Here is a 71936-nt window from a genome sequence, read left to right on the forward strand (position 1 = left end):
CAGGGCAAGAAAAAGATGAGAATTGGTGAATAGACCAAGGCAGAACAAGTGGGAAAGTTGAGGAGAGAGCTGACAGGAGAGAATCTGCAGGATTTGGTCTCTGGTTGAATTTCAGGAGGGAAGCAGAGAGAGGAATGCAAGGTAACAACCAGGGTTCTGACAGAGGACAGGAGAGACAGAAAGCAAGAGAGCAAGTTTGGAGGTGTTGGATAAAGATGATTTTACCTTAAATTCTCTTGAATTTGAGATACCTGTTGAGACAATGAAGTGGAAATATTTAATTCTGGCCACTGTGGAAGTTAGGATAATACTAGCTGCTCTAAGAAATAAATTGCAGAGAATTCCCTGGTGGTGCAATGGTTAAGACTCTGTACTTTCACTGCAAGGGGCTTGAGATTGATCTCTGGTCGGGGAACTCAGACCCCACATGCTGGAAAGTTGGCAAAATAAATAAATAAAGGAAGAAATAAAGAAAAATAAATTTCCACAATATCAATGGCCTAAAATAATAAAAGTTTTTATTAAAAATTTTTTTTTGGTCCATGCTATTCTGTAAGGATAGCAGTTGGATACGCAGGTGGAGAACTCTGGGGAGATCTAAGCCAGAGATACCCATGGAAGGGTGTGAAGCCATGGGAGGGGACAAGATAGATCTGGGAGTCCATGTCATAGCAATGGAAGAGGGCCCGGCCTGGAGATGTGACTGGTAACAGATGAGAAGGGGCTCCCAGGAAAGTGAGAAGGAACCAAGTTGTTCAGCCCTGTTCTCAGCACACCGAGGCCCTGCCAGAGTTTGCTGTTTTGGGAAATGGATTCCTAGTCTGACAAAATAAATCACTTAGAAAAATTTTTCTTTCTTTTTCTTAATTTGATTTATTTTTTGGCTGTGCCAGGTCTTAGTTGTGGCAATGAAGATCTTTAACTGTGGGATCTTTAGAACTGGGATCTAGTTCCCTGACCAGGGATGGAACCCAGGTCCCCTGCATTGGGAGTGTAGAGTCTTAGCCAACTGGACCACCAGGGAAGTCCCTCCCTTGATCTTTCAAGCCTTGTTCTTTTTCAGGTGATTTTCTGTTGCTTCTTTCATGGCTGGTTTTCTTAAGGCTACCAAAGAAGACTTCTGCCTTTATGATGGTAATTATAGCACCCACACATCCAGAATGGTAATGTCATATAGGTGGCGTCTATATAGGTGACACCTTCCCAATGCCAGCAATCTCTGGTGATCACAACAGCCATTTCTACCCATCCATTGCGCTGTTTCCCAATGAACTCAGATACAGCCTCAAAATCCTTCTCAACCCAGGTCTCCAGGCAGCACTAATAAATTCATGGGAGTTGGCTCATGAAATGAAGTCTACTTGCTATCTCAGGTCAATAATTTTTCAGTTTGCACAGTGTTTTTATATGTATTATTTCCTTTTCTTAATAGCTTTATGAAGTAGTTGCTACCAGGCCTGTTTTATAGGTGAAAAAATTGCTGTCTCAGGAAGTTAAATGACTTATCTAAAATTACACATAGAAATCATGGGGAAAAAAAAAGAAATCATGGGAGACTGAGGATGTGAACTCAGAGATCTTGATGTAATAAATCCCAAGGATACTGACAAGGTATTCCTCACCTGTGTGTCTTGTGGGTTTCAGGGATTTTTTTCTTTAAACTTTTTTTATATTGGAGTATACCCAAATAACAATGCTGTGATAGTTTCAGGTGGACAGCAAAGGGACTCAGCCATACAAATACATGTGTCCATTCTTCCCCAAACTCCCCTCTCATCCAGCATGCCATAGAACATTGAGCAGAGTTCCCTTGTTGGTTATCCATTTTAAATATAGCAGTGTATACCTGTCCATCCCAAACTCCCTAATTATACCTTCCCCTCATCCTCCCACCCTACAGGGACTTTTTAAAATGCATTTCAGGGGAACAGAAAAGGTCAAGAGCAGTTGCTAAGCCTCGTGAGCTGGCCAGCCAAAAATAATGGCTTGTCTAGCTGGGAAACATGAGCACCTTCTAGATAAGCAGCTATCATCTTTAGCTGCAGTTTGGGCAAATATTTGGGTCTGCGTTCTAAAAAGCCATGTACACGCCAACAGAGGTAGAAAACAGCAATCTTTAAATGTCCAGGACAGTGGACCGTGAACATCTGGAAAACTGGATCGTGGGGAGTAGGGCCATAGCCACCGAGATTCAGGGACAGAATTTTGTTCAGTTGCTCACAGTTTTAAAAAAGTAAACATAAAAAAAATAAATAAATAAATAAACATGCGGGGAACACATGTAAATCCATGGCTGATTCATGTCAATGTATGGCAAAAACCACTACAATATTGTAAAGTAATTAGCCTCCAACGAATAAAAATAAATGGAAAAAAAAAGTAAACATGCTTAGTCCCTTAAAAACATATAGTAGGGACTTCCCTAGCAGTCCAGTGGTTAAGACTTTGCCTTCCAATGTAGGGTGTGTGGGTTCAATCCCTGATCAGGGAACTAAGATCCCACATGCCTCGGAGCCAAAAAAACAAAATATAACACAGAAATAACAGTGTAACAAATTCAATAAATTTAAAATGGTCCTCATCATCAAAAAATATCTTAAACAAACAAATATATGCTAGACCCAGTGAAAGGTACCAAACCATGTGTGGTGGACACATGGATTAATAGACACACACATACCCGTTGTAAATGAGAGGCTGGAGCTAAAAATGTCATTTTCTTGACTTCCTTGCCCCCAAGTATACAAGTATGAATTACTTTTTACCAACCAGATGACCTCGCGTGTGATGTTGAATTATGTTGGGAGGAAAATATGCCAGGGGCTGTGGGAGAAGCCGTGTGGACCTGCTGGCTGCTGGGGATGTCCTGATTTAGGAAGCCACTCCTCAGAGGTGCCTGTGGTGGAAGATTTCCTGCTTCTGAAGCTTCTTGGTCATGCAAGAGCCAAAGGTTCCATGGCTGCCCAGTTGTGTGTTGTGGTTTGGGGAGTTCTTCCCAGAGCCTATCCTGGTGTCTGTTTCTTCATCCCTCCCCTGGTTCTGTGGTCTGCCTTTGCTGCTTTGTTTCCTCTTTGTTGTTGTTGTTGTTGTGGTTGTGTTGTGCTCAGTCATGTCCTGCTCTTTGTGACACCCATGGACTGTACACACCAGGTTCGTCTGTCCGTGGGATTTCCCAGGCAAGAATACTGGAGTGGGTTGCCATTCCCTTCTCCAGGAGATCTTCCCGACCCAGGGATTAAGCCCAGGTCTCCTGCATTGGCTGGTGGATTCTTTACCATTTGAGCCACCCGGGAAGCCTTTAACCCTTCATAAATACCTTTCTGCTCAAACTTGCTCGAGTGGATTCTGTGGTCTAGAAGCTAGAACTGTGATCAACACCCCACCCCTGGGAGGAATGCCTCTCCCTGCATTTGGGTTCTTCCTGGTAACTCACAGGCCTTCTGAGAGGCACTTTGTGAGCGTGGAGCAGGCAGGCATGCAGCCCTCCCCTGAGACGAGGATTGCGCCCCTGCTGTGGTTCCAGCTGCATGGGGATTCTTTTCTGAAAACAGAAGCCCAGGTCCCCTGGGAGTTATAACTGGGAGCTTCCAGTTGGGAAGGTGGTTGCTGTTCCCAATGTCCTGGTTGAAAGGAAACAAGAAGGAAGACGTGTTCATTTTCCTTCTAGAAAGAAAGCAGAGAGCTGTACTTTGAGCACCTCTTTCTTTTTTTCCCCTAATATTTATTTGTTTGGCTGTGCCAGGTCTTGTTGTTCTTTAGCCACTCAGTTGTATCCAACTCTTTGCAATGCTAACGACTGTAGCCCGCCAGGCTCCTCTGTCCATGGAATTTCCCAGGCAAGAATACTAGAGTGGGTTGCCATTTCCTTCTGCAGGGCATCTTCCCAGCCCAGGGATTGAACCTGGGTCTCCTGCATTGCAGGCAGATTCTTCACCATCTGAGCCTTCAGGGAAACCCATGCTGGGTCTTAGTTGCAGCATATAGGATCTACTTCCTTGACCAGGGATCAAGTCTGTGTCCCGCTACATTGGAAGCTTGGAGTCTTAGCTGCTGGACCACCAGGGAAGCCTCTTTTTGCCCATTTTTAAACTGAGCTATTTATCTTTCATTATTGGTTGTAAGAGTTCTTTACATATTCTGAATACAAGCCCCTTATCAGGTGTATAATTTGCAGATATCATCTTTTCTTCATGGGTTGTCCTTTCGCTTGCTTAATGGTGTCAATATTTCAAAGTTTTAAATTTTGACTTATCCTTTTCTCAAGTCCTGCCCTCCTCAACATGTGATGAGACACAGATTTCACTGATTCTGCCTTAGAAATATCCCTGAAGTGTACTCCACCCCCACTGCCTTGTACATCCCCACCAGGGAAGTCCTGAACACCTCTTTCAATAACCCTGGCCCAGGAGCTGCTTCCTGTGTGTGTGTGTGTGTGTGTGTGTGTGTGTTAATAACTGAAGGACTAATCTTCTGGGGAATTCCTTCAGACTAAACACTCAGCTTGCTTCTTATATTAGTCACATCTTCTGTTTGTTGTTCTCTGATACTCTGACATCTTGGGGCCCTGCTGGCCCTGGAGAGATTGCCCTTCCGTGGGATTAGCCAGTTCCTAGAGACAGTAAGCAACTCACCTGGGAGTGGACCTTTCAAATGTAGACCAATCCAGAGCTTGTACCCCTAACCACTTCATTTACTGGGTTCTTCCACTCCAGATTGTTATCTACCTGCCCTCATCACCCAGGAGCAAGGCTCCAAGTGTCTGAGGACAGCCCCCAATATGCCCAGCATCGGCTGAGATTATTTAAACCAGCCAATCCTCAGCCTTCTTTGCCTGCGTCACCTGTAACTTCCTGAGGAAACCCCAGTGGAGGCTCTTGTCCAAACTTCCCCTCACTCCCTCTGCCGCCCAGACTGACTCTGAGGCTTCTCTGTGTTTCACCCGTGGTTTGCCATGTCCCCTTCTCTTGGGCTCTCTGGGTGTAACTATTTTTTCAGAGGCAGTTGTCTCCTGATCTGTTGACCTCACCGTACCTAAAAAGTAATAAAGCCTAGATTTTAAAAACACTTCATTGAGGGGTCGTGGTCCTGGCCACGCTGGGCCAGTGCTGGTAAAGGTTTCCCGCGCCCTGGCTTAAGTCCCATCCGACAAGATCAAAGCTACAAGAGAATGGACAGTGAGGTACAGAGAGATGGAAGGATCTTGAATTTGATTGACAATGCTTGGCGAGAAGACAAGCTGCCTTATGAGGATGTTGCAATACCACTGAATGAGCTCCCTGAACCTGAACAGGACAACAGAGGCACCACAGAATCTGTTAAAGAACAAGAAATGAAGTGGACGGACTTGGCCTTACAGTGCCTCCGTGAGAATGTTCCCCCCCAGTAGGAAACTGACTTCTTGTTCATCAACAGATTTTTTTTTTTTTTAAATACAGATACAAAACATTTTCTTTCTGTCTCCTAACTTAAATCTTTTAGTGACAGATCCACACTCAAAAATGTACAACTAATTTTGTGGCAGCAAAATGCAATGTGAAAATACTCAATCAGGTTGAGAAGCTGATTGCAGTTTCTTAGGAATGTAGAACATCTGGCCCTTTGAACCTAAAGTTCCTCATTGACCAGCTTGTGTTTGAACATGATTCATTAAACATTTGCCTTTAATTCTGAAAAAAAAATAAATAAATAAAAATAAAAACACTTCATTGAATACTCATTGGAAGGACTGCTGCTGAAGCTCCAATATTTTGGCCATCTGATGCAAAGAGCAGACTCATCGGAAAAGACCCTGATACTAGGAAAGATTGAAGGCAAAAGAAGAGGGTGGCAGAGGATGAGATGGTTGAACAGCATTGTATCAATTCAATGGACATGAACTTGGGCGAACTTCGGGAGGTGGTGAGGGACAAGGAGGCCTGGCATGCTGTAGTCCATGGGGTCCCAAATAGTCAGACACGACTTGACAACAGAATGATAATAATGGTACTTTCTAGGCAGTTGGTTATGTTAAAGAGTATTAGGGAGGGATTTCCCTGGGAGTCCAGTGGTTAAGACTTCACCTTTCAATGCAGGGGATGTAGGTTCAGTCCCTGGTTGGGGAACTAAGAGCCTACATGCCTTCTGGCCAAAAACCCCAAAACATAAAACAGAAGCAATATTATAACAAATTCAATAAAGACTTTTAAAAAAGAGTAGAAAAGAAACTAAGCGACAGTTCTGTGTGGTTCATGAAAATTACTGACACTTTCAAGAGGGGTCCAATGGAGAATGCATGGATATTGGAAGAAGTATACTGGATTGGGTGTATCAATTTGGCAGATACTCAGACATGTATTTTGCACTTAAGATACAATTTTATTTGTTCTCTTTCTAAACTCCCATCTTGGACTTTGAATGAAGCAATATGGAAGCAGCCAGCAAAATAATTCATTTAAGTATATTTTTGTTTTTAAAAGAGAGCTAAGATAAAGAAAGACTGTGGAAATGCCGAACCAAGCAACTCAGCACTTTGTAACAGTATCGGGGGATTATGACGAGGGGGTCAGTCCATGATCAGCTTGTGATATTACATTTCCTACACAAGGAAAGCTGTCCAGTTTATATGTTCTGTTTAAAAGAATGCAAGTAAGAACTGGCTTGAGTTTCCCATGGAATTTCTAGTATGAGACTCTGTTTATATTAAGTGGAAGGTCCCTCTTTGCACATAAGTTGGTATGATAAAAAAAAATACACAAACATAAAAATAAAAACCCTCCTCTATTCATTCATCCAGACATTTAAATAATATCTTTTGGACTTCCCTGCTGGTCCAGTGATTACGACTCTGAGCTCCCAGTGTAAGGGGCCTGGCTTCCATCCCTGGTCAGGGAGCTAGATTTCACATGCTGCAATGAAGATCCAAGATCCTGCATGCTGCAACTAAGATCCAGAACAGCCATTTAATTAATTAATTAATTTTAAAAAAAGAATATCTTCTTAAGCCTTTTAAGTGCCAGGTACAATGCCGAGCCTCAAGCATCCAGTGATGAGACAGTCAGACACTGTTGTTGCCCTCTATGCCCTTTAGGGCAACAGACAGGGAACAAATAATCACACAAATCAGTGTATAATTTAAAATATGACAAATTGCATGAAGAAAAAATTCCATAAAGGAGCAGAATGTGGCTTCTAAACTAAAGCCTGGAGTGTAGGTCAAGCGAAGAGTGGAGGAGAAGACCACACAAGAAGAGGGAACAGCACCCGCAGAGGCCCCGAGGCAGGGAAGGGGGTGTACCGGAGGAGAGGAGGGAGGGTTAGGGTAGCCTGAAGCATCAGGAGTGAGAAGAAGCAGGCATCAGATGGTTGCAGAGAGGGTGGCAGGAGGAGGTCATACAAAGCTTCTAAAGACAGCTTCAGGATGTCAGAGTTCTCTCTAAAAGTAATGACATGTCTTCAAAGTATTTGGGACAAAGAGTTATCCAATCTAGTTTACTTGTTTAAAAAAATTAATTAATTAGAACTGGGTTTTCTGTTGCTAAAGAAATGAGGTTGACTGCTTTTTTTTAAAAAGAAAAATCAAGTTTTCTGAGGTCAGATTTACATACAATAAAATGTACCCATTTTAAACATACAATCTGATGTGGTGTTTTTTTTTTTTTTTTTTCAGTTCAGTGGGTTTTTACGAGTTTTGAAACCCATGTAACCGCCAGCAAGCTATAGAATATTTCCTCCACCTCCAACAGTTCCCTCATGGCCCTGTGCAGTCCATTCCTGGACTCCAGCCCCAGGAAACCACCGATTTGCTTTCTCTGCTGTTATGAGTTGTGCCTATACAAGAATTTCCTATGAAAGGATCAGATAGCGTGTAATTTTTGTGTGTTTGTCTTCTTTCACTTAGCATAATGCGTTAAAAAGTCTCCCTGGATTTGCATGTATTGGCAATCCGTTTTTATGGCTGATCAGTGTCCCATTGCATGGAGATACCATTTCTTTTATCCATTCCTCTGTTGATGGACATTTGGGTTGTTTCAGGTTTGGGGGTGTTATGCATAAAGCTGCTACAAATGTTGGAGTATGCTTCTTTGTGTGGTTATCTTTTTATTTCTCTTGAGTAAAATAGCAAGCAGTGGAATTGTGAGGTTGATGATAAATTTATGTCTCACTTCCTAAGAAACTGCCAATCTCTTTTCCAAAATGACCGTACGATTTTACAGTCCCACCAGGAGTGTATGAGGTCTCACTTGGTGTATGTCCTTGCCACACTTGTTTCCATCTTTTTTGTTTCCTTTAATTCATCCATGCTAGAGGATACTGAAAGGTAATCTCTCAAAATGTTTTATTTCCATTTTTTCTAGTTTTATTGAGGTACAGTTGACAAATGAGTAATATATACTAAAAGTGTACATTGTGACAATTTGATATATGCATATCTGTGAAGTAAATGATTCTCACAATCGAGTTGATTAGCATCTCTGTCACCTCACAGAATTAACTTTTTTCCCCCTTTTTTTTGGTGAGAATGCTTGAAATGTACCCTCAGCAACTTGCAAGTATAAAATATTGTAGTATTAACTATAGTCACCATGTTATACATTATCTCCAGAACTTCTTTTTAAAAAATGTTTATTTATTTATTATTAAGATATGGCTGCACCAGACTGGTTCCAAATAGGAAAAGGAGTAAGTCAAGGCTGTATATTGTCACCCTGCTTATTTAACTTATATGCAGAGTACATCATGAGAAACACTGGGCTGGAAGAAGCACAAGCTGGAATCAAGATTGCCGGGAGAAATATCAATATCCTCAGATATGCAGATGACACCACTCTTATGGCAGAGAGTGAAGAGGAACTAAAAAGCCTCTTGATGAAAGCGAAAGAGGAGAGTGAAAAAGTTGGCTTAAAGCTTAACATTCAGAAAACTAAGATCATGGCATCTGGTCCCATTACCTCATGGGAAATAGATGAAGAGACAGTGGAAACAGTGTCAGACTTCATTTTTTTGGGCTCCAAAATCACTGCAGATGGTGACTGCAGCCATGAAATTAAAAGACGCTTACTCCTTGGAAGGAAAGTTACGACCAACCTAGATAGCATATTAAAAAGCAGAGACATTACTTTGCCAACAAAGGTCCGTCTGGTCAAGGCCATGGTTTGTCCAGTGGTCATGTATGGATGTGAGGGTTGGACTGTGAAGAAAGCTGAGTGCCGAAAAATTAATGCTTTTGAACTGTGGTGTTGGAGAAGACTCTTGAGAGTCCCTTGGACTGCAAGGAGATCCAACCAGTCCATCCTAAAGGAGATCAGTCCTGGGTGTTCATTGGAAGGACTGATGCTGAAGCTGAAACTCCAGTACTTTGGCCACCTCACGCGAAGAGTTGACTCATTGGAAAAGACCCTGATGCTGGGAGGGATTGGAGGCAGGAGGAGAAGGGGACGACAAAGGATGAGATGGCTGGATGTCATCACCGACTTGATGGGCATGAGTTTGAGTAAACTCCGGGAGTTGGTGTGGACAGGGAGGCCTAGTGTGCTGCGATTCATGGGGTCACAAAGAGTCGGACACAACTAAGCACCTGAACTGAACTGAACTGAACTGAACTGATGGCTGCTCCACATCTTAGTTGTGGCATGCAGGATCTTCTGTCGTTCATTGTGGCATGCCAGATATTTAGTTGCAGCATGCCCTGGTGCCAGTGGTTAAGACTCCACACTCCCAATGCAGGGTGCCTGGGTTCAATCCCTGGTCAGGGAACTGGATCCACTTGGGGCAATTAAGAGTTCACATGCCATGGCTAAGAGTTTGCATGCTGCAACTTATTGCTGTTGTACCTGAAAGTTTGTACCCTTTGAGCAACATCTTCCTATTGCCTCCCTCCAGCTCCTGGCAGCGACCAATCTACTCTCTGTTTCTGGGAAGCTGATTTTATTTCTTAGATTTCACATATAAGAGAGATCATGCATTATTTGTTTTTCTCTGACCTCTTTTACTTAGAATAATGTCCTCAAGCCCCATCCATGTGGTTGCACAGGCAGGATTTCCTTCCTTTTATGGCTGAATAATATTCCATTGTATGTATAGACCACATCTTCTTTATCCATTCATCTCTCAATGGACATTTAGATTGTGTCCATGTCTTGGCTATTGTGAATAAATAATGAACACGGGAGTGCAGGTGTCTCTTCCAGATAGTGATTTCATTCATTGGATATATACCCAGAAGTGAGATTGCTAGATCAGATGGTAGTTCTATTTTTAATTTTTTGAGGTGCCTCCATACTGTTTTCTGTAGAGGCTGCACCAATTTACAGTCCCACCAGCAGTGTGTGAGGGTTCCCTTTTCTCACATCCTTGCCACGTCTCTCAGTGTGATTTTAGTTTGCATTTCCATCCCAAGGAATGATGTTGAGCTTCTGTTCATGTGCTAATCAGCAGTTGATCTATTGTGAAATGCCTATTTAAGTCTTGTGCTCCCTTTTCAAAGTTGTGTTGTTCCTCTTCTTGTTGTTTAGTTATAAAAGTTCTTAGTGTATTCTGGATGCAAGTCCTTGGTCAGATATATGCATTCTGTCTACTTTTTCTCCCAGGCTGCTACTTGTCTTCTCATTTGCTTAATAATATCTTTTGAATATTTTCTGAAAATTGGTGAAGTCCAATGTATTATTTTTTTCTTTTATTGTTTAGGCAACAGGATAGCTTGTTTGTGAAGTAATCAGGCTCTGTCTGACAGGAACTCTATGGTTACTGTAAGAAAAAATGAGTGAATAAGGACTTTTGGTGTCCAGGGGTAAAGAATGGTGGGTAGGAATTTGGAGGAGCCTGGGGGAGGAAGGAAGAATTTATGAGGGAGGTTTCAGATGTCAGGATCTTGAACCAAGAGAGTGGAAACAGTAATACCAATAGTAGCTAGTATTAATTGAATGCTTACTATGTTCCAGGCCATGTTGTAGGATCTTCATGTGTGTTAATCATGAAATCTTCACAACAACCTTATAGAAGAAATACTATTATTATTCCCATTTTACAGATAGGGAAACTGAGTCACAGGTGGTTAAGTAACTCAAGGACATCCAGCTAACAAGCAGCAGAGTCAGGATTTGAACCCATATAAACTAGCCCCTGACTCTTAACTATGCTATGACTGCTCACAGAGCTGGTATCAGGCAAGTAGGCTGAAAAATTCTGCTTCAGGGGTACTGTCTGAATGTCCATTGGTCTCCTCACCAGAATACTACTCAGACTTCTGTATCAACAAGCTGCTCAGTCATCACATAAGCTAACCTAAATTTCTGGTTCCCCCAGATTCAAAAGTCTTACCAGGTGGTGATAGTGGTAAAGATCCCACCTGCCAATGCAGGAGACATGAGAGACATGGGTTCAATCCCTGGGTCAGGAAGATTCCCCTGGAGGAGGGCATGACAACCCACTCCAGTATTCTTACCTGGAGAATCCCATGACAGAGCCTAGTGGGCTATAGTCCATGGGGTCCCAAAGAGTTGGACATGACTGAGCGACTTAGCATACATGCCCCAGATGCAAAGCAACATTTAGTGTCCCAAGAAAACAGAGGGTAGGGAGACCAGAGCCCCCTATCCTGCTTCTCAACCTGCCCCCTGGAATGTTTCCATGGGATTTTTGCCTCTCACCTCCCACATTCTGAAATTCACTTCCATCCTTGCTGGGGCTCCCTCAGTCCAGGATATTCCCCTTCTGTCTGCATCTAACGTCTCTACCTTCACCTCCAGCCTTTTTATACCATTTGGTCCATTGGCCCCATTTGTACCCCGGTTTTGAGGGAGCTCCTTCAGAATTCCACTGTCCCCTGAATACCCCCCACAGACCAGGGGGCTTGGAGGAGTGGGAGAATGTGGGGTGGGTTCTGTGCTTTCACTTCTGTAGGTTGAGTTACTAGCCTCTCATAAAGATATAAGAACAGGGACTTCCCTGGTGGTTCAGTGGTTAAGACACCGCCTTTCAATGCAGGGGATGTGAGTTCAATCCCTGGTCAGAGAACTAGGGTCCCACATGCCATGGGAGTGTGGCCAGAAATTTTTAAAAATAGAGAGGTATAGAAAATAAATTTTACCTGGAGAAGGAAATGGCAACCCACTCCAGTATTCTTGCCTGGAAAAGTCCATGGACAGAGGAGCCTGGCAGGCTGCAGTCCATGGGGTTACATGACGGAGCATGTGTGCACAAGGGTGGAGGGAGATGGATTGGTAACAATAAACTGGTAGAACTAAAAAAAAAAAGAAAATAAATTTTAAAATTAGTTGTTCGGTATAGAAAATAAATTTTTTTTAAATGTGAGAACATTAAACAGAGTAAACATATTTCAAAAGATGACTTTATGAAACACAACTCTGCTACACACACTTTTTTTAAGCTATGAGAAAATCCTGTATAGTTTGAGATTATTACAGTGTCAGAATAGTTTCTGGCTTCTTCATCCTGGGAAGAGTAGCCGTTTCTAAGCATTTGCAGATGAATAGATGACAATAACAGAGACTAGAAAGTGGGAACTAAAAAATTACAGTATTCTGTATAATTAAAATACTGTTCTGTCCAAAGACCTGGGTTTAAAAAAAAAGACTTCAATAGGTTCAAATCCAGGAGACAATTAGGTGTAATGGAGCCTGAAACGCTTAAAATGAGAGAGATGAGCTATTGAAAATATTAATGAAGTCAAGGCTTTGATAAAGTTTGAAGCTAAGATGAACTTCTAATTGAACTCACCTTTGGTGAGGTTTAAGCGAGACCCCTAGGCCACTATAAGCCATATGTTTCATGAAGATTTATCCTTAATGGAAAATCCCTAACTCTCAACACAGACGTTTTTTAAAATTTAATAATTTAAGATTATATTCTTTTCGTTACATGGTAATTATACATGACTGGGTTTCATTTTAAGGTACTTAAGCCTCATCTTCCTAACTGTCATGCAAAATATATTACAGCATCAGATTAAATGGCCAACTTTTGAACCTCACCTCTGGCTTTTCTTGTGACGTGGTTGATGTTAGTCACTCAGTTCAGTTCAGTTCAGTCACTCAGTTGTGTCCGACTCTTTGCGACCCCATGAACCTCAGCATGCCAGGCCTCCCTGTCCATCACCAACTGCCGGTGTCTACCCAAACCCATGCCCATTGAGTTGGTGATGCCATCCAACCATCTCATCCTCTGTCATACCCTTCACCTCCTGCCCTCAATCTTTCCCAGCATCAGGGTCTTTTCCAATGAGTCAGCTCTTTGCATCAGGGGGCCAAAGTATTGGAGTTTCAGCTTCAGCATCAGTCCTTCCAATGAACACCCAGGACTGATCTCCTTTAGGATGGACTGGTTGGATCTCCTTGCAGTCCAAGGGACTCTCAAGAGTCTTCTCCAACACCACAGTTCAAGAGCATCAAAAGCATCAGCTTTTTTCACAGTCCAACTTTCACATCCATACATGACTACTGGAAAAACCATAGCCTTGACTAGGTGGACCTTTGTTGGCAAAGTAATGTCTCTGCTTTTTAATATGCTGTCTAGGTTGGTCATAACTTTCCTTCCAAAGAGTCAGCGTCTCTTAATTTCTTGGCTGCAATCACCATTTGCAGTGATTTTAGAGCCCAAAAAAATAAAGTCAGCCACTGTTTCCACTGTTTCCCCATCTATTTTCCATGAAGTGATGGGACTGGATGCCAAGGTCTTAGTTTTCTGAATGTTGAGCTTTAAGCCAACTTTTTCACTCTCCTCTTTCACTGTCATCAAGAGGCTCTTTAGTTCTTCTTCACTTTCTGCATTCGGTCATGTCCAGTTCTTTGGGACCACCAGGCTCCTCTGTCCATGGTATTCTCCAGGCAAGAATACTGGAGCAGGTTGCCACTCCCTTCTCCAGTTTGATCTCCAAGAGATCAAACCCAGGTCTGCTGCACTACAGGCAGATTCCTTACCATCTGATCCACCAGGTAAAGTGTGGAGCAATTAACTTCAACTAGATGAAGCATAGTAACATGCCTCTCTCCTACCTCTTCTGCTATCATGTCAATCCTAAAGGAAATGAAGGCTGAATATTCACTGGAAGGACAGATGCTGAAGCTGAAGCTTCAGTGCTTTCGCCATCTGATGTGAAGAGCCGACTCATTGGAAAAGACCCTGATGCTTGGAAAGATTGAGGTCAGGAGCAGAAGGGGGCAGCCAAACTGCCTTGTTGCTGAAGCCCCTCAATGCCCCAGGGCCCCGTAAGTCTTGCTTGTCTGGGAGCTTGGGAGTCAGAGAGCCACAGTGAGGAAAGGAGGACAGCTGAGAGCCTAGCAGGTGCTGATGTGTTCACGAGGAATGGTCAACACAGCATAGCTTCCCGCTCACCTTCCTGCTGACTTGAAGGGTATTTGCTTATAGTTAGTTTTCCTACCCATCTAATAAAGGGGAGAGGATGCTTTCCAAGATATTCAGCCAATACCAGACCTTTTTTAAAAGTCATATTTATTTATTTTATTTGGGGGTTTGGAGGCGGTGCTGGTTCTTTACTTTGTTGTGCTGTGAGGGCTAAGTTTCCATGGCATGTATAATGGTGTATCATTGAAGTACTTTCAGCTGAGAGTTAACATGATCTGATACAGATCTTAAGATCTCTCTGGCTGCTGTGTGTGAAATGTCAAGAAGGAAGGAGGCAAGAGTAAAAACAATCATAGGATGAAGGTAACCTAAACGAAGGGCTTCACACGTGGCACTGGAGGTAAAGAACCCACCTCCAATGCAGGAGATGCAAGAGACATGGGTTTGATCCCTGGGTCAGGAAGGTCTCCTAGAGGAGGAAATGGCAACCCTCTCCAGTATTCTTGCCTGGAGAACTCCATGGACAGAGGAGCCTGGTGGGCTACAGTCCATGGGGTCACAAAGAGGCAGACATGACTGAGCGACTGAACAAAACACGTGGACTGCTAGTTCCCTGACCAGGAGTTGAACCCGCACCCCCTGCGTTGCAAGATGGATCTTAATCACTGGACTCCCAGGGGAGTTCCCCAATACAAGGCCTTTGTAGAGAGAAGCTGAAGTGCAATGGAGCGGGGTGGGAGGTGAGATTGAGGAAACTCACCTGGACAGTTGCAGGGCTTACACCTCATGTCAGACTCTTCGCTGGTCCCTCTGATCCCGCTGTCCACAAAGCCTGCCCCTGTAAAATCTCTCCCAACAGTCTGGCCTTTCCTTGTTCTGTGTTTTGGAGCAGTTGGGACCTGCCCCACCTGTGAGGTCACCACATTCCACTAATGACTATAATGGCTTAATTCTTCTGCCATCTGTGCCCAGCCTCAGTAATGACGTTGAGTGGAGGCAAGGAGCCCGTGAGTTAGTGATTGTGATGTTTGAGGAAAGCTTCCCAGATGCAGAGGGGTGGAGGATGACCAAGAAGCCAAAGGCTCTCTTCAGGAGCCCTCACCTTGGGCCAGGAAGTGGGTGTTGAACAGACTTGAGGAGTCTGATGTTGGTACACATTATCATGTGGCAATTCCTCTAGAGTAAAGTCCCTTGTCTTAACCATATTGAAAAAAGAAAACTTCAGACTTACAGGAGAAAATAATATGAAGAGATATTGTCCCCTCCAGGAAGTGGAACTTTTTTGAAGTTTTGTGTGTTTTTTTTTCCCGAAGGGGACCATTTTAAAAGCCTTTCCTGAATTTATTACAATATTGCTTTTGCTTTATGCTTTGGTTTTTTGACCCCCAGACATATGGGATCTTAGCTCCCCGACCAGGGATAGAGCCTCTCACCCTCTGCGTTGGAAAGTGAAGTCTTAACCACCTGCTGGGTTAAGTCTGGGACACCAGAGAAGTCCCAAGGAGGTGGGACTTTGTGCAAAATAGAACTCCCTTCCTCCAACAGACACGGCACATGCAGGGTGGACCCCTTGCCCTCTTGGCTGAGTGTAGCACAGCCTCACAGGCTCGCATAGTGGCTGTATTCATGGTCCTGCACAATCTGGTCTCGAATTGTCCTGGCTTCATCTCCCATTGCTCCCTCTTTTTTGGGGGACCATCAGACAACCCTCCTGCCCACCGTGGCGTGGGCTCTGTAAGGCCCGTATCTCTCTGATGCCCTTCTTCCTTCTCTGCTTGGTGGAATCCTCTCTACTGTACTTTCGCCCCAGTAATTTTTGCCTCTTCTTAAAAAATATTGTGAAATGTAACACTCACACAGAAAAAAAGTGCATAAAATATAAATTCACAGCTCCGTGGATTATTATAAAGCAAATATCTAAGTGACAACACCTACTTCAAGAAATAGAACCTCTTCAGTCAGCCAGTGTTGCCTCCTCCAGCTTCAATTTCCCTCCCCCAAGCCTTTTCTAATTACAATCTTCCCTCTCCATCATCCTGACTTTTATGTAAACCACATCCCTGCATTTTCTTTTTTTCTTGTTACCACATAGGAATGCAGCCCTAAATTCTATCATTTCGTTTTGCCTGTTTCAAGCACTGTATACATGGAATCATGCAGAATGTCCTTTTATGTTTTGTTTCTCTGCCTCAGTTGTGTGCTTGTGAGGTTCATCGAGGTGGTTGTGCATAGCTGTACTACAAAGTTGCATAGATTTCCTTCGTATAAATACACCACAGATTATTTATCCATTCTACTGTGACAGGTGTTTGGATTATTTCTATTTTTGCTGATTGTGAATAATGTTACTGAGGATATTCTTTAGCACTTCTGCTGTTCTATACACACCTTCATTTCTGCTGGAGACATACCTTAGAGTGGAATTTTTGGATCTTAGGGTATGCATGTTATCCACTGGAACAAATCCAGCACACTAGTGATTGTATCAGTTTATGTTCCCATCAGAAGGTTATGGGAGTAGAGTCTGCTTTGTATCTGTACCCACACTTGGTATTGTTGGTCTTTTAAATTTTAGCCATTCTGGTGGGGGTAAATGGTTTTAATTTGGATTTCTCTGATGATTAGTGAAATTAAAAACACTTTATAGCTATTTATTGGCCCTTTACTATTCTCTATTGCAAAGTGCTCATCTAAGTCTTTCACTAATTTTTTTTTGCTGTGTACTCTTTCTTTCCTTATTCTAGTATATATATATATATCCAGAATAATATATATATAGAAAGAATAATATATATAATAAAATAATAATTGACACACATATATACACATGTGTGTAAATATGCATATATTTCATATGCATGTATATATATCTCCATAATAATATATATAACAATAATATATACACACACATATATATGTATGCATGTGTATGTAAATGTACATATTTTTATACATGTATGTATATATATCTGGAGGAGGGCATGACAACACTCCAGTATTCTTGCTTGGAGAATTCCATGGACAGAGAAGCCTGGTTGGCTACAGTCCATAGGGTCACAAAAAGTTGGATATGACTAAAGTGACTTAACATGCGTGGTTCTCTGAGAGCTTAAATATACAGCTCAAGGAATTTTTACAGAGTATAAACCCATGTAATCACCACTCAGACCAAGACAGAAACTTACAGCAAACCGAAAGACTTCCCAGTGTCTTTTCAAATCACTTAGCCTCTTTCCTAAGAGAACTACTATTCTAAATCTGTTTCTCTCTTCCCTGTTGGGGGATATCTGAGTTGTGTCAGTTTTTGACTGTCATGAATAAGTTGCTATGAACACTCTCTTATACACAGCTCCAAGTACATCTCTCCTAAGCTGCAGACCCCTTGGACTGCCTCCCTTGGATATTCCTTCAGCATGTCCTGGGCAGCTCTCCTCCTCTCCCCCAGACACGCCTTCCTTCTTGGGTGTCTGAGAGTGCATTGTGTGTGTGCATGCTCAGTCGTGTTCCACTCTTTGCTACCCTATGAGCTGTAGTTCTCCAGGCTCCTCTGTCCGTGGGATTCTCCAGGCCAGCATACTGGAGTGGGTTGCCATGTCCTGCTCCAGGGTATCTCTTTTGTCTCCTGCATTGGTGGGCGGGTTTTTTACCATTAGCGCCACCTAGGAAGCCCACAGAAGCATTACAAAATTACAAAAGAGTCCTAGGTCTTCCCTAGTGGTCGGGCGGCTAAGACTCCACACTCCCAATGCAGGGCCCCTGGATTCGATCCCTGAGCATGGAACTAGATCCCACATGGCTCCATAAAGACCTGTTGCAGCCAAATAATTAAAAATGAATATTGAAAAGAAAAAAACCCAAAGCATCCTACCCGGCCTTCATCCTTTCCAGTCCTCTCCCATCCAGTCTCCTCTGTTCCTGAAATGTTCTTTCTCAAATGCAAATCTGACCTTGTATAACTAGGAGAGAGATGCTCGGGACCCAGATAAAAGTAGAGCTCCTGAGGATGGAGAGGAAAAGATGGGGGAGAGGCATTTGTGAAGCAGACCAGCAGTGACTAGCAACAGCGGGATGAGGAAGCTGGAGGGCACTGGGTGATATTGAGCTTGCCCCTGACGTCTATTCTCTTTCCCACCGCATCTCTCCATGCCTCCTCCTCAGCCTGATAAACTCCTACACGTGCTAGAGTGCCAGTTCCCTGGTAATCTCGTGGGGAGGCTCTGCTACCTGCCCTGTGTTCCCTTCTATCAGAGCACTTGGCACACGGGATTACAATGCTCATGCACTTGGCCACCTCCTTTCTAGACTGTGAACAACTCGAAGGACAACCTCTTCCCTCCCAAATCTCTGGTGCCTCCCAAACAGCTGTGACAGACAAGGGATTTCTTAAAACACAAAGGACTTTATTGTAAACAAAAGAGATAGCCACTTAGATTTGCAGGTGCTTCCCCATGAAGAGTTGCTATTGCCCTTGCCAGGGGCTTGGATTTTTGCAATCCAAGCCAAATCTTTGGTGATGGGCACTGCAGCCCTTTCCACACGATATTTCTGGTGTTGTTCAGTCGCTCAGTTGTGTCCAACTCTTTTCGACCACATGGCCTGCAGCACACCAGGCTTTCTTGTCTTTCACTATCTCCTGGAGTTTGCTCAAACTCGTGTCCACTGAGTTAGTGATGCTATCTAACCATCTCATCCTCTGTCATCCCCTTCTCCTCCTGCCTTCAATCTTTCCCAGCATCAGGGTCTTCTCCAAAGAGTTGGCTTTTCATATCGGGTGGCCAAAGTACTGGAGCTTCAGCTTCAGGATCAGTCCTGACAATGAATATTCAGGGTTGATTTCCTTTAGGATTGACTGGTTTAATTCCTTCACTGGCAGACAGATTCTTTACCACCTGAGTCACCAGGGAACCCCCTGTCTGGATATTAAACCTAGGCAAAGGCTTCTGTTCCTCCACTGCAGTCCCGCCTGGAAACACCAGGTGGCGATCTACGGAGGCCAGTGGAGGTAGGTTCTGTGCTAGGAGCTTGCCTAGTCCAGCAACAAAGGAGCCCTGATGATCCGGAACAAAACTGACACTTCACGTGTTTGTCATGATGAATAGAGCTAACAGATGTTTGCATCTCTTCATATATGTGTGTATGTGAATGTAAGAAAAACTTACAGGCAGCATTTTTTTTTTTTTTTTTTTACAGGCAGAATTTTATCTATGTATTTTGGATTCAGACAATGCCGGTTTCACTCCTGGTTCTGCTGCTTCTAGCTGTGTGACCTGTCAGGTTCTGGGGGTCAGATTCCGTCCTGGTGGACAGCGTTGATACTTCTATGAGTTTTGAATGAAATGAAGTTTTCAAGGTTTCTGGCATCCTTTTTGGCACATGCTGGATGTTCAAAAAATATTCATTTTCCTTTTAAGCATTTTTGTATCACCATCTATGCCTCCTTGACACTCACTGCTTTCTACTTTCTTTTCTTTTCTCTTTTTTTAGTTCTACCAGTTTATTGCTACCAACCTGTTTCCCTCCACCCTCATGCACGCATGGCTCAGTTATGTAACCCCATAGACTGCAGCCCTCCAGGCTCTTCTGTCCATGGACTTTTCCAAGCAAGAATACTGGAGTGGGTTGCCATTTCCTTCTCCATCTATTTTTCTTTTTTAATAGCTTCTCTATCTGTCTCAGGCTCCCCAGGTGGCTCATTGGTAAAGAATCTGCCTGCTAAACAGGAGATGTGGGTTCAATCCCTGGGCCAGGAAGATCCCCAGGAGAAGGAAACGGCAACACACTCCAGTATTCTTGCCTGGGAAATCCAATGGACAGGGCAGCCTGGCGGGCTACAGTCCACAGGGTCATAAAGAGTCAGACACGACTTAGCCACTCAACAACAACATCATCTGTCTTGTTGCTACTTATTCTAGTCTGGGAACTCCTTGAGAGCAGGGCTTGTCTGATCTTTCTCTAACTTCAGCACGCAGCTCAGAACCAGGTACATAGTGGATATTTGGTAAATATTCCATGAAATGATATTAACTAAACACAGCATTCTTTTCCCCTCCCTTTCCTCATAATCCTCCCCTAGCACCAGTGTCCTCTTCCTGGGCCAGATAAAAACCTAAGTTATTTAGGTCTAGGTTCATGGCTTTTTTTTTTTTTTTGCATAAAACACACAAAGGGGAAAATCTGGTAAAATCTGAACTGATACTTATGCTGCCAGCAACCCCGGAGGCTTGTTTGGCTGAATGCACAATCTACAGCCTGCCTGCAGTCCTGTGGTTGGCAGGCCCGCCCTCCTGGGCTGTGCAGAGGTGCACAACTCCTCAAGTAGATGCAAACTCACCTGTTGTGGGCAGGAGCCAGTAGGCAGCCCTTACAACCCTGGCTTGCTGGGCAGGGAGAGCACAGAGTCAGAGAGGGTGGGCGGGCTGGGGTTGCCCTCCTTCTGTTTAGGGTTCTGTATTTTTTCTTTTTTTAATATTTATTTGACTGCACCAGGTCTTAGTTGTAGCCCATGGGATCAAGTCCTGGGGTTCTGTTTCAGTTTCAGTATTCCTGCCAGCAGGTGGCTCAGTGGTAAAGAACCCACTTGCCAATATGTAGGAGACAAAGGTTCAATCCCTGGGTCAGGAAGATCCGCTAGAGGAGGAAATGACAACCCACTCCAGTATTCTTGCCTGGGAAATCGCAGAGACAGAGGAGCCCAGTGGGCCACAGTCCAAGGGGTTGCAAAGAGCCAGACATGACTTAGCGACTAATAACAGCAATCCTGAAAACCCTTTTCTCCCCCAGGGGAAGAGGTTCAGGCATCTCCCTGGGAGCCCTTTCCTAGGCCTGGGGAGAGCAGCAAGTGCCCTTGGGTTTGCTAACCCAGCCAGGTTGGCAATGGGGAGTGACCTCAAGTCCTCTCAGGCTGAGGGAAGAGCTGAGCAGCTCATCCTGAACTGCAACCAGTTCGCCAATGAGCAGCTCCCCTGGGAGGCTTCCTTAAAGTCCCTAACTTGGCTGGCCCTGGATTTGAATTTTCCCCTGCTTGTGACTTTTTTCTTTAGAAATGTGATAGTTCATCTCTTGAGAAATGGGAAGTGGGAATTGAAGATTCTGGAAAGTCCCCAAGCTTTTCTAATGCTGGAGCAGCATAGCAGCTGAAGTTGTCTGTCCCAGGGATGGAGATGCGGATGCCAAGGGTGACAAAGAGAGGGGCTTTCCTTTGGAAGGTACCTGTTATTAGGATGGTTACTTCTCGAGGGTGCCAGAAAATAAAGATCATAGAGACACTAAATTCAATGGAACTTTTATTTAAAAAAAAAAAGAAAAGACAAAAAAACATTTTTTAGCATAGACAGAATTTTTAATCATTTGTATTTATTTTTGTGCTGGGTCTTCATTGCTGCATGCAAGCTTTCTCTAGTTTGAGTGAAGGGGCCACTCTCTAGTTGTGGTACACAGGCTTCTTGTCTTGGTGACTTTTCTTGTTGCAGAGCATGGGCACTAGGCGCACAGGCTTCAGTAGTTGCAGCACGTGAGCTGAGTAGTTTCGGCTCCCAGGCTCTAAAGGACAGGCTCAATATTTGTGATGCATGGGTTTAGTTCCTCCAAGGCCTGTGGGATCTTCCTGGATCAGGGATTGAACCCATGTCTCCTGCACTGGTAGGCAGATTCTTCACCACTGAGCCACATGGGAAACCCTAGCATAGAAAAACTGCATTAATGTACACAAAGTAAAGAGAATAGAGAACTTCCAAGTGCTCCTCAACCAGCTTCACATATTTTCAGCCTTTTGCCTAGCTAGTTTCATCTCTCGCCTGACTTCTCCCTGCCCCCACCTTTTTGTTAGAGTAGCCACTGCTCAACTTATTTTAGGAGGCTAATAAGGCCTTATAAGGATCTAAGATAAGGATTGAAGAATTTGTGGAGGTAGAAGGGAATCTGAAAATGTTCTGGTCCAACATTCTTAGGTTGTTGTTTAGTCTTTCAGTTGTGTCCTACTCTTTGTGACCCCATGGACTATAGCCCACCAGCCTCTTCTGTCCATGGGGATTCTCCAGGCAAGAATACTGGAGTAGGTTGCCATTTCTTTCTCCAGGGGATCTTCCCAACCCAGGGATCGAATCCATATCTCCTGCCTTAGCAGGCAGTTCTTTACCACTGAGCCACCAGGGAAGCCTTTCTTAGGTTACAGGTGCAAAAACTGAGGCTCAATAAAGAAAATGGGCCAAGAAACCAGGCCTGGGCACTCCCAGTGTCATGGACTCTTCTGGTTCCAGGCAGTGAAAGGCCACTGACCCCTGCAGCAAAATCTACTGTGAAGGAGGGAAAATGTTAGGAGCACTTAAATCCCAGAGTCCTGAGAGCACAAAGAAGCAGCACACACTGACATGGAGCTGCTGGTTATGGAATTTGGTTATGGAGTTTGATCCCCACAACATCTATAACAGAAGGTGTTATTATTCTAGGGGCTTCCCAGGTGGCACTAGTGGTAAAGAATCCACCTGCCAATGCAGGAGACACAGGAGACTTGGGTTTGATCCCTGAGTCAGGAAGATCTGCAGAAGGGAATGGCTACCCACTCCAGTATTCTTGCCTAGAGAATCCCTGGACAGAGGGGTTCATGGGGTCACAGTTCATGGGGTCACAAAGAATTGGACATGACTGAGCACACAGTGTGTAGATATATCAGTGCTAATCTCCCAATTCATCCTGCCCTCCCCTTCCTCCCCTGTGTCCACTAAAGCCATAGAAGCTTCTGGAAAGTAAAGTGGTTTAAGCGAGTGGCAGAGCCAGGACTAGCACCCAGATCTGAGAACATCTTTCCTGGCCCCAGGGCCATTCTCTCATCTGGGCTATGTCCCCGCAGGAAGGTGGGGGTGGGGCTTTACTGATGGGTACCTGCTCTCTGAACTCCAAGAGCCTTGGGCCTCCAAGGACTAATTATAGCCTCACCTTGAAGAAGAAAACCCACAGAGTCAGTGGCTTTGTCAGGGGAGGGAATCTGTTCTCCTTTGAGAGATCCGCTCATGGCTGATGCCACAGTGACTTCTGACTGAGGCCAGGGTGCAGGGGGTTCCCCTCAAGCAAGAGAGCATCTTCCTGCTTCCTGGTGCAGCGGAGCAAAAGAGCATCCTGGAAACCTTTGGGCATGAAGGAACACAGAATTTTTCCAGAGTGAGGCTTCTCCCTCACTGCCCACTGGGAGGTATCCTGAAAGGCTGGGGAGGGGCTAAGACCCTGTGCTCCCAATGCAGGGGGCCTGGGTTCCATCCCTGGTCAGGGCAATCTAGATCCCACATGTCACAACTAAAGACCGCCCGCATGCTGCTGCAATAAGGACAGAAGATCCCACATGCAGCAATCAAGACCCGGTGCAACCAAAAAAAAAAGAAAGAAAATAATAATAATGGAGATCATGAGACCACCATTGTTGGGGTCCTTTAATGGACCAGAACCTGGTGGTACGGAGTCGATGATAAGAAAGTAAAAGAGAGAAAGAGGCTGATATTCCCTGGTTTACGCAGAGGACCAATAAAGCCCTTGACACAGGACTTGCATCACTCACAAAGGCACCAGGCACCCCTCGAGGGGGTGAAGGCACAAGGTGCCTTCTCGAGAGGGTCTTAGAAGCCTGGGCAGGAAAGTGAGCATGACGGGTCTCCACGCTCCAGAGAATCAGCCAGAGAGAGAGAGAGAGAGAGACGAAAAAGACACGGGGACCTAAGCTCTGATGAAGCAAAGGTGCTTTAATGATTTTTCTATGAGTATATATAGGCTGTGGTACAAGAAACTTCTTTCAGGAATGATAGAGATCAGAAAACCAAATGTCGGCAACCGTTACCAAGGGAACAAGGGGTAATCTTAGTCACAAGTTCAGGAGACAATCCATATCTCAAGAAAGGGGAACAAGACTAAGCAATTTTGTCAAAAAGAGAATGTTTACTAAAGGAGACCCAAGCCTGCCTCACACAATGACCTCAGTCCCTGGGAGCAGCGTGCTGTTCCGCTTGAAGAGGGACAAAGGGCTCATGAGAGACAGCACATAGGAATCCTCCGTCAAACACTCCCTGACAATTCCCCCTTATTTATTATATTTGTAGGAAGAGTTGTGACCATCAGAGTTTGTTGTTCTGACAATCTTTGCATGAAGCAACGGTAGACAACCAATATAATTGTTAAGACAATCACCAAAATTATGGTTCCAGACCCAATGCTATGACTAAGGCTTTGAAGCCATCCATGTGGGTCTAGCCCAGATAATTGATCAGCTAATTGTTCAGCTAAAGTTTCCAAACTAATGGAAGAGGGCAGATTCTTAGAAAAGGTTTCAAATATTTCTTTTTGTAATAACTGTATACTCAGAAAGACATTATAATGTATGTTTTGTAAATGAAACTTGATTTGTTCCCAGTTGTAGGCACTATGATTGAAATGAACAGGAGTAACACAAAATTGAGTAGAATTCCAATCACATTTTAGTATCACCTGTTTTTGTACATCTATTAATTGATCTCCAACCCATTCGATGGATGTTCTCAGTTCCTGTATTTCTTCTTGAATATCCTCAAGTACCTCAGTCTGAGTGGTCCACATAGTATGGGCATCTTTAGTCCAATTTTGAATAAAATTATGTGTCTGAATAGAGGTTTGTAAAGCAACACCAGTGACAGCAGCAGTGGTGCAAATAGCTATTAATCCCAAAATGCCAAAAATCAGCCATCCAATGAACTGTTTAGATCGCCGGAGCAATTTAGTAAGTAACCGGGAAGCAAGTCCAGCCATGGGACCTTCTTCCCAGGGCCGTTGGAGATTTATTGGTAACCATAGACTACTTCGAGATCGAAGAATCAAAAGGGAGTCATATCTCAAGGAAATAGAGGAGTTAAGTATATAATCTGCAATTTATGCAAGTTACAGAATGTAAAATCTTATTGAATTGTAGGTTTCCTATAGCTAAAACAAAAGGAAATGGAACACAGGCTTGTACAAAATATGGTTGATTATAGCGAAAGAAATAATTGCTATGGCTTTGACTGGTCCCTATGAAATGTCCGGTCCAAGTCCCAAGTTCCTCAGTGCTTGCAGCAAGTTTCCAGATGTCCCATTGTTCAGGCCCAGTCTGTTCATCGAGGACGATTCGAGGACGAGGGGGGGCCATTCCACTGTCATGCCATCCAAGAAGTCCTTTGTCATGGTAATGCTCCATTGCAGTATTGGTAACATTCCATACCACTTGAGTAATGTAATCACATACAGTACTGTTAATATTATCTGAGCAGTTAGATAACCACATACCATGGGGTCCCCAATCAACAATTGTATGATTGGCCAGAAACATTAATTTTGATTTGGCCTGACATTTGTCCCAATGAATAGGAATATATTTCAAGTCCTCATTAGTAAACCCTTGGCATATTGTTCTTTGTTCTTTCCCTAAAGTTTCAGTAGTATAAACATGGTTCATTGACAAAGAAAGGGCAGTAAATAATCCAAGCAGTGTCTGAAAATCCTTTTCTGGAGGCAGGACGAAAGCCCAAGTTTGTCGGCTAACGTTTATACATAATTCTGCTGGGCCCATACATAAAGGAAGGACTTCATAACCTAAAGAGATATTAATTAGTTTCCCTTCTTCTTCAGGGTGTGAGGGCCCTTTAAAGCTCCAGGGAGAAGGCATAAGTGTGGAGTCATTGGTTAATACGATTGGTCCTCTTTCCGTCCATTCTACAACCCTTAGTAAAGGGGGGTTAGGTATGTAAGCCCAGTAACGGTGATTTATTGATTCAGCTTGAGCGAGGGAGGCGCAAACAAGCAAAGCAAGCAGGGCAACTGAAACATTTTCAGGATTCCGAGGCATTCCCTATTGAGAAACCAGATTTTCAGCTTGATTATTAAAGTGAGTGTTTTTATTTGTCCCCAAGAGGGGAGATCATAAGGTTGATGCCGCCGAGAGTGGCATTTTCTGGAGATTTTTAGAGCTGTCATGGCCCGTATTGGAATTTCTTCTTCCCGGGGTTTTTGTTGTCTCTTCTCTATCTTGAAGGCTGGGGGCCCCCCTGCCTCGGATCTTCCGAAGAGGAAGCCATGTGAGCTCTTTGGATCCATCTGGGGAAATACAAGCATACCCCTTTCCCTGTAAGATTAATTTCCCAGGTTTCCATTGTTTATTTAACCCATCTTGGTACCAAATGGGCAGAGGAAGAGAAGAATCTTTCAATTCTTCGAAATGTTTTTCTGCTCTAGTCCAGATATCTCCTTGTGGTAAGTTTAAAAAATTTAAAACAAATAAAGCTGTATTAACAATATTTGCAGGTTTAGAAAATATCTTATGTTGGAATTTAGTAAAGTCTGTTTTAGATAAGGAAGACAGCAATGTTCCTATGTATTTTCCTCTTTTCAATTTTTTTTATTTGTAATTTTAGTGTGTGATGTGCTTATTCAATTATGCCTTGTGCCTGTGGATTATAAGGAATGCCGGTAATATGTTTAATAGAAAAGGATTGTAAAAATTGTTTGAAATATCTTGAAGTGTAGGCAGGGCCATTGTCTGTTTTAATAGAACTAGCAGTTCCCATTACAGCAAAGCAGGCTAATAAGTGAGTTATAACGTGATGTGTAGCTTCACTGCGAAGAGATGTGGCCCATATAAAAGAAGAATTGGTGTTGATACAGACATGTAGGAAGGAAGATGGAGAAAGTTCAGGACAATGAGTTACATCCATCTGCCATAGTTCATTAGGTTGCAATCCCCAAGGATTAGTACCTTGTGCAATGGGTCAAAGATGTAGGGGTTTTTACAAGTAGAGCAATTATTAATAATTTCTTTAGCCTGGCAGTATGGAATTTTCTATAGTTGGTGTAGCGAACCAGCATTGTTGTGCAGTAGAGCATGTTGTTCTTCTGGAGTAGCAAAAGAAACAAGTTTATCAGCCTGTTCATTACCGTGAGTCATAGGACCAGGAAGGGAGGAATGTGCCCGAATATGGGTAATATAAATGGGAGAAGTGTGGTTTCTAATAATGGATTGTAATTCTGAAAAAAAGTTGATGAATAATAGGTTGATTGGAATTTATAGTAGAGGTTTCTATATTCTTTAAAACAAAAACTGAATATAAGGAATCAGAGACTATATTAATGGGGTAAGGATGTAGGCAAATAACTTGAATAAGAGCATATAATTCATTTTGTTGAGCAGAATGGAACTTAGTGTAAAAGACTTTATATTCTTTGAGAGACCAGAATGAGGCTCTGGCAGTTTTAGTTCCATCTATATAGAAAACTTCAGCTTGTGGTATAGGCTGTGAGCTGATGATGTGGGAAATAATAAATTAAGTATTTTTGAAAAAATTCCATAGCTTGCTAGATGGATAATGGAATGAAATTTCTCCAAAATATTCTAGAAAGGCTATTTGAAAACCTGTGGAAGTTTGTAATGCGTTCTCAAATTGAGATTTATTGATAGGTATTACAATTTTATGAGGATCAGAGCCAATTAGAGTTTTAGTTCTATTTCTTCCATTGATAATGATAAGAGCAATTAAATCAAGGTAAGGTGTAAGTGACTTTATTCCTCTAAAATGTGTATAGATCCATTCTATTGGGTGTTTTTGTTGGGCAAGAAGTCCTGTGGGAGAAGGAAGAGAGGGCAGTACAAATAATTCTAGAGGTAAATTTAATCTGATGCAAGTAAGAAACTGTTTTTGTAATTTATTTTGCACTAAATAGAGTTCCTCTTGTGCTTCTTGAGAAAGTGAACGAGGGCTATCTAAATTAGGATCTCCTTTCAAAGTATTAAATAGATTAGTCAGTTGATAATTAGCAATGCCTAATGAGGGTCTAATCCAATTTATATCGCCCAAGAGTTTTTGAAAATCATTTAAAGTTGATAATTTATCAGTATGAATCTGAGTTAATTGAGGAATAATACACTATTAACAATAAATCCTAAGTAATGGTAAGGTGTAGAGGTTTGAATTTTTTTTCAGGGGCAGTGATTAACCCAGAGTTTTTTAAGCATAGTTGAGCTATATCAAACATGTGTTGAGTTTCTAAAACAGATGGAGCCGAAAATAATATATCATCCATATAATGAATAAAAAGAAAGTCAGGAAACTGTTTTCTCACAGGCTCAAGGGCTTTAGCCACGTAGTATTGACACATGGTGGGAGAATTCATCATTCCTTGAGGCAGCACAGTCCATTGATATCATTTATGAGGCCCGTTGTGGTTAGGAAAAGGGAGAGAGAAAGCAAATCTCTCTTGGTCTAAAGGGTGTAAAGGTATATTAAAAAAGCAATCTTGTAAATCAATAATAATAATATGCCAGTTTTGAGGAATAGTAGTAGGTGATGGGATTCCTGGTTGTAATGCACCCATAGGTTTCATAGATGCATTAACTTTTCTAAGGTCTGTTAAGAGGCGCCATTTGTTAGATTTCTTTTTTATAACAAAAATAGGAGAGTTCCACGGAGAGCAAGATTCCTCAATATGTTTCGATTCTAATTGTATGTCTATAAGTTCTTTAGCAGCCTGTAATTTTTCTTTCGTAAGGGGCCACTGCTCTGTCCAAATAGGCTCATCATTCTTCCAAGTTATTTTAATAATTGCTTTGTTTGTTAAATGAGCAGTGGCCCCTAGGAAAAATGTGGAATGTGTATTTGAGTCTGCCATTGCATAAGTAAGTCCCTTCCTATTAGATTAAAGGGTACATTTATCACATAAGGTCTTAATGTTGCAGGTTGGCCTTTTGGTCCCTCACATGGGTATATTTGAACACTTTGATAAACTTCTTGTACTTTTGTTTGAGAAATTCCTGCAATTTGGCAAGAGGCCTTTTGTATAGGCCAGGATTTGGGCCATACATGTTTGGAAATATTAGTAATATCAGATCCAGTGTCAAGGAGACTGGAAAATCTTTTACAATTAATTTTGATATTTATATTTGGTTGGGCATACTCAGATACTAATGATGTCCATAAAGATTGTTTTTTGATCCGTACTGCCGAATCCACCTGTCTGTACATTATTAGAGGAGTTAATAGAAATGTAAGGTAAAAGAAGTAATTGAGCAATTTTGTCCCCCTTTTTGAATTGCCATAGAATCTGAGATGACATCATAATTTGAATCTCTCCTTTATAATCTGAATCGATTATTCCAGGGTGAACAGTAATTTCTTTAGAAGTCAGACTAGATCGGCCAAGCAAAAGACCGAAACTTTGTGGGGGCAGGGGTCCAAAAAATCCGGTAGGCACTCTAGAAGGGATTGCTTTAGGGTAAAGGGAAAAATCATTTAGGGCTGGTATATCAACGGCAGCACTGCCAGATGTTGAGGGTTTGAGGGAAAAGATAGAATTTGCCCCTGGGGAAATTTTTTTTGTTGTAGGGCACCTGGGGGGTCCCCTGTTTGGAGTTTCCCAGAATAGGTTTTCCATCAATATCAAATTTAGATTTACAGTCTTTGGCCCAATGCATTTCTCTACGGCAGCAAGGGCAAATTCTTGGTTTTTTTCTTAGCCTTCTTAGGGCAGTCCCTTTTTAAATGATTTTTGTCTCCACATGTAAAGCATCCTTCATTTCCCTTTCTAAAAGTAGCAGCCATTGCCTCAACTAGCATTTGCATCTTTTGAGTTTCCGATTCTAGATTGTGACAAGCTTTCAAATAATCAATAATAGTTCCAGTCTCATGAATTGGAGCGATAGCTCTTTGACATTCCTGATTTGCATTCTCATAAGCAAGTAATCTCTCTAGCTGTCTTTTGGCTTCTTCTCCGATTACAGTACGGGAAATAGCAGTTTCTAATCTAGCAAAAAAAATCAGCATAACTTTCATTAGGTCCTTGTAATATTTTAGTGTAACTACTTGTAGGCTCTCCTTGAAGAGTAATTCGATCCCAAGCTTCAAGGGCCACTGTTTTTAATTGTTCATGCAACAAAGGAGGGCATTGTATTTGAGCTTCTATAGTATCAAATTGTCCAGAGCCAGTTAACATTTCATAAGTAATTTGATTTTGGGGAGTGCCAGCTCGAGCATTCTTGTTAGCATGATCTCTGGCTATATCATGAAACCACATTGTCCACTGAAGATATTCTCCGGGTTTAAGGAGAGCTTTTATTAAAGTTCGCCAATCATAGGGAATAAAGTTTCCAATAGAAGATGTCACAACATTTAGAAGCTCTCTTGTAAAAGGTGAATGTGGGCCATACATAGCTATAGGCTTTTTCATTTGTTGCATGTGAAAAAGATTAATACTGTCATATTGAGGTATTATGTGCCCTTGAGTGTCAGAATTTCTTAAAACTGGAAGGACAGAAAAACTATTGGCATCAGAAACTTGTGACTGCAAAGCCAGTAATTCAGAAAGTCTCTGTTGCGAAGGAAAGTGGATAAGTGTTGATTTTTTGTAAGTATGAGTCTGCATCAAGGACTTATCATAATTGTCCATAAGAGTGTTGCCAGTTTTGGTATCAAGAAATGCCTCAGGAGAGCCATTATCAGAATCATTAAGTTTTAACAAAGGAGAGACCTCTGGATTTGTGCCTGCTGGCAGAGGAAGAGGAGAAGGAGTTGGAGCAGCCGGGGCAAGGCTAGTAGGAAAGTTTTGAAATATTTTATGTTGTTCTAATTGAGCCTTTTGTAAAGTTTCATCATCTAATTCATATTCATGCAATAAGTGTTCTGTCTGTTGTCGAATATCGGGAGAGCTAGAATTACCTTGAAATGGCAGCATTACAGCTTTAATGAGAGCCCATAAGGGCCAAAATCAATTGGAATATTTTCTACTTGCCCGGCGGCTCGTCCAACATTTTCTTTGACCCGGTGCCAAATTTCTAAATCAAAACTGCCTTCATCAGGGAACCAGGGATTATATTCAACTACTGTTTGAAGGCAAGCCTCTATTCATTGGCGTGAAACCAGAAGTCCCTGAACTTTAAAAAAATGATGAAGTAAAGTAGAAAAATGATGAGGCTTTCCAGCTGTTTGACCCATGTCTTAGTACTTACCGACCTCAATAGGTCCTGAGTCACTCCGCCCAAAAGGCCACGTATACCAGTGTCCCTGTTTGGGCGCCACTTGTTGGGGTCCTTTAATGGACCAGAACCTGGTGGTACAGAGTCGAGGATAAGAAAGTAAAAGAGGAGAAAAAAAAAAAAAAGAAAGTAAAAGAGAGAAAGAGGCTGATATTCCCTGGTTTATGCAGAGGACCAATAAAGTCCTTGACACAGGACTTGCATCATTCACAAAGGCACCAGGCACCCCCTTAAGGGGGTGAAGGCACAAAGTGCCTTCTCGAGAGTGTCTTAGAAGCCTGGGCAGGAAAGTGAGCATGACGGGTCTCCATGCTCCAGAGAATCAGCCAGAAAAAGAGAGAGAGAGAGAAAGAGAGACAAAAAAAGACGGGGACCTAAGCTCTGATGAAGCAAAGGTGCTTTAATGATTTTAGGCTGTGGTACAAGAAACTTCTTTCAGGAATGATAGAGATCAGAAAACCAAATGTTGGCAACTGTTACCAAGGGAACAAGGGGTAATCTTAGTCACAAGGTCAGGAGGCAATCCATATCTCAAGAAAGGGGAACAAGACTAAGCAATTTTGTCAAAAAGAGAATGTTTACTAAAGGAGACCCAAGCCTGCCTCACACAATGACCTCAGTCCCTGGGAGCAGCGTGCTGTTCCGCTTGAAGAGAGACAAAGGGCTCATGAGAGACAGCACGTAGGAATCCTCCGTCAAACACTCCCTGACAACTGTTCCACACTGGAAAGGGAGAAACACCAGACCTGACACTCACAATGCATACAGCTCATGGCAGCCACTGTTCACCTCCCTCGATGATGAACTGTGTTTCTTAGGACACTTTAATCTGGACCATTTTTTCAGGAAAGTTCTTAGCAGAGACAAAGCCTGCTCTTCTGCTGGCACTGTGTTGGGGAAATATATTTGTTTGAAGCCCTTCCATGAAGCAACTCTTACTTTGACAAGAAGAAGAATTTAGTGGGCTTCCCTGGTGGTCCAATGGTTAAGAATCCACCTTGAAACACAGGGGACACCAGGTTAATCCCTGGTCCACAAACATCCCACATGCCTTGGGGCTAAGCCTATGAGCCACAACTACTAAGCCCATGTACCTCAACCACTAAAGCCTGCATGCCATAAAGCCTGTGCTCCAGAACAAGAGAAGCCACCGCAATGAGAAGCCCACATACCACACCCAACTAGAGAGTAGCCCCCTCTCACTACTAGAGAAAGCCTGCATGTAGCAACAAAGACCCAAAGCAGCCAATAATTTTTTTTTTTAAGAATTTATAGGAAGCACCCTGAGATGTCTCAGATACCTGAACAGGGATGGAACAACTGGAACAAAGGATTGGAAGGCCACGGGGACCCTCTCACCATCTGTCAGCCCCCCTCCTTTCTGCACAAGGACTTCATTCACTTTTACCAACTTCCTTCCCAAAGCAGGAAGCATGGCCACATCCCAGCCTTCTCTGGTAAGTCCTTACTTTCTCCTTCAGGCTGAACTTTCATGTCTCGGAGTCTCGTGGCACTTATTCTGCATTTGAATTTTCCAGTGGTTTTATGTGAGATCCCCTTACACCTGTGCTAATGAAACAAACTCCCTGCATACCCATCCCCAGCTCCAGGGCAGGGCCAGTGCATGGTGGGCGCTTTGTAAAATTTGTTGAGTGATTAGCCTAATGAGTGGCTGTGGGGTGTCTGCGCTTCACTCTTTGGGGAAATCTGAGTTCTGGCCTCTCCAGCAGAGACTTGCCCTTAAGGGGCCTAGTTTCACTTGCTCTCACCAAGTACACTTCCTGCATTTGCTTTGTGTCTTATGGCCATTCCATTTAGGGAGTGGAAAGTCCGAGGCCTTCTACCCAGATCACTTGAAGGTCCTATTCAAATAGGCTTCTGTCTTGTACTTCCCCTGAAATGACATTTGGGGAAAGAAAAGATAATTTTACTTTTGCTTTGCCAAGTAAAACTTCACAGACATAGTAATACAGCTTCAGCCCCTTGTGGCTCAGACGGTAAAGATTCTGCCTGCCATGCAGGAGACCTGAGTTCAATCTCTGGATCAGGAAGATCCCCGGGAGAAGGGAATGGCAATCATTCCTTGGTTTTCTCCCCTCCTCTTTTCATCTCCATCTCCTTTGTAGCCTCTACAATGTTAGTCAAAAACCCACCCCAACAGCCACATTTATGATGCCTGCTGTCTTCCCTCTCTGCCTCTCAGCTTCCTTGGTTCACAACTGGTTGTTCTCTCCAGGGCCCACTTTCAGCCTTGTCTCCAAATTCGACAGGGGAGCTGGGGGAAGTCCCGCCTGCTTATTTTGTTCATAGGATTTCCCAGATATTGATCTCCTCAGATAGGAACCAAGCTTCTGCTGGGAGCCCTGTCATACTAAGCAACTAATTTTTCCTGACACAGAGTGTGGACAAGCTTCCATTGTGCTTTCTGATGATCAAGGCTTGGCCCCACCAGACCCAGGGAGATGATGTAGGGATGGGGGGCACACAGGTGACTTCTATTCCCCCCTTCCTTTTGTGTTTTGATGGCGTTCCCACTGAAGACCGTTGTTCTCTGCTGGGCCCCAGTCAGAGGCGTGGAAAAAGGAAGTTGTCACGATAAGCTCAGAGGCCCTGAAGAGTGAGCCAGGCTGGGAGTTTCCTTGGGCCACCTCCTCTGAAACAGCTGAAAGCGCAGCAAGTTTCCTCCCAACGTCTGCTTTTGGAGAAAAGAGAGCTTGACCTCAGCAGCCCCTTCCTGAAGTCACGCACACGGGCCCCTCGTCCCGGAATTTGGGTTCCTCTGGCCACTCATCAGCCAGGGTAGCTTCAGGGTTCTCCCCTCAGATTCCCCATCAAAACTCCACTTCTGTCAGTAGTTGCTCTTTCCTCCTGGGTCATAGCAGGAGGTGGGCTTATGACCTAATGAGATCTCCGAGGTCAGGAGGGAGATGAAATGAAATATTCAGGCAGTCGTGCTTCAGGCCACTTAGAATACCTCTGTCTTTGGAGAGTCTCCTTCAGAGGATTCTCAGACCGCCAGTAACTTGATGGTTATAGAGGTGAGCAAGGTGGCTTTGAAGGACCTCCTGGATCATTCCAAGATTTGAACTGCCTTCCTGCTTTCCCAATCCAAAGGATGGCAGGAGGGTATTGTTGTTGTTCAGTCACTAAGTCGTGTCTTGACTCTTTGGGACCCCATGGACTGCAGCACACCAGGCTTCCCTGTCCTTTACCATCTCCCAGAGCTTGTTCAAATTCATGTCCATTGAATCGGTGATGCTATCCAACCATCTAGTCCTCTGTCGTCCCCTTCTCCTCCTGCCTTCAATCATTCCCAGCATCAGTGTAAGAGAGTGACATTGGTTAAATTGTACCTGATTGTGTCTATAAGTGACTTTGGATGTGAGTTGCATGTTTGTGGCAGTTTTAAAACATGGCTACCAATTCTTGACACTCTTCTTATCAATAAAAATATCTATGTTTCCTTTCCTTGAATTTGAGCAGTCATGTAATAACTTGTACAACTAGAGTAGTTTTGAAATGATACTGTGTGAGTTCTTTTTTTTTTTTTTTTATTCGGGGGGTGGCTGTACAGCATGTAGGATATTAGTTTTCTGACCAGGGATTGAACCCGTGCCTCCTGCAGTGTAAGCAAGGATTCTTAACCATTGGACCACCAGGGAAGTTCTGATACTCTGTGAATTCTAACCTGGGTTATAAAAGGCTATTCAACTCCTATATTGGTCACTGGAATGCTTGCTCTTGGCACCTTTAGCCACCACATGAGAAGTATGACCAATCTGAGATTGCCACGCTGGACAGACCACACAGAAAAATTCTGCGACTACGTGAAGAGAGACACCCAGCCAACCCCAGCTATTCCAGCTGCCACTGTTTTAAACATTCCAGCTAAACCCCAGACACAGTGGAGGAGAGACCATTCATCCATCTGAGCCCTGCCCAAGGTTCATTTCATGAGCAAAATGCGTGATTATCATTTGAAGCCACTGATTTTGGGGAACTCCTTTGTGAGGAAGCAGTTAGAAAGCAGTAGGTAACATATGTGTACAGATGTGGCAATTTACATAAACACCACAGATAGACATGAAGGCGTAGTTCATGTGTGTGTGTGTGTGTGTGTGTGTGTGTGTGTGTTTAGTTGCTCAGTTCTGTCTGACTCTTTGTGACCCCATGGACTGTAGCCCACCTGGCTCCTCTGTCCATGGGATTCTCCAGGTAAGAATACTGGTGTGGTTGCCATTCCCTTCTCCAGGAGAGCTTCCGACCCAGGGATCCAACTACATCTACTGCTTTGCAGGTAGATACTTTACTGTCTGGGCCACCAGGGAAGCCCTGGAGCCTGGTGAATGCAAACCCAGGTCACAGTGGCATTGACAAAGGATACGTCCTTCTGGCTACACCTGCTTTATGATCAGCTACTTGTCTCTGTCCCACACGGCCCTCCATCTCAACACACCCAAGAAATGGGACATTTCCTGCCCTATCAGTAAGAATTTCAGTCATCAGCAGGTGCCACACTCTAGAGTTGGGGAGCCTGAAGGAGCTTAAGAAGGAAAGAACACCTGCTATCTAGCAGCCATCAGACTGCAGCCATGCCCTACAGGAAGCCCTGAAGAAACTCAGGATGAGAGAGCACAGGACACTGGTCCCAGATACCTGGGGTGCACATCAAAGGAATGATTTCAGTAAGCCCAGCCTCCTGCATCTTCCTATACAAAGAAAAGCACTATCTTGAGATGTCTGGTTTTCCTTTAACAAACAATAACCTTTTGACCTTCAGGCTACCTTCCCTTTGTTGCAAAACTTGTATAAACTGGCTCCCACCTCACCTCCTTGGAGTAGTTCTTTCAGGGTTACTTAAGATGCTACCTCCTAGCCTGAAGTCCTAAAAATTCCCACTGAATAAAACAACTCAACTTTTAGGTTGTGATTGTTTTTTAAGCCTACACACCCCATTCCAGTCTTTTCATACTTTACATACAAATAATTCTTTTTGGAAAAGACTTCATCTTTCCTCCACCTATCCAGGAAAAGTGATTATTTGGAAATGCTGCAAAATAAACTAAAGCAGACTATAATATTAAAGACTTTTTACAACAATTTCTTTTCAATTCCAGATCAGGAACCCAGAGCCCTAAATGTAGTTGGCTCCAGGTGTGAGATTGGTCGTGTTTTATTTATTCAACAGAGATCTGTCCCTGGCTTCCCTAGGTCCAGGCTTGAACACTGGCAAGAGAGGGGGAAAAAGGTAGTAGACCCTGACCTTAGGAGACTGAACTGCAGCTCTTTAAAGTCAGACTTTTTTTTTTAAAGTCTTCCTTGAATTTGTTATAACACTGCTTCTATTTTATGTCTTGGTTTTTTGGCTCAGAGGCTTGTGGAATCTTAACTCCCAGACCAGGGTTCGAACCTTCATTGAAACGTTTTGCCTGCATTGAAAGGCAAAACCTTAACCCCTGGACCACCAGGTAGGTCCCCTGTACAATAACTCCTAAACCACCTGCTCATACTGTTTTTCCAGAAATGCTCATCATCACAGGAATGTAACTGGGCAGGGGTGGGGGGTGGCAGGATATAACACATTTTCCCATCATTGCCATGGTTTGTATGGTGCTCGAGGATACGCACCATGAGGAGAAAAAGCTGCCTGCACTTGGCTTCCTGCTCCTGTGGGCCAAGAGGCATTGTCTCGGGTGGTGGGAGGAGGGGAGGAGGAACCCCCCCAGGGAAAATCCCAGAGAAGTGACTCGACCACAGGTCTGTGTGCTCCTTTGTTCTATAACTCTAGGCAGAAAATGCCAAGAGAGGATTAGATGTGTGAGAGATTTAGTGGGGGGAATGCCTGTGAGGGAGGACGGGCAGGGAGCTGTCAGACCACAGTGTGGGCCGGCCTGGCTGAAGAAGAACCAGGAGGAAGGAGGACCCAGGAGGAAGAGTCTCAGTTGGAGCAAAGTCTCAGCCATTCTTCACGAAGCTGATGATGAGTCATCGAGCCACCTTTCAAAGGAGGTTGACCTACAGGGATGGTTCTTCCTACTCCTGCCTTGACTAGTCATCGACAGGGACAGCCTGCAGGCAGCACAACCTTCATGCCAAGTCATGGGGGCGATAGATTAAGGGCCGAGCCGTGGGGCCCTTGATCAATTACACCACTGTGGTACAAGGTTCAGAGTACATTGTTGTTTTCTTTCTTCTTTTTTATTTTTACCAAAAATTTTTATTTTTTAATTTAAGTGATTAATTAATTTATTTTTAAACTTTTGGCCACACCCTGTGGCATATAGGGTCTTCGTTCCCCGACCAGGGATCTAACCTGCACCCTCTGCATTGGGAGGCTGAGCCTTAACCACTGGACCACCAAGGAAGTCCCAGGGGTGCATTTTCATGGCCACCACAAGTCCCTCTCAGCCAGCACCCTAAGCAGCAGCTCTCCCGTCCTCCTTAACCCTTTGGAGATAATTCAGAAATACAAGGTATGTGGGATTTTTTTTTTCTTCTGTTTGCCACTCTTCAGAGACACTGAGGCGAAGAATTAAAGTTACTCCACATGTGGATAGAACAACAACAACAAAAATAGTGAATCTCATCTCTCTAGGGCCCCTACACTGTTTACTCTTTCTCCCACTCTCTACTCCTGCCTACTAGCAACCCTGGCTCCTCAGTCGACAGAAAGATGCGGCCGGCAGACAGGGATACAGTGCCCTGACTGCCTTCATTGCCACATACTCTGTTCCCCAGGGCTCTTCTTAGCCAACACTTTCACCGTTTCCACCAACTGTTTCCCAGAACTAGTGCCAAAGCTAAATGAGTGACAGATTTGCAATTCATTTGAACCTGAACGTTTAGGAAGATATGCCCTTATTGGGAAGCTGAATTTCTCATTAGTCTGTAAAAGATTGATGGAGAATTAGGGCTGATGAAGTCCCCACATTGTGCCAGCTGTGGTCACAGGTGCTACACAGGTCACAGGTCATCAGTTGCATACCTCACCCCTGGGAGTTCATTGTGTATGGCTGCATTTTACAAACCCTGGGCACATACTGAGTAAGGGAACAGAGATTTGGGCAGGAATGAGGCTTGGGTCCTCTGACTCCAAGTTTAGTGTTCCTTCTGGCCCCTAAATTCTATCTGCACATTGGACAACTTGGCTGACTTAATAAGAGGAAATAGAGGTATTGGCTTATAGCAAGATTTTGTCTTTTTTTTTTTTTTAACTATCTGTTTATTTGGCTGTGCTGGGTCTTAGTTGTGGCATGTGGGATCTAGTTCCCTGTGTGTGTGCTCTGTCGCGCAGTCGTGTCCAACTCTTTGCTACCCCATGGACTGTAGTCTACCAGGCTCCTCTGCTCATGGCATTCTCCAGGCAAGAATACTGGAGTGGGTAACCATTCCCTTCTCCAGGACATCTTCCCAACCCAGGGATCGAACCCACATCTCCTGTGGCCCCTGCATTGGCAGGTGGACTTCTTACCCACTGAGGCATCAACCCAGGCCCCCTACATTGGGAGCCCAGAGTCTTAGCTACTGGACCACCAGGGAAGTCCCGAACCCCTTTAGTTTTATCTAGAAGTATCTTGTGTTGCAGTCTTTAGATTTGTATGTGTTTAACACCTAACCTGTTGCTTAATGCTCTTGGGAAACATATTTTTCATTCTTGATTGTACTTTTTAAAAATTTGCGTTCATCTGGTAGTTATGCAACAAATATTTGCCTAAAAAAACAAAGTTCTGGGGTAAATGTGATGTGAGGAACAAAGCAGATACGTTTTTCTCCCCCCCCCCCCATGTCATCCTATCTGAGCATCAAAGTGTCAAGGGCCATGTTGCCTCAGCAGTGCTTGAGAGGCCCTGTTTACTGGCCGTTTGCTAATCTGTATTCCAAATTTTCATTAATTCAGCTTAGCCACTGGGCTATATTGAACTTTTTTTCTTTTGGAGGTTAAATTCACACAATGTAAAAATGATCCATTTTATTTTATTCCCTTTATTTTTTATATTTAATTTATTTATTTCACTGTGCTGGGTCTTAGTTGTGGCAGTTCCCTAACCAGGGATCGAATCTGGGCCCCCTGCATTGGGAGCTCGGAATCTTACCCACTGGATCACCAGAGAAGTCCCCACATGACCCATTTTAAAGTGTACAATTTAATGATGTTTAGCATCTTCACAATGTTTCGCAGTCAGCCACCACCTCGATGTAGTTCCAAATCATTTTTATCACAAGATAGAAACCTGTACCTACTCAGCAGTTACTCCCTTCTCCCCTCAGCCCCTGGCAATCACTGATTTGCTTTCTGTCTCTGTGGATTTACTTATTCTGGCTATTTCACATAATGGGATCATACAGTAGGAGAGCTCTTATATTTGGCTTCTTCCATTGGGCGTCCTGTTTTTGAGGTTCATCCATGCTGTAAAGTGTATGGACACTTCATTTCTTTCTGTGGTTTAAGAACGTTCCACGATTCATTTATCCCTTCATCTGTGGATGAACATTTGGTTTGTCTCCACCTTTTGGCTATTGTAAGTGATGCTGCTGTGAACATTCGTATGTCAGGAGTTGTGTGAGTCCCTATTTTCATTTCTTTTGGGCATATACTTATAACTGGAATTGCTGGGTCATATGGAAATTCTATATTTAACTTTTTTTCTTTGTTTTTGGCCACACTACTCGGCATGTAGAATCTTAGTTCCTCCACCAGGGATAAAACCTGCGCCCCCTGCGTTGGAAGTGGAAATTAAACACTGGCCCCCAGGAAGGGTCTCTGTATTTAAGTTTTTGAGGAACTGCCAAACGTTTCACAGTGAAAGTTCGTGAAAACTGTTTTACAATCCTACCAGCAATGCAGGAGGGTTCTGATTCCCCCGCTTCCTTGAATTTAAGACTTCAAAAACTACATTAATCACTTACAGGATGAGGAAGTGGCTTGTCTTTGAGACATTTTCCTCTTTCACATTTTATACTTTCTCTTTCACATGCAGCCCACGCCTGAAAGCGACCAGGAGGAAGGATAGCTTTAGATGATGCAAACAGAAATTCCACCGGCCTCCAGATACCATCATGTGTCATGTTTCGCCAGGCTCCACAAGCTTGTGCTTCAGACTGGCTTGGTCACTCGCAGGTGAGCAGGCTGAAGACTCTGCTCCCCGGAAAGGAGAAGATGACTGACACTGAGTTCAACTACGTTCACAGGCTGGCCGAGGACTATCTGAAATATGTGTTGCAGATACAGCAACCTGGATCCGGGGCAAGCAAAACATCCAGGGTGTTACAAGTTGTGGCTTCCTCTGTCCAGAACGAAGTGGAAAGAACGTTGAAGCAGTGCTTGGATAAGTTTGATGTGGTGTCCATAGACACTGCCAGAAGAATATTCAACCAAGTGATGGAAAAGGAATTTGAAGATGGCATTGTTAACTGGGGCAGGATTGTAACCATATTCGCCTTTGCAGGTATTCTTATCAAGAAACTTCTGGGCAAGTGTATTGCCCCAGACATGGACATGTGCAAGGACATTTCTTACTTTGTGGCGGAGTTCATCACCGAAAACACAGGAGAATGGATAAGGCACAATGGAGGCTGGGTATGTGTGATGGAAGTATTCTTTGTTCTTTACTTTAAAACAGGAATTGAAATAGCAAGTCTCTTTGCTAATTTAAAAAAGAAATCTACCTAAAGGATTATATTTTCTTTGAGTAGTTTGCTTTAAAATTTTTTTAAATTTTAAAATAAAGAGGAATTTCCCTGGTTGTCTAGTGGCTAACATTCTGCACGTCTAACCCAGGGGGCCCAGATTTGAAGCCCTGGTCAGGGAACTAGATCCCACATGGTGCAACTAAGACCCAGCACAGCCAAATAAATTAAAATAATAAAAAAAGGGCATTTCCAGCTGATTTCCAGTGAATCTTAAAACTTTATAGCTGGGAAACACTTGTGGTTTCAATTTTTATTCCTACAGTGTAAATTGGAGGAGTGAGTTTGGGGGATTAATAAAGCACCTCCCTGATGCTTCTTCAGAGTCTAGTCCACAGGACTGAGCTCTTGCCAGGGTTGTCATGACAATGTAGAATTAGTACAGATGAGTTGGTATTAGAATCTGTTATATTTAGGTATTTATTATGTTGCAAAAGACAGGTGTAAATTTTTGCCAGTTTGTTGCTTCCTGCCCCCTCTCCCTGCCTCACCCAGTTTTCTAATATACCAAATTCTGGCCAGTAAAGCTTGATGATTAAAAAAAAAAAATGTACTGTATCACCAGCTAGAATCTATTCAAGATTTTCCAAATAAAAATTCACTTTATTATCAGTGCCTCAAAAACTGAGACCATGCAGGGGTCCTAGATTACAACTCAAATTGTAGCATATCATGCATGCTAAGTTGTGTCTGATTCTTTGCGGCCCCATGGACTGTAGCCCGCCAGGCTCCCCTGTCCATGGGATTCTCCAGGCAAGAATACCGGAATAGGGTGCCATGCTCTCCTCCAGGGGCCTCTTCCCGAGCCAGGGATCGAACCTGGGTCTCTTGCATTATAGGCAGATTCTTTATCACCTGAGCCACCAGGGAAACCCCACATAACTCATTGATAAGGGGCCTGTCCCGGCTGAATGTACATGCTTTTCTTGATATTCCAATAAACTTAATGCTCACTTTTCTTACGGACTGATTTCCCATAGAACCTCTCTTCAACCCACAATCCCCGGCCTCCTCTCTTCTCAAAGCTGTCCACTGTTATCAATTATTTTACATGCAAAGCATCCCTATTAATAAAAAAAAAATGCTTGTTGGATATATCCATAGAAAATATACATAGCACTTCTTTGTAAAAAAAATTATAAGTTGTTAAATAATATTTAACAATACTAATACTAATATTTGAAGTGAAAGTTGCTCAGTTGTGTTCAACTCTTTGCGATTCCATTGACTACACAGTCCATGGAATTCTCCAGGCCAGAATACTGGAATGGGTAGCCTTTCAGAAATTGTTTATGTAAATAGTTCTTGGTACTTATTCTGCTTTTTTTCCCCACCCAGGGATATGTAATAAGTATTTTAGAGGGTACTACAGGGACTTCCTTGGGGCTCCCCTGTTGGCTCAGTGGTAAAGAACTTGACTACCAATGTAGGAGACATAAGAGACATGGGCTTGATCTCTGGGTCAGGAAGATCGCCTGGAGAAGAGCATGGCAAACCCACTCCACTATTCTTGCCTGGAAAATCCCATGGACAGAGAAGCCTGGAGGGTTACAGTCCATGGGGTCCAACAGAGTCAGACATGACTGAGCTCAGCACAAAGACTTCCCCGGAGATCCAGTGATTAAGATTCCTGCAGGGGGATGGGTTCCAATCCCTGGTTGGGGAACTAAGATCCTGCAAACAACATGGCCACACACACGAGTACTACATATATGCTGTTGTATGTGAATGCTGTTGAACGACCATTTCTAGCTGATGGATAGTTATTTATTTCCAGAGTTATTCCAGATACTTCATTGAATATCTTTAGTCATGTCTTCCCTGTACGTGTGTGCTTTTCTACGGTGAATACTGGGATATAGAATGGCTAAGTCCTGGTGTCAACACATTTTCAAACTTAGTAGATGCTTGTCCTCTTAAGTGTTTCTAACCTAGTTACCCTCCTATCACAGCTCAATGGAATACACCACATCTCCTTTCTTCCCGGCTGACTAATATTACATTATGGTGGTCTGTCATAGTTTCCCTACTCTGTTGGCTTAGAAATACATACCTAATTATCTTTTTGTTGTTGTTGTTGTCCACCCCCTGTGGCATATGGAATCTTAGTCCCATGCCCCCTGCAGTGGAGCGCAGAGTCTTAACCACTGGACTGCCAGGGACGTCTTCTGTCTTGCTGTTTTAATTCTTTTTTAAACCAGTTTCCTTGATTACTAATGTCTTTTCACATTGAGCATCTTTTCATATGTTTATTAACTATTTGTAATTCTTATTCAGGGAACTGCCTATTTCTCTCCTTTGTCCATTTTCCCATTATTTTGTCTTTTTCTCACTGATTTGTGGGAATTCTTGGAATATTCTGGACACAAATTATTTTTATATATGTTTTATATACGCTAAGTCACTTCAGTCGTGTCTGACTCTTTGCTACCCTGTGAACTGTAGCCTGCCAGTCTCCTCTGTCCATGGGCTTTGCCAGGCAAGAATACTGGAGTGGGTTGTCATTTTCTTCTCCAGGGGAAATCTTCCCCAGGGATCGAATGTCTCTGACATCTCCTGCATTGACAGGCAGACTCTTTACCACTAATACCACCTGGGAAGCCCCTTGTATATGGTGGATATCTTCTAATATGTTGACTGCCTTTTAAAACTATAGATGTTTTCGGTGCTTACAAATGTTTTAAAAGTTGATGAAATCACACGTATTAATCTTTTACTCGATGTCTTTTGCACTTTGTTTGATATCTTTCTGCATAATGAAAGGGCTTCCTTCAATCACTCTCCTTTCTCTATCACCTTTTTTTCTTGGAACTCAGCCTGACTTGGGGCTGGACAAAACATGCGAGATGTTTGGTCATGATTTCTTCTGGTTGCTGTGGGGAGCTATACTGAAGGATGGGTGGAAATTGCAGCTATTATGTTGCATAGATTTCAAGTGAATGCAGAAGGTCTCTAGCACAGAGGTCCATGTGTAGAGAAATCCTAGTTGGCAAATTCTATATGAGTGGCTCAATGGTAAAGATTCTGCCTGCCATTGCAGGAGATGCAGGTTTGATCTCTGGGTCAGGAAGATCACCTGGAGGAGGAAATGGCAACCCACTCCAGTATTCTTGCCTGGAAAATTCCACGCACAGAGGAGCCTATCTGGCTACAGTCCATGGGGTTGCAAAGAGTCAGACACGACTTAGTGACTCAACAATAGCAGCAAAAACAACGTATGAGCTTGGACTGTATTTGTAACACACACAAAATTAAGAAATCTTCCTGAAAAATTTTAACTTATTCACAGTAAATGTTGTAAGTTCCTGGAATTCATAATTAGTGGATGGTATGAAAATGTCTCTGAGAAATTCTAGAAGGGTATACCTGACCTTTCAGGTGTATGGAGGTTTGTAACATTGTATAGGAGGCGGTAACCAAAACTATCCCAAAGAAAAAGAAATGCAAGAAGGCAAAGTGGTTGTCTAAGGAGGCCTTACAAATAGCTGAGAAAAGAAGAGAAGCAGAAGGCAAAGGAGAAAGGGAAAGATATATCCAACTGAATGCAGAGTTCTAGAGAATAGCAAGGAAAGAAAGAAAGCCTTCTTAAGTAGTAAACTCAATACAAGTTTAGGGCTACTGTTATTATTAGTAGCATCATAATATTGCCTAAGTTTCCTGAATATCTGCTCAGTCGCTCAGTTGTGTCCGATTCTTTGCACCCCATGGACTGTAGGGCTCCTCTGTCCATGGGATTCTCCAGGTAAGAATACTGGAGTGGGTTGCCATTTCCTCCTCCAGGGGATCTTCCCCACCCAGGGATCGAACCCGAGTCTCACATGACTCCTGCACTGGCAGGCGGGTTCTTTACCACTGGCACCACCTGGGGAAGCCCAACTTCCTTGAATAGATAGGTGTAATCTCCAGAAATTATATCACCAGCTATAGTTAGATATTAGCCACCATCTAAAACAGATGCCCTACAGGAAAAAAAAAAAAGACCAGTGAGATTTATTCTTTTTTTCATTTATTTTTATTAGTTGGAGGCTAATTACTTTACAATATTGTAGTGGTTTTTGCCATACATTGACATGAATCAGCCATGGATTTACATGTGTTCCCCATCATGTACCCCCTCCCACCTCCCTCCCCATTGCATCCATCTGGGTCTTCCCAGTGCACCAGCCCTGAGCACTTGTCTCATGCATCCAACCTGGGCTGGTGATCTATTTCACACTTGATAATAAACATGTTTCAATGCTATTCTCTCAGATCATCCCACCCTCGCCTTCTCCCACAGAGTCCAAAAGTCTGTTCTATACACCTGTGTCTCTTTTTCTGTCCTGCATATAGGGTTATCATTACCATCTTTTTAAATCCCATATATATGCGTTAGTATACTGTATTGTTGTTTATCTTTCTGGCTTACTTCATTCTGTATAATGGGCTCCAGTTTCATCCATCTCATTAGAACTGATTCAATGTATTCTTTTTAATGGCTGAGTAATATTCCATTGTGTATATGTACCATAGCTTTCTTATCCATTCATCTGCTGATGGGCATCTAGGCTGCTTCCATGTCCTGGCTATTATAAACAGTGCTGCGATGAACACTGGGGTACACGTGTCTCTTTCAGATCTGGTTTCCTCATTGTGTATGCCCAGGAGTGGGATTGCTGGGTCATATGGCTCTTTTTTTCATTTTTATCATCTTGAGCTGCTTTCCTTTCCTTCTTCCTTCCCTCCTTTCCCCTCTCCCTTGTTTCTCCCTTCCTTTCTTTCCTTCTTTTCTTTGCTGCTTCTCATGTCACTTTTTATTCCTCTTCCACATTTACCATTACTTCCTCCTGTCTCTGCCAGCGTTCCGTACTAGAATGAAAAGGCTCTCGTAGATCTGACAGGAGAGCCAGTGCTATTTTTTCTTTTTTTAAGCAGTTTGGCATTCACGAGGAAAGGCTGGTTCTTAAAAACCAGCAGAATGCATCTGAGAAGACACTCATCTCACCGCCTGGGATTGCCTTTCCTTTGCAGCCAGGTGGCTTTCCTGCTTTTGCCCACTTCAGTAAAACACTCTCCTGCCCTGTGCTGGTCAAGTGGAAAGGATACCCTACCTCCAGTTTCACATGAGAGGAATCACCTCTATCTAATGCACACTGAATACATCATGCTTGGCCCAGAGCCTGTGGTATAGAACATAGCCAGCAAATATTTGTTAATGGGGTGATGGAATGAACTAGCATTGAAAGTGAGATCTAAATTCCGGTTTTCCCACTCATTTGAAGTGCGATCTTGGGTGAGTTACTGAAGTCACTTGAGACCCAAATTCCTAATATAATATAAAATAATATTTTCCATAATATATGGGCTTCCCTGGTGGCTCAAACAGTGAATTCCCCTGCAATGCAGGGGACACGTGTTCCATCCCAGCGTGGGGAAGATCCCCTGGAGAAGGGAATGGATGCCCACTCCAGTATGCTTGCCGTGAGAATCCCATGGACAGAGGAGCCTGGGTGTCTACAGCCATGGATTCATAAAGAGGGACACAACTGAGGGACTAACATTTTCACTTCACCTCACATAATATATAATAAAGACAATAATAAATACCGTTAAAAGTTAAAAGTTGAAAGAACTTTTCTGTAAGAGTGTTTTGTAAACTGTCAGATACAATACAACTGTGAAGGTTACATGGGAAATTCCAAAAAGTTTAAATATGCAAATTCTCAAAACTACTCTAATACCAAAAGAAAGCCCCTTCTGAAAGTAGGAATGTACAATCGGAACTGGTGCTTTCCATGTAACCAGCATGTTAAAGTCTGAGTCATAAGAGTTATGCAAAGTAGGTTTTATTTTCTTATGATCATCTAGCTCTCAATAATGGTCTGGTAAATTTGAGGGCAGACCAAAGGACCTACACAGAGATGCTTGACCAAGTGTTCAGCCTGGCAAAGGCATTTCCAAAATGATGTAATATAAGCTCAAAATTTTTTATATATCCTTTGATGTATAAAATAGATTTGGGGGCCAGATTCTTCTTGTATGTCTTTTTGAATTTTAACTTGAGATTTAAAAATCATTTAATGAAGAATAAGGTTAGATGTAGTTCAGGTCTCCTTGAGGGCTCCTCCAGGGAGTATTTGTGGAGTATGCTATCCACTTGACCAGCTCAGCTCTCTCCCCTTGGGAGTCCTCTGTGACTCCTGTGCATAGCCGGCATTTGATGCATCAGCAAATTCTGATTCTGCACACCCAGCACATTGGAGCAACTCTCTTCTCTCACTTAACTGTGTCAATAGGCTCCTCTCAGCTTCCCTGCTTCCAAGCTTGCCCTGTGATGCTCTGTTCCCCATATAGCGGAGTGATCAGAGCCATCAGAGGAATTTTTAAAATAACTCGCCTTACATATTCCATGTTAACACTTCCAATGTTTAGAGACTATCCCATCGTTTTTATGCATCATAATTTACTTAAGCAGTTTCCAACAGCTAGACATTTGGGTTGTTTTCTGTTTTTCCTTCTTAGAGATAATGCTTCAGTACTAAACATGGAGATGGTTTTCCACCCCCCACCACATAAAAGAAGACTGCCTTTCACTGCCTCTCCCTCTCCATTCTGCCTTTTGACTCTAGTTCCTCACTGCTTCTCTCTCTGACACTATAAAAGAACTTGGTATCCAGGGCCAAACAGATGGTTACTTTGAGACTAAAGTCTGCCATCTTCTCAGTCAGCTGGGTTTCCGAATAAAGTCTTATTCCTTGCCTCAAAAGAAAAAAAGACGGCTGCCTTATGATCACCTTCTTACAATAGAATGATTGGTTCATCTATAATCACACTACTCATACATTTTGGAATACACATTGCCTTCAAAAGTTTTGTTACCAATGGGACAAGCTCACAATTTGATCAGCATTAGGTGGAACCATTAAAAAAAGATTATTCTTGAGGGTTTAATAGACTTCTATTAACAAGGTCAAGTTAATAGGCCTAAAAAACAGTAAGATTCTATTAAAATGTGAATTTAACAGCTGATAATGTGGAGTTTTTTTCCCATATACTTGCTCATGATTGATATTTATCTTCTCAACAGCCTTTGCCTTTTAAATTATTGAGGGCTTGATGATTTTCTCTTATGTTTGAATGAACTCTTTCATGGCAAATGTGTAACAAATAGTATCCTGGTCTGTTGTTCTTATTTTAGTTTCTTATAGCTTAAAAAAAAAAGAATCTTCATATAGCTGAATTGTCAGTTTTTTTCCTTTGTTCTTGCTTTAGAACTTAAATATAAGAGGGTGACATATTAACCCATTAACTGCCTGATCATAATGGTGATCATTGTTGATAATAATAAAAATCATTGTAGAGTGCCCCCACAGTACGGGGTTTATAGAAATTCTAGGAAGAGGAGCACTGAAGTGGATCTCACACCTGGGACGTGTGGGAAATGCCTGTGTGTGTAAAGGCAGGAGAAAGAGGAAGAAAAGCAGGAGCAGTCTGTCCCCTCTGTGAGCTTGTGACAGCAAGTGCCTCCGGGCATGACATCACACTTCACAAGGAGGCAGAAGTTGGCTTTCTTATGCAATCTTTTCAATGGAAAATTCCTCTGAATGGTGTTAGCCTTCACTGCCGGTGATGCACCAAAAGACAGTTCCACAGCATTATGGAGTTCTCAGTCAAAGAAATATGTTTGGTTTACACTTTCGTGTTAGTCACACTAGACTGTGAACTACGAACTACTTGAAGACGTTTGTAACCCCAGAAATGGAACTTTACTAGATGAACATCTAAAAAAAATTTTTTAAACAATTTTCTAATCTTCTTGGGAGTGGTTTGAAAATTTATGGAGTGAAAAGAGCAGTGCTTGCATTTCAGTACAGGTCCAGGTACTAAGAAATCAGGTAACCTTACTTACATTTTTTTCTGGATCTCCGTTTCCTCATTTGTCAAAGTAAGAGAGGACATTAGGCTGGATAAGCTTAGAGGTGCTTTTCAGTGAGGGTGCTCTATAATAATATATCAAAAGTTAATTAAATACAGTGTCCAGTTTATGTGTACATGCATTCTCAGTTGCTCAGTTGTGTCCGACTCTTTGCAACCCCATGGACTATAGCCTGCCAGGTTTCTCTGTTCACGGAATTTTCTGGGCAAGAATACTGGATTGGGTTGCCATTTCCTACTCCAGGGGGTCCAGTTTATATGCTTCTTTAAAAAAAAAGTCTGATTAAAAAAAGGAATGAATGTAATCTGGCTTTACTGTTGCATCCTCATGACTCTCAGCACAAAGGAGTTTACAAATAAATGCTTATTTCAGGGGCTTCCCTAGTGGCTTAATGGTAAAGAATCTGCCTGCCAATGCAGGAGACATGGGTTCAATCCTTGATCCGTGAAGATCCCACATGCCTTGGAGCAACTAGGCCCATGTGCCACAACTATTGAGCCTGTGCTCTAGAGCCGGAGAGCCATGTCCACTGAGCCCACATACTGCAACTACTGAAGCCTAAGCACCTACAGCCCTTGCTCTGCAACAAGAGAAGCCACTACAACGAGAAGCCCGAGCACTAAAACTAGAGAGTTACTCATTTGCCACAACTAGAGAAAGCCTGCGTGCAGCCACAAAGACACAGCACAGCCAAAAACAAATCAATAAATAAAATTATTTAATAAATGCATATTTTAGTCCCAAACATTCAGAAGAAAAAGTGGGGCAGAGGGCAGGGGGGATAAGATAGACTCTCTACCCTCTAGCGCTATGCCGTCCAATGCAGTGGCCACTTGTCACTGGTGACTGTTGAACAGTTTCAATGTGGCTGGTCTGAATTGAGATATGCTGTAAGTTCAAACACACATTGGATTGTAACGATTTAGTACCAGTAAAGTAAAATATCTTATTTCCATCGTGCTTACATATTGAAATCAAAATTTATTTGTTTGCTTATCTATTTATTTATTTTTGGCCATGTGCAGCAAGGCATGTAGGATCCTAGTTTTCCACCAGTGATCAAACCCACGCCCCCCCACATTGGAAGCACAAAGTCTTAATCACTGAACCACCAGGGAAGTCCCAAAATCATAATATTTTTAGATAAATTGATTATATTTTAAAAATTAATTTTGCCTCTTTTTACTTTTAAATATGTGGCTACTGGAAATTCCCTGGCAGTCCAATTGTTAGGGCTCCATGGTTTCAATGCCAAGGGAGAAGATTCAATCCCTGCTTGGGGAAGGAAGAAAGATCCAGCAAAAAAAAACCTGTGGCTAAAAAGATTACATATGTAGCTTGCACTATATTTCTGTTGGACAGTACTGCTCTAGGGTGGTCTGGAATTGAAGATAGAGAATGGTAATGAGGATGAATAGAATAAAGCCAGTGAAAATATAGAGACTACCTATATTAATTAAATGACAGTTTATTTGCTTTTCATTCTAACAAATTTAGTCTCCACTGATTTTTAAAATGTTAACTTTGTTTTCTTGTAGGAAAATGGCTTTGTAAAGAAGTTTGAAACCAAATCTGGTTGGCTGACTTTTATGGAAGTTACAGGAAAGATCTGTGAGACATTATGTCGCCTGAAGCAATACTATTGACTGAAAAGGACACTCCACATTGTGAAATTTGTCTAATTTTTTATCTCATACAAGAAGTACTGTCAACACTTACTTCTACTTCTAAACAGAGAACTTTGATGACGTAACTTGACATTCTGGAGTTATGGGAATTTTGTCCCCATTTTAGTGAATAAATTGTATGTATTACTTGTAGCTATATGTGATGTGTACCATCTGGGAGTCTAACAACAAAACGATAAAGCTCAATATAGGGAACAGGGGCTGAACTAAGAGAAGGATGACCGGGAAGGTGACGACTTTGGCAGATTTTCTTAAGGGTGTGTCCACTACCCCCAAATCATTTCCAGTGTCAGTAGTCTAGATTGATGGGCTTCCCAGGTGCTGTGCTCAGTCGTGCCCCGACTCTTTGCAACCCCATTGACTGTAGCCCACCACACTCCTCTGTCCATGGGAATTCTCCAGGCAAAAATACTGGAGTGGGTTGCCATGCCCTCCTCCAGGGGATCTTCCTGACCCAGGGGTCGAATTACAGACAGATTCTTTACCATCTGAGCCAGCAGGGAAGCCCCTTCCCAGGTGGCTCAGTCGGTAAACAATTCGCTGCCAAGAAGGAGATGCAGGAAACCCAGGTTCGACCCCTGGAGGAGGAAATGGCAACCCACTCCAGTATTCTTGCCTGGAAAATTCCTTGGGCCGAGTAACCTGGAAGGCTATAGTCCTTGGGGTCACAAAGAGTCAGACACAACTTACCAACTAAACCACTACACCACAGTCTAGACTGACAGTGGGTGAGGTCTGCTGCCCACATACCTCTGGGATCCAAGTTTTCTGAAGACCCCAGGGCCCCTGAATGGCTACATGTGGTTTTCTACTGATGCCTTCTCAGCTCACTTCAGAGGTGTCCTTTAAAGTTTATGAATATGGCAGCAAGATATGGAGGATACCTTGGGAGAATCTGAACAAGGATAGTCAGGTAAATGACTCAACATTGAGCCACTGTTAAACTCTCCATTTAAGAAATTTCACAAAGGGACTCCTGTGTGGTCCAGTGGAAGGTCCATTGGAAGGTCCGCCTTCCAATCCGGGGGACATGGGTTCAATCTTTGGTTGATGAACTAAAATCCCACATGCCACAGGGCAACTAAGCCCATGATCTATAGCTACTGAGCCTGTGTGCCTCTACAACCTAACCCTAAGGTCGGACGCAGCCAAAAAGAAATAAAAAATTTTTTTCACAAAGTGGAAAATGATGTCATTTATTAGCCCCTGTGTTCTGATTTTTAGGTCAGCACATCTGATTGTAATATGGGAGCACTGTACCTTGCTCTAGACTTTCTCCTTCTTCCTCTCCTCCCACAATACAATCTCTACCCATCCTGGAGCTTGTTTTACCCTTCCTCTGAAGTTGTTGAAGGATCCAGTAAAGAAACCAGAGCCTCCTTTCCCCATGCCCCTTCAGGCTATGGGCATGTTCACAGGGGGTTTCAGTTAATATATGTTTTACCTCTCATGGTGATTCTTTTTCTTTGTTTTTGGTTGTGCCATGCAGCATGTGGGATTCTAGCTCCCTGTTGTTGTTGTTCAGTTGCTGTCGAGTCTGTCTCTTTGCAATCCCATGGACTGAAGCATGCCAGGCTTCCCTGTCTTTCACTCTTTAGCTCTCTGACCAGGGATCGAATCTGTGCCCCCTGAAGAAGAGTTGGATACAATTTAGTGACTTAATAGGAACAACTGCATTGGAAACTTGGAGTCTTAAGCACTGGACCACAGGTGATTCTTAACGGTGGGGATTAGGACACTGGGGTGAGTTAGCAGGGAAATATTTCCGGTCAAAGTAGCTCTGGCTACTTAGCAAATGCTAGGTCACCTGGGCAGTGTCTGCATCAGGTGAAGAGCATTTTCCTTTTCCTCCTTCACCTCCCCTCCCCCTACCAAATTGTGTTCAGTATTAATCACTTTTTGCATTAATCAGCACTAACGGTGGGAATGAATAATCATGAATGGATGTCAACAGGAAGTGTGTGTCAGAGCACTTCTACCTGGAATAGGTTTGCACAGGAAACCACAAACCCTGGCTTCTATATTCTGCAATAATGTATTTAACAAAGTGACGGTGAGATATCACTGACCGTTTCTGGCTTGGCTGGTGACTTGGTCTTTCAAACTACAGCTTGCTGTGTGCTTTGTTTAGCACCTTAGTTAAAAGAAAAAAGCTTTGAGGAATCTCAACTTCTAACTGATGCCATAAACAAAAATGAAAGTGAAACAGATTACAAACATAAATGTTAAGTTGAAACTATAAAGCTCCTGGAGGAACACATAGGAGAAAACCTTCACAACCTTGGAACAGGTAGATTTCTTAGTGACAACACAAAAAACCTGAACTGGAAAAGAAAAGACTGGTAATTTAGAAATCACCAAACTTTTAAAAATTATTTTTAAAAGCTACAGTTGAGAAGTCAGAGAGGGTATGTGAATTATATCTCAATATAACTGTTTAAAAAAATAAAGCAAGTCACAGAATGGGAGATAACATGTGCCACATTACTATCTGACAAAGGACTTGTATCCAGAATAAATATAATACTCTTACAATTTGATAAAAACATGACCATTGACCTAATTTAAAAATTGGCAAAAAATTTGATCACACACTTCGCAAATGTAGATGGTCAACAGACATGAAAAAGATTCTGGACACCATTAATCATGAGGCAAATGCAAATTTAACCACAATGAGAGGACTTCCCTGAAGGTCCAGTGGTTAAGAATCTGCCTGCCAATGCAGGAGACATGGGTTCTATCCCTGGTCTGGGAAGATTCCACGTGCTGTGGAGAAACTAAGCCTGTGTGACACAACCAACAGAAGCCCATGCACTGCAATCAAAAGTCCACACGCTGCAACTAGGGAGAAGCCCCCGCATGCTGCAACTAAGACCCAGTGCAGCCAAAATATAAAAAATCTTAAAGCAAAAATAAAAACCCACAATGAGACCATTGCACACCCTCTAGGATGGCCAAAATGAAGAAGATTGATAATACTATCCTTGGGGAAGATATGGAATAACTGGAAGTCTTGTCCATCTCTGCTGGTAATGGAAAACCACAACTGCTTTGGAAAACAGCTTGGCAATTTCTCATCAAGTAAAAGTATACTTACTGTAAGACCCAGACTTTCTACTCCTAGGTATTTACTCAAAAGAAATAAAAACATATGTCTGTACTATTCATCATAACTCTATTCACAATGGCCAAAAGAAAAAAAAACCCAAAACCCTGGAAACAATCCAAGTGTTTATTTGACAGGTGAGTGGTTCAGCAAATTGTAGCATATCCACATGACGGAATATTACGAATGGAAAAAACAAATGAAGAACTGATACACACAATGGAATGGATAAACCTCAAAAACATGTTGAGCAGAAGCAGCTGGTCACAAAAGCAGTATATATCATACTATATCATCTAAGTGAAATTCCAGAAAAGACAAATCTAATACATAGTGACAGAGAGCAGCTGAGTAGTGGCCAGGGACTGGTGTGTGGGTGAAGGGAGTGAAGAAAACATTCTATGTCTTGCTTGAGCTGGCAGAAATTTGCCAAAATTCAGAGAGGTTCACACTTAAAATATGTGCCTTTTGTTGCAGATAAATAATATATCAATGAAACTGACTTAGAAAAAAAGCTCTTGTGTGAGGGAAAAAATAATAAACACTCATTACAAATGACGTAAACAATAAGGAAAAATACACAAGGAGAGAAATAAATACCATCCTCAATACTAATTTGAAGTGAAATGCTACTCACACTCAGATAAAATCATGTAGCACTTGATTTTCACCTCCTTGTCATGCAAAAGGACTTGGCCAGATATTAAAGACTTGCTGATGCCCTACTAGGCACTGTGTGTATCTGGCCCTCCCTTCATTCATCCCTCTTGTTTCCAATGCTTCCTCCCAGTGTCTTGTCTTTTCTGCAGCTTCGCTGGTCTGTTTTCATAACCCTTGAGACCACGGTCTTTTTCATCTGTTGTTCCCTCTGCTCAGGACACATCTTTGCCCCCCGCACACCTCGTCATGTTTACTTGCCCTTTGGATTTCAGTTTAAAGGTCATTTGCTTAGGGATGCCTCCCCTGACTAGGTTAGACTCTCCTATTATAGTCTCTGGAAACACCACAATCTCAATTACAGTTTCATATTTGTGTGAGTTTGGAATCTATAGACCTGTTTCCTCAACAGGAGGGCAGGATCCATGGCTCTCTGTACTCACCGTTCTCTCTCAGAGTCCTGTTCAGAGCCAAATGAACGTTCAATAAACATGTGTTTCAAAAATAAATGAATGAGGACTTCTCTGGCAGTCTAGTGGTTAAGACTCCATCTTCCAGTGCAGGGGGTGCAAGTCCCAGCCCTGGTCAGAAAGCTAAGATCCTACATGCCCTGTGGCCAAAAGAAAAAAAAATGTAAAACAGAAGCAACATTGTAACAAGTTCAATAAAGACTTTTAAAATGGTCCACATTTTTAAAAAATCTAAAAAAAAAATAAATGAATGGACGTCAGCTGGTTTGGGGATGGGTCACACATGAGGCTGCAGCGGGGCTGAGTGTTGTGTGTGGAAGGGAGTGATGGCTGTTTATTGGTTGTCTTCCACGTGCTAGGAGCTTCGGATATTCAATCTCTTTCTATTTTTATGGTAGTTCCCTGAAGCAGGTCAAACAAATCAATCCTCAAAGAAATCAATCCTGAATATTCATTGGAAGGACAGATGCTGAAGCTGGAAATTCAATACTTTGACTGTGTGATGCAAAGAGCCAACTCATTGGAAAAGACCCTGATGCTGAGAAAGACTGAAGGGCAGGAGGAGAAAGGGATGAAGGAGAGGGAGATGATTGGATGGCATCATTGATTCAATGGACCTGAGTTTGAGCAAGCTCCAGGAGACGGTGAAGAACAGGGGAAGCCTGGAATGTTGCAGTCCATGGGATCGCAGAGTCGGACAGGACCAGTGACTCAACACCACCACCAAGAACAAGGTATTATGCCCATTTTGTATGTGTTTTAGTCACTTGGTCATGTCCGACTCTTTGTGACCCTGTGGACTGTAGCCCGCCAGGCTCCTTTGCCCATGCAATTTTCCAGGCAAGAATACTGGAGTGGCTAGCCATTCCCTTCTCTGGGGGATCTTCCCAACCCAAGGATCGAACTGGGGTCTCCTGCATGGAAGGCAGATTCTTTACCATCTGAGCCATCGGAACAGCCTACTCCCATTTTACTAACTGGAGAAAGAGGCATAAAGGCAGTGAGAAACTCGCCCTAGGTCCTGGAGTTGCATGGGTGTGTCACACTGGCCCCTGGGCCCCAGACTGGGGCTCACTGCCCTGGACCTCCTCTCTCTGCTGCACTTCCTCCTCATCTCCTGGGGCCGCCCAGACCCTCCACTTCCTTCTCTAGCCTTTTCACAAGCTGGTGTTGTGTGTGAAGGCCAGCTGGCTCCCAGCTGACTGCACATGTCTTTAGCAACCCTGTGGGTGTCCTCAGCCTCTCCCCTCATCATCTTCACTCCACTATGCATGTCCTCCTTGGAGCAGCAGCCCAATCCAAGTTGGCCATTATGATTCTGGATCTGGAAACTTAAAAAAATTAATTAATTAGTTAATGGCTACACTGGGTCTTTATTGCCGTGTGTGCTTTCTCTGGTTGTGGCGAGTTGGGGCTCCTCTCTGTTGGGGTGTTTGGGCTTCTCATCTCGCTGGTTTCTCTTGTTGCAGAGCATATGTTCCAGGAGAGAGGGCTTCAGTAGTTGTGGCTCACGGGCTTGGTTGTTCCTCCACATGTGGGATCTTCCTAGACCAGGGATGGAACCTGTGTCTCCTGCACTGGCAGGTCAATTCTTTACCATTGAGTCTCCAGGAAAGTCCTACATCTTGCAACTGTTTTGAGAGACTGCAAAGCTGCTGACAGGGAAATGTTGCTTTGTATTAATATAATTCCACAGAACATAAAGATAAAACAGACTGTTTCCTTATAGTCAGTTGCTCTGTGTGGCCATTTCTGCTGGAAGATGCAGTTAGGGATTGGGCATTGGGGTTAAATCATTTCCCCACAGTGCTGGCGGGTTTCTCTGATCCATCTGCCTGATGACCAAAGGTGGGACTTCAAGACAGCTGAATGAGCCTATGGCTACTTTATCGCCTGAATAGCATAAATGCAACCAACTCACATGAGAGTCAAACCCATTACCAACATTCTCTGAAACTATGCTCAAATTAAAGGTTGATGATTGCGACAGGAGGACGTCTACACAAGAAGCATTTTTTAGAAACACTTGCAACATGATTATTTTTGACACGATTCCCATTGACTCTGCTTTTTATTTCACTGAGAATTTCCACATATCTTCCCTCCCATATCAGTTACCTACCTGCATCAAAACTGGTTTATCTTTCCTTTCCTCCTATTATTATTGTGAGTTAGCTGTTGGAAGGCCAACCACTGTTGTTGTTCAGACACTCGTGTCCGACTCTCTGCGACTCCGTGGGCTGCAGCACACCAGGCTTCCCTGTCCTTCACTATCTCCAGGAGTTTTCTCAAACTCATGTCCATTGAGTCGGTGATGCCATCCAGCCATCTCATCCTCTCACATCTCCTTCTCCTCCTGCCCTCGATCTTTCCGAACACCAAGATCTTTTCTAATGAGTTGACTCTTCACATCAGGTGGTCAAAGTATTGGAGCTTCAGCTTCAGTATCAGTGCTTCCAATGAATATTCGGGGTTAATTTCCTTTATGATTGACTGGTTTGTTCTCCTTGCTGTCCAGGGGACTCTCAAGAGCCTTCTCCAGCACCACGGTTACCCTGTTCCTTACTGCCTCTGCAGAAACAGTTCTGCAGCCTCACTCTTCTGCATCCTAGAATGTTTCCTCCACTGGACCAGTGCAGTTAGCCCACAGACTTCCCTGATGGTTCAGTGGTTAAGACTACTCGCTTCCACTGCTTCCACTGAATGTTCTGTCAGAGAGGTGAGAAGGCTCACATCCACCATCAGATAGCATCCAACTGAGAAAATCCTTTTGACGTTTTTGTTCTCCAGAGTTCCTCTTCCTGGCTGTGTTGCTCCAAGGGCTTTTCTGCCTCCTCCTTGTCATGGCAGTCCAAATGCAGGTTGGAAAAGAATTTCCAGAAAGAGTATTGCAGAAAGGAGTGAGCTTATTAAAAACAAAGAGCTGAGATAACGTGGGCAATGCAAGCACAGCAGGCTGACCTGACAGGCCAGAGAGAGTCAATGCTTTTAGGTTAATATCTAAGTTTTTAAAAACTTTTCTTTTGTATTGGCATATAGCTGATTAACAATGTTGTGATAGTTTCAAGTGAATAGAGAAGGGACTCATCCATACATATACATGTATCCATTCTCCAAACTCCCCTCCCATCCAGGCTGCCACATAACACTGAGCAGAGTTCCATGTGCTATATACAACAGGACCTTGTTAGTTATTTATTTTAAATACAGCTGTGTGGACATGTCCATTCCAAACTATCCTTTCCCCCATCCTTCCCTCACCCCCAGTAACCAAAAGTTCATTGTCTAAGTCAGTGAGAATCTTTCTGTTTTGTAAGTAACTTCATTTGTATCATTTCTTTATAGATTCCACATATAAGGGATGTCATACAATATTTCCCCTTCTCTCTCTGACTTACTTCACTCAGTATGACACTCTCTAGGTCCATTCATGTTGCTGCAAATCGCATTATTTCATTCTTTTTAATGAGTAGTCAATTCTTATAGCCTCAAGTCAAAGAAAATTTCTGCTGGAATGTTGGTGTTAGGTGATTTGTTAGGGTGCTATGGGGAGACTTTTGAGGTGGGTGTTTTTGCCTAGTTTGGGGCCAGGAAGCCTGCTGGTGATGATTGGGAGGGTTTTGGCAATGGTTACAAAGGGGCTCCATCAGCTGCAGAGGTGATCTTCATTCTGGGCTCCAAGTCTGTGGCCTTGGTGCAAGCCCTCCCATCTGTGGCCTTGGGGCAGGACTCCACACTTCTCTTCCCTCAAACACAGCGGAAACTAGCTTCATGAGCTCTACAATCTCTCCCCTTCTTCTTCTTTCTTTTTTTTTCCAATTTGAATCACTACCCTCCTTCTCTTCCTTTGAGGAGCAACGTAAAGTCATCTTATGCACAGCAGCTTAGGGACCATCTTTTCAGTACTCTGGTTTTCATTCTCTAACCCAAGTGAATGACGCTTTCTCCTATCAGCACACTGTGACAGCTGTGACATCAGCCATGCACAGAGTATAGGAGCACCGCACGCTGTGGCCCAAGTGGTGAGTCATGGAGCTGCTCAGTTCATCTGGGGCCAGGCGGAGAGGAGCCTTGTGTCCCATGATGCGAGGCTGGTTTTGAAAGTAATTTTTAAAAGAGACCGTGATATGGACAGAACGTTTTCTTTGTAAGGAAGCTGGGTTTGGTGGTGGTGGTGTGTGTGCCCTGACTGCAGGAGAGCTTACTGGCTGGGAGATGCGTGAGGAACCTGCTGGAATGGATGGTTAGTGAATACTTGTTGATTTACACCTGGGTCAATTAAAATTTCACAGTAGGAGCTTTCCCATTCCATGCTTTCACTAGTTTATTTCTCAGACTATTGTGAATTGGGATTTCCCTGGTGGTCCAGGGATAAGACTGAGTTCCCAGTGCAGGAAGCTTGGGTAAGATCCCTGGTTGGGGAACTAGATCCTGAATGCCACAACTAAAGATTCTGCATGTCTCAACAAAGATCAACAAGCCTGAGTGATGATGCAGCCAAATAACTGCCCCCTCCCACTATGTTTAAAACCATGGGTTCATACTGATACTTCTATTTTTGTGTGTTAGTTCAAATACTGACACTTCTTTTTTTTTGGCCATATCGCCCAGCATATGGGCTCTTAATAACCCCACCAGGTATTGAACCTGTGCTCCCTGCAGTGGAAGTGCAGAGCCTTAACGACTGGACTGCCAGGGAAGTCCTGGTACCGAGACTTCTAATTACAACATGTTATTTTCTTGGACTCCAAAATCACTGCAGATGGTGACTGAGGCCATGAAATTAAAAGACTCTTGCTCCTTGGAAGAAAAGCTATGACAAACCTAGACAGTGTATTAAAAAGCAGACATCACTTTGCTGACAAAGGTCTGTATAGTCAAAGTTATGGTTTTTCCAGTAGTCACATATGGATATGAGAGGTGGACCATGAAGAAGGCTGAGCGCCAAAGAATGGATGCTTTCGAATTGTGGTACTGGAGAAAACTCTTGAGAGTCCCTTGGACAGCAAACAGATCAAACCAGTCAATCCTAAAGGAAATAAATCCTGAATATTAATTGGAAGGACTGATGCTGAAGCTCCAATACTTTGGCCACCTGATGCGAAGAGCTGACTCATTAGAAAAGACCCTGATGCTGGAAAAGATTGAAGGCAGGAGGAGAAGGGGATGATAGAGGACGAGATGGTTGGATGGCATCACCAATTCAATGGACATGATTTTGAGCAAGCTCCTGGAGATGGTGAAGGACAGGGAGGCCTGGCATACTGCACTTCATGAGGTCATGAAGAGTCGAATACGACTGAGTGACTGACAAGAGCAACAACAATTGCAAACCTGCACTAGTGGGTTCATTCCCCAAGTCTTTCTTTATTTGTAACTTGTTTTTCCAACAGAGAGAAACCTGGCTCTCACTATCCACAATATCTTTCGTTACTGTTCAATACTAGAATAAAGTCATTTCACAAGTGTTCATATTCACCCCTGTGAAAAACAAATGTACTAACTAGAGTGCAATATTTTTATAAAGTTATTTTTGTCTTTGGCCTTATGGTATACAGTCAAAATACTCTTTTCCAAAGTTACTTAACTTAGTTCTTTTCTTCTCTACCCACTTCTTTGTGGTTATGTTAATCACTTACATTACAGTTCAGTTTGTTTGTCCCTGCGTGTATTCTAATATTTTGACATCTCTCCACACTTGGCTTGCATGTATATGTATGTAGAACATTATAATGGTTTCAATTTCTCCTAACTCTTATCAACATTTATCTCTGATTTTTTTGACTGTTGACACTCTAGTGCAAAGTGGTATCTCTCTGTGGTTTTGATTTGAATTTTTCTAATGACTAATTATGATCTTTTTAAGTGCTTATTGGTCATTTGGATATTTGATATGGAGAAATGTCTATTCAAGTCCTTTGCTCATTTTTAAATAGGATTATCTTTTTTTCTTAAATTGCTGAGTTTTATGAGTTTTTGTATATTTTAGATACAGGTCTCTTTTAGATATATGACTTGTGAATAGTCTCTCCCATTCTTTAGGCTGTTTTTTCATTTTCTTGATGGTGTCCTTTGAGGCACAAATGTTTTTAATTTTGATGAAGTCCAATGTACTTTTCTTGCTTGTGGTTTTGGTGTTATAACTAAGAAACCATTGCCTAATCCAAGGTGATGAAAATTTGTGCCTATGTTTTCTTCCAAGAGTTTCATTTGAGCTTTTATATTTAAGCTTTTTAAAATCTATTTTGAGTTAACTTTTGCATGTAGACATTCAGTTGTCCCAGCATCATTTGTTAGAAAAGACTATGCTTTCATTATAGAATTATCTTGGTACTCTTGTAAAAAAACAAAAACAAAAACAAAAAAACGCACAATTGACTATAAATCTAAACATTTATTTCTGGATTCTCAATTCTGTGACATTTTCCTATTTCCCTTTAATCAAACACTGTACAGTCTTGATCATTGCAGGCTTCAAATAACTTTTAAAGTTGGAAAGAGTGAGTTTTCCAACTTTGTTCTTCAAGAGTGCTTTGGTTATTCTGAGTTCCCTGCATTTCCATATGAATTTTAGGACTGGCTTATTGGTTTCTGCAAAAAGGCCAAGTTTGATAGGTATTGCATCGATTCTATAATTTGTGGAGTATTACTATCTTAAAAATACTAAGTCTTTCAATCTACAAACATGGGCTGTCCTTTTGCTTACACAGGTCTTTCAACAATGCATTTGGCTTTCAGAAGTTTTAACACCCTCTTTGTTAAATTTATTAGTAAGTATCTTGTTTTTACGCTGTAGTGGTGGTGGTTTAGTTGCTAAGTCATGTCCAACTATTGTGACCCCATGGACTGTAGCCTGCCAGGCTCTTTTATCCCTGGGATTCTCCAGGCAAGAATACTGGAGTGAGTTGCCATTTCCTTCTCCAGGGGATTTTCCCAACCCAGGAATCGAACATAGGTCTCCTGCATTGCAGGCAGATTCTTTATCAACTGAGCTACAAGGGAAACCCCTTTCGATGCTATAGTAAATGGAACTGTTTTTTAAATGTCAGATTGTTTATTGCTAGCATATAGAAATCTATATTAATCAGCTTTCTTCAGAGAAGCTGATCCTATAGAACATAAATACATATGCCTTATATTATATATACTTAATAATGTATCTATTAGCTTTTGATATGTGTATATATATAAATATATATATATATATATATATATACACACTATGGTTTTTTCAGTAGTCACATACAGATGTGAGAGTTGAACCATAAGGAAGGCTGAGCACCAAAGAACTGATGCTTTCAAATTGTGGTGCTGGAGAAAACTCTTCAGAGTCTCTTGGACACTAAGATCAAACCAGTCAATCGTAAAAGAAATAAATACTGAATATTCATTGGAAGGACTGATGCTGAAACTAAAGCTCCAAAACTTTGGCCACCTGATGCAAAGAGCTGACTCACTGGAAAAGACCCTGATGTTGGGAAAGATTGAAGACAAAAGGACAAGGGGGAGATAGAAGATGAGACAGTTAGGAGCATCTCTGACTCTCTGGGAGATAATGAAGGACAGGGAAGCCTGGTGTGCTGCAATCCAAGGGGTGGCAGAATTGGATACTACTCAGTCACTGAGCACACCCAACAGATTCTGTTGAGCCAATGATGCCATCCAACCACCTCATCCTTCCAGCTTCTGAAAAAGAAAAAGAGGAAAGCACTGAAACAGTAGGGAAAGGAAGCAGGGCACAACCTTGAACAAAATGACACAGCCCAAGGACACAACATAAATTGATTAGATTAGAACCAAATAGGTCCAAGGTGGCATGTCTCAAGAGATCTTGAGCTGCAAGACCTTGAGCATCAGTGTAGGCTTCATTATAACACATCAGAAAGTAGATAACACACCCACCAACACCAAGACAAGGCTGACCACAAAGGTCAAAAAGTGGGCAGTGGCCCACTTTCTGGAAATCCCCACCCCTTTCCCAAAATAGCTGGAATAGGCCTCCTACTTATTAGTCTATGAATTTACCCACCCCTATAAAAAGTGACAACCCAGTAACCCCCGAACCCTGAGGCTGCTCTTGCTCTCTGAGCGGGCTCACACTGTGGACTGTCTCCAAATAAATCCACTTCTTACCTTTCACTTCATCTCTCTCTTAATTCTTTCCACAATGAGACATCAAGAACCTGAACTTCTTTAAGACCAGAGGCTAGGTGTAAGATCTCAGTTAACAGATCATGGTTTCTGGTCCCGATGTGAGTTACACAGTTTCAGAGTTATTACAAACAAAAATGGTCGTTTCCCCTTTAGCTAGTAGGACTGCCACGTCATGTGAATTTCTCAACTCCACCTGCCTCTGCTTTTTCAGGCCCCAGTACTGCAGGGGCCGTGGCACCCAGGGAATCGACAGGCCGAGAGGTCAGGCGTGTAGAGCTGTCACCGCTGCAGAGCCAGCGAGCAGCAGGGAAACCCTTTCCCTTCATCTGCTGGGGGTGGGGCGCGCATCGATCGCGAAGGCGGCACGACGCCGGGTCGCCAGGGCGGGAGGCGTGGTGCACCCGGGGCCGGAAGCGGAGGGGGTGGGGGGCGCGGCCACACCCACCCTTGGGCTGGAGGACCTCGCCGAGTGCGGCCTGGGGCTGGATCGCACCAGGAGATGGCGGCAGCGGTGGCCGTGAGCGGCGCCAAGCGGAGCCTGCGGGCCGAGCTGAAGCAGCGTCTGCGGGCGCTAAGCGCTGAGGAGCGGCTGCGCCAGTCCCACCTCTTGGCCCAGAAGGTGAGAGACCACGACGACAGCCACCTCCGCGCCGGGGCTGCAGCTGGGCGACGCCAGACCTGCGGATCTGCGCAGGCGCGGCCCTTTTGGGCGCGCGCACGTCCGCCCGCCGCGCGCACGTTCGCTGAGCGCGCGCGTGCCATGTCCCCGTGAGCGCGCGCGAGTCCCACTGTGGGTGTCGGGGTGCTGTTGGGCACAGTGTGGCGGGAATCAGCGCGGCGTGGAGAGTTATGGGCCTTGTGAGGGAGAGGATGGAGGTGGGTGACAGGGTGCTGAGGCAAGAGCAGCGTGAGAACAGAAAGATCTGGAGGGCGGGACCACCTGGGTCCAAGGTGCCTTTAGTGACGCTTAAAGAATTATAGGGACTTCCGATGGTTACGACTGCGGACCTCCCAATGCAGGGGCCACGGGTTTGATCTCTGGTCTTGGAGAACTAAGATCCTTCACGCTTCGTGATGTGGCCGAAAAAAAAAAGTTATGAGAAAGAGTCCATAGCAGTAAAATGACCAGAGAAAGATACAGTTACTTCAGAGGAGCAAGTGCAAAATAGGGTGCAGAGATGCTCAAGGATGGAAGCCCTTCGGGGCCTGTGGAGGGCTGGGCCCTGTCTCCGTGGCCTCGGGCCTATCCTTCTATGACGCTGTAGGTGAACGTTAAGTACATTTTTGAATTAATGACAGAAAGAACTGATTCTCATACTCAGTCTGCTCAAGAAGATAGGAAGCAGGAGAGAGGGAACGGATTCCGGTTTCCTGTCTCTTGGTTTTGGTGCCTCCAGTTTGTTACTTTCGCGGACTAACTTGCTATACATTGATACTTTGTTCATGTGATGATACCAGTTTCTCTTATCAGTAAAACGGTCGACAGATCCTGTCCCAGAGGCATGTGCCAAAGGTGTCTGTGAGACTGGTTTTTGTTGGACACCAGAGGGGGAAAAAAATGAGTGTCCTGTGAATAACTAAATATTAGTGATTCTGTGTCAAACTAGTGATCTGTCTTCCTCAACATGCGGATGTTATATTTAGATGTTATCAGGATGTTAATATACCAATGTTATATTTGGTAAATATATTTGTTAAATTAGCTTCTTTGCCTTGATGTGCCTTGAAATTAGATGTGCCATAAGAATTTCCTAATTACCCTTCACTATTCTACCATCCATTAGTTTCTCAAATTCAAAGTTCCTATGGTTTAAAACAGTAAAGCGAATACAAGCATTTCATTCCACTCTTTGTGTATATAGGTGTGCATGAGGGGGGTGCTCTATGCAGATGTTAGTTTCTTCAAACTCAGTATTTTTAGCGATTTTGAGGAAGGCATTGGTTGCTTTAGTGAATGTAGAGACGCATACCATCTTATCCTTACTCTCTAGGTGCTTAAATTTTAGCTAATTAATTCACATATACTGAACCCTTTGTTGTTTAGTCACTAAGGCATGTTTGACTTTTGTGATCCCATGGACACACCAGGCTCCTCTGTCCATGGAATTTTTCCGGCAAGAATACTGGTGTGGGTTGCTGTTTCCTTCTTCAGGGGATCTCCCCGGACCAAGGATTGAACCCATGTCTCCTTCACTGGAGGAGCCATCAGGCTTTACCACTGAGCCACCAGGGAAGCCCATTTTGAACCCTCCTGTGGCCCATACTTAGCCATGTGCTTGGTTATAGGATGAAAAAGATAGGATTGTTGATCTAAAGGAGCAGTCTGAAAGAAGAAACAGGCATGTGAATAAAGAATTCCAGTACTTTCAGATAATCTGGATCTGGTGAACATCAACTGTAGAATTATAACTTAGGGGAGGGGGACTCAGAAGGCTTTCGTTCTATATGGAGATGTTTGAGATGTTTTTTGTAGTACAAGATGAATTTTGTCAGGTGAAGGGAAGGTAGGATGAATGAACATGTACAGGAATAATTTGGCAAGAGAAGGAAAGGCACAGTTGAACATGGATTTTGGAGCTCTGCAGATCTGGATTAAATCTGGCTACACTGCATTTTAGCTGCCTAGGGCCTTGGACAAATCCCTTAATCATTCTGAGCCTCTGGTTCCTTATCTGTAAAAGGGATAATGCCATCCTTGCAAGACCTATTATGAGGATTATATAAGTGGCTAAGGGATGTATTGATAAATCCTGTAGGAAGAGAATATTGGCAGCACTTTTGGAATATAGGTTGGGGATGGAAGAATGAGGAAAAAATATTTGGAGGGCAGTAAGGGGCTGTTGTGATAGTTTAGATGAGAGATAATAAAGCTGTAAACAAGGGTGTGGATGGTGAAGCTGAGTGGAAAAAGGCAGGTGAATGGGAGACTATGCAGTGAGACCCAGCAGGATTGGGCAATTAATTGGATGACATTAGAAAGTACTGGGAATGGGGAGTCACTTATGATTTCAGAATTTAGAGCTGGAGGTAAAGGTTTATTTATTTATTTTTTAATACTTATTTATTTGGCTGTGTTGGGTCTTAGTTGAGGTACATGGGCTTAGTTGCTCCCCAGCATGTGGGATCTTAGCTCCCTAACCAGGGATTGAACCTGCTTTCCCTGGATTGCAAGGTGGATTTTTAAATACTGGACCACCAGGGAAGTCCTGATAAAGGGTTTTTAACATTACTAGGTGCAAGGAATATAGGTGTTGGAGTGGATTTTGGAGGGGCATGGGGAAAATAAAGATGAGTTCAGTTTGGTTTCTTTGTCTTATGGTAGATTAGAAACAAAACACTCGAGGTGGGAATAGGAGCCATATAGAGACAGGACCACTGCTAGTAGTACACTGACAGCTGAGCGCTGGCATCTGAGGAGAGACCCACAACTCTCAGTAATAAATACACTTGAGCCCATATACCCAGATGTACTCATATAAGACGTCTATTTCATAACCAAAGATTTCATAACTTACTGTATATGATGAACTCCAATATTTTCTATTTCATTTGCTGATTATAACTCACTGTTGTTTCATGACCAACCCATGGATCAAGGCCCAAAATATCAACGTACTGGGACTAGAACAATGATTTGCCATAATGTGTATTCAATACAATAAAGGTATTAAATGATGCCTTTCTCCAATAATTTTAAAGTAGGCATATTCTTATTGACAGAAATTTTAAAAAAATAATTTAGAACTGTTACCAGAAAATGATATATAGTAAAGAAATTAAACTTTATGCTGTAGTTTGACTTCTCAGCAAATAAGATGAGGAAATGAGTGCCCAGTACTCATTTTATCTGACATCCTATGTGCCAATTTCTTTCTTTTTTAAAAAATATTTATTTATTTGACTGCTTCCCTGGTGACTCAGATGTTAAAGAATCTGCCTTCAATGCAGGAGACCTGGGTTTGATCCCTGGGTTGGAAAGATCCCCTGGGGAGGAGGGCATGGCAACCCACTCCAATATTCTTGACTAGAGAATCCCCATGGACAGAGGAGGCTGACAGGCTACAGTCCATAGGGTCGCAAAGAGTTGGACAGAAGTGAGTGACTAAGCACACAGGAGGGACTTAGTTACAGCAGGTGGAATCTAGTTCCCTGACCAGGGATGGAACCCAGGACCCTTGCATTGGGAACACAGAGTCTTAGCCACTGGACCAACATGGAAGTCCCACTTCTGAATTGTTTTAATTTTGGTAATCTTAATTTCCAAGTATTTAAAAAAATTCTCTGCTTTCTTTCCAAAGCAGCCTTTTGCCCTATAGATGCATCTATCTTCTTGAACTTGTCTGAGAAGACTAATTAGAATTAAAAAAAAAAAAATCCATGTTCTCTGAATTATAATTATCTGTTTCCTGCTGGATCAGTCCCCTCACCTCCCCTTTTAAAAAATCCTTCTAAAAAAAAAATCCTTCTAATTAGTGTTTGGCTTTCTAAAATGTTTGATGAACCTTTATTGTCTGTACATATTTATGAGTGAGGGTGTGATCACTAAAATGGGGATTTCCTTTGCTTTTAGTAGTCACTTTGGAATTCTGTGGTAAGAACGGATTCTTGTCTGACCTATATCCTTGTTCTCCCAGTGTTGTAATCTGTTGCTCTTATCTGTAAATATTATCCTATCCAGGGCTTTTCTGGTGGCTCAGTAGTAAAGAACCCATCTGAAAATGCAGAAGATGCAGGTTCCATCCCTGGGTGGGAAAGATCCCCTGGAGAAGGAAATGGCAACCCACTCCAGTATTCTTACCTGGGAAACCCCATGAACAGAGGAGCCTGCCATGCTACAGTCCATGGGGTTGCAAAAGAATTGGACAGGACTGAGCACTTATGTGCACGCATGTGTATGTGCACATAAATGAGATTTGAGGAAGAAAGGTAAGTGTGTATACACAGTCTCACACTGAATTTTAACTGATGTTTGTTACTGCTTGTTCAGGTTTTGATTTTCTATGTTCTGCTTTAAAGAGCCCAAGACAGACACTTAACTTTCCCAGAAAGTACTTGGGTGCCAAAAGCCTCAGGTCTGCCCAGTATCCAGGTCTCACAGTTCCATTTGCTTTGCCCACTTTGGGCCTGATAACAGCTTTGTAACTGCTCAGAAAGATGGAGTTAGCTTCCTTCCTTGGCACTGGTTTGGTGTGCTTTGTCTACTTAACTCTGAGTCCTTTTTTATGAGGAATAACTGGACACTGTGCCTGTGTCTTTCTGGCACTCATATTTATAAGCCACCTTTGCAGTCACTTTTCCTTCTTAGCTCGGAGAACAGGGCAGAACAGAAAAGGAAGAGAAGGGAGCTGAGGGCTAACTTCAGAGACTGGGGATGTTCTGGGATTATTAACATTTCTATAGCGAGCAACGCTCAGCCCATTGCTCCTGCTTCTTGTTAAACTGAGTACAAAAGAATGCTTTCACCCAGGTCCTCCTTATTAACACAACGTGGCACTCATTTTAGAGGGCCTTTGCTTCTCCAGGATCCCCCACCTTCCATCTTTGTGAACACTTTTATTTTTTATATTATTAAAAAAATTATTTTTGGTGCACCTACTAACCCTAAATATTCATTGGAAGGAATAATGCCCAAGCTGATGCTCCAATACTTTGGCCACCTGATGTGAAGAGCCGACCCATTGGAAAAGACCCTGATGCTGGGAAATATTGAGGACAGGAGGAGAAGGGGGACAACAGAGGATGAGATGGTTGGATGGCATCACCGACTCAATGGACCTAAGTTTGAGCAAACTCTGGGAGATGGTGAAGGACAGGGAAGCCTGGTGTGCTGCAGTCCACGGGGTTGCAAAGAGTTGGACACGACTGAGCAGCAACAACTGTGGCATGTGGGATTTTAGCTGCCCGACCAGGGATCAACCCTTGCCCTGTGCAGTGGAAGTCTTAACCACTGGACCATCAGAGAAGTCCTGGTCTTTGTTAACATTTTAACATTCATTTGAATAGAAGAGCTTTAGCAATTGGGAGGGACATGGGTAGTGCCAACAGAATTGTATGGCATGTCGTCTGCACCAGGGAGTTTATAGACTGGCTAGGATGCTCTGTTTAGGACTCACAAAACAATGAATAATTGACTTAACAGCAGCAGCACATAGCTGTTAGGTTGTATAGTGACTCTACACATAGTGAGGGTTCTGCAGAAGTCAGGAAAAGTTAGGACTTGAATTGGGCTTAAGTGGTGGAATTTGAGAGGAGAGAAGGCTGACAATCTAGGGAGTAAAGAAACTTGTGCTGGTTGGGGGTTGAGGGGTGGCTTCCCTGGTGGTCCAGTGCCTAAGACTTTGTACTTCCAATGTAGGGGGCTGGGTTCCATCCCTGGTCAGGGAAATAGATCCCACATGCTACAACTAAATACTAAATATCCCACATGTCGCAACTAAGATCTGATGCAGTCAAATAAATATTAAAACAATGACAACAACAGCCACAGAGGAAAAAAAAAACAAGCTTATGGGAGCCAAGGTTCGGAGTTAAAGCAGAGACTCTGAGGGAAAGAGAGAAGTCTGCTAGAATGGGCACTACACACCTCCCTCCTAATTGCTAAAGCTCTTCTATTGAAATGAATGTTAAAATGTTAACAAAGACAAGGACTTCCCTGTGGTCCAGTGGTGGTGGTCAAGTTTGGAATTTTCCATATTTTTAGACAGCAGGGTCCCACCGTGACCTTTTAATGAAGTTTTGCATCTGCTAGAGTAGGAAAAGATCTGGGAAGATTGAGGGCAAAAGGAGAATAGGCCAGCAGAGGATGAGATGATTATATAGCATCACCGACTCAGTGGGCATGAATCTGAGCAAACTTTGGGAGATAGTGGAGGGCAGGGGAGTCTGGCGTGCTGCAGTCCATGGGGTCCCAAAGAGTCAGACACGACTTAGAGATTCAACAACAATAACAAAGAGTAGATGTGCCAGAGAGGCGTTAAGGGATCAGAGAAGTAAGTGTTGGGTCCAGAAGTACGAGTCAGGCTTCAGGATGCAATATTATTTGACATATTTTTATCACTCCACTGTTTGTATGTGTGTTTTTGGTTAAAGAGTTTGGAGAAGTCTGAGAGAAAAGGGAGGAAGTGTTAAACCTGTTAAGGGGAGCCACTTGTTTTAAAAGTATCATCTGGGAAAATTTAACTGCCATCATTTCTCGCTTAGGTGTTTACCCATAGTGAATATCAAAAGTCCAAAAGGGTGTCCATCTTTCTGAGCATGCCAGATGAAATTGAGACAGAGGAGATCATCAAGGACATTTTCCGACAAGGCAAAACCTGCTTTATCCCGCGGTACCAGTTGCAGAGCAATCACATGGATATGGTGAAGTTAGCATCGCCAGAGGAGATCGCTTCACTGCCCAGAACTTCCTGGAACATTCAGCAGCCTGGGGAGGATGCGGTCCTGGAGGAGGCCTTGTCAACAGGTGAGCGTTACAGTGTTAGAACTGCCACCTTAGGATGCTGTCCTGCTGCGCTGGCTGTTAAACCTCTGATCTGCTTGTCGTGGTCGAGTCGGGAGGGTCACTTTTTCTACAGGGATGAATGTGCATTTCACTTATGTTCCAAGCCACCCACTTAACCTGACTTAGGGTGAGATGCCCTCTGTGACATGTCAACTGTAATAGTGAAGTATCAAGATATTGTTAGGGGCTTCCCTGGAAGCTCAGTTGGCAAAGAATCCATCTACGATGCAAGGAGACCTGGGTTCGTGCCCTGGGTCAGGAAGATCCCCTGGGAAAAGAAATGGCAACCCACTCCACCTTTCTTGCTTGGAGAATCCCATGGACAGAGGAGCCTGACGGACTGCAGTCCATGGGGTCACAAAGAGTCAGACATGACTGAGTGACTAAGCAGGACGAAGGTATTGTTCCTTTTCACAGACTGTTGCCCTGAACTTCTGGGTTGGATAATACATTTTTCCTAAATAATACTTTGTTTCCCAGGACTTCCCTGGAGGTCCAGTGTTTAAGAACCTGCCTTCCCTGCGGGTTCAGTCGCTGGTTGGGAAACTGAGATCCCACATGGCTTGGGGCAAATAAACCCTCCGGCTGTAGGAAGAACCCTTGTGCTTCAGCAAAGGCCCAGCGCAGCCAAATTAAAAAAAAAAAAACCTGCATTTTCCGTGGTTTCAGTTGCAGTCTGTCTGGTAATTAGTGAGTGAGTGAAGTCTCTCAGTTGTGTCCAACTCTTTGCAACCCCATTAACTGTAGGCTCCTCCATCCATGGAATTTTCCAGGCAAGAATACTGGAGTGGGTTGCCATTTCCTTCTCCGGATCTTCCCATCCCAAGGATTGAACCCAGGTCTCCCACATTGTAGGCAGATACTTTACCATCTGAGCCACCAGGGAAGTCCACCAGGGAAGTCTGGTCATGAGTACGTTATTATTAATGCTGTAAGCATTTGTGTCTCCAGCACAGACTTGTCAACTCCTTGGGCGTCACATGGTCATCTCACACACAACATGTTCCAAAGTGAATCATGCTCCCTTATGCCTCCTGTCTTGTGTTTCTCTTAGTGTATTGTACGCTCACTCACCCAGTTGACCACATCACAAGTCTCAAGATCACCCTTGATTCTTCTCTTTCTCGCATGTTCCATGTGTGGCCCATTGCCAACTCCGGGTGATTTTACTTGTTGTTCAGTCACTAAGTTGTGTCCAACTCTTTGTGACCCCATGGACTGCAGCCCGACAGACTTCTCTGTTCATGAGATTTCCCAGGCAAGAATTCTGGAGTGGGTTCCCATTTCCTTCTCCTGGGGATCTTCCTGATCCAGGGATTGAACCCAGGTCTCCTGCATTGGCAGATAGGTTCTTTACTACTGTGCCACCAGGGAAACCCCTGAGGATTAATACTTATTCAATCTATCCACTTCTCTCTTATCCCACTGCAGTCCAAGCCACTATCCCCCCTT

General features: G+C 43.2%; 2 protein-coding genes and 1 long non-coding RNA gene across 4 annotated transcripts in view; all 3 read left to right on the top strand.

Annotated features, from left to right (window-relative positions):
- Positions 1-26057: 26057 nt before the first annotated feature.
- LOC122419712 lies at positions 26058-36731 on the top strand. Its single transcript, XR_006262963.1, has 3 exons — positions 26058-26535; positions 32570-32760; positions 36675-36731. It is a non-coding gene; the product is annotated as an uncharacterized LOC122419712 (long non-coding RNA).
- Positions 36732-36739: 8 nt separating this feature from the next.
- Positions 36740-50766, top strand: BCL2A1 (BCL2 related protein A1). Its single transcript, XM_043434501.1, has 4 exons — positions 36740-36771; positions 37588-37776; positions 40282-40880; positions 50444-50766. Exons 3-4 carry the CDS (start codon positions 40368-40370, stop codon positions 50549-50551), a joined length of 621 nt encoding a protein of 206 aa, XP_043290436.1. The 5' UTR covers positions 36740-36771; positions 37588-37776; positions 40282-40367; the 3' UTR covers positions 50552-50766.
- A 12630-nt stretch (positions 50767-63396) lies between these two features.
- MTHFS (methenyltetrahydrofolate synthetase) overlaps positions 63397-71936 on the top strand; it is a 14238-nt gene continuing 5698 nt past the window's right edge. Inside the window, exons 1-2 of one of the 2 annotated variants that reach the window (XM_043490389.1) lie at positions 63397-63602; positions 70184-70445. In XM_043490389.1, coding sequence (XP_043346324.1) covers positions 63483-63602; positions 70184-70445 — 382 coding nt within the window. In that variant the 5' untranslated portion in view covers positions 63397-63482. Of the gene's footprint in view, positions 63603-63729; positions 63860-70183; positions 70446-71936 lie in introns of those variants that run through there. The other variant, XM_043490390.1, reaches the window with a different exon arrangement.

Source organism: Cervus canadensis, chromosome 17 (genome assembly GCF_019320065.1).
Source record: "Cervus canadensis isolate Bull #8, Minnesota chromosome 17, ASM1932006v1, whole genome shotgun sequence".
NCBI classification, from domain to species: Eukaryota; Metazoa; Chordata; class Mammalia; order Artiodactyla; family Cervidae; genus Cervus; species Cervus canadensis.

Coding starts and splice junctions, on each gene's coding strand:
- BCL2A1 (XM_043434501.1), top strand. CDS start 40,368: ATGTTTCGCCAGGCTCCACAAGCTTGTGCTTCAGACTGGCTTGGTCAC. Junction 40,881..50,443: donor TAAGGCACAATGGAGGCTGG/GTATGTGTGATG, acceptor GTTTTCTTGTAG/GAAAATGGCTTTGTAAAGAA.